This window comes from Camellia sinensis, chromosome 3 (assembly GCF_055761805.1).
Source record: "Camellia sinensis isolate YWXY chromosome 3, ASM5576180v1, whole genome shotgun sequence".
Taxonomy (NCBI): domain Eukaryota; kingdom Viridiplantae; phylum Streptophyta; class Magnoliopsida; order Ericales; family Theaceae; genus Camellia; species Camellia sinensis.
In genome coordinates, this window is record NC_138963.1 from 111,645,070 (window position 1) to 111,717,158 (window position 72,089).

Sequence of the window (72,089 nt, forward strand, 5' to 3'; positions counted from 1 at the left end):
CTATCCTAGCTAATTAATTATTACAAAACTTCTAATTAATTAAGAAATTAATCACAAAAAAAACAACCTAAATATGAAACTAAAAGAGACCGCCGCAGTTATGTCTCGGAATGCGTGGATGATGCATGCTCGATTCGCCTTACCCGGAAGCCCGCTGCCATGCCATTGTTGCCTCTGTTTGCACTGTCCTATACCTCTGAGGACTGTGAAAACCCTGGAGATGCCTCTGAATTGCTCCCTGAGCATTGTGAGATGCCACCGACCAAGGCTTAAGATCACCAGCCATTGATAAATGGTCATTGACCAATTGTTGAGCCATCGGCTAATTATTTTTGGTCGGTCGACACTGTAGGTAGCTGATCGGCCAAATCTTCCTACAGAATCCTGTTTTGACAGCAGCAGAGGACAGACAAGGCATGGCATGGAAGTTTCAAGCAAATGTGTGCATGTCCACTCTCCCTATCATGTTATGGACTCAAGGGGGTGTGGACCTCAGTACCTGGGCCACCAATCACTCATTTTGATGCATGATGGCCAAAAGTACCAAGCTTGCAAGTCAATGTAAATGAATGCAACAAAAACACATGAGTACTACATGCCCTATCATGTTGAGATCAAAGGCATCGGCGGCCGAGGATTGAGACGTGTTTCGTCACTTTGAGTACGAACATATTTCATTCCTCATGCTTGGTTTGACACCCCAAACCAAGCAAAATGTAATGCATGTATGCAACGTGGCTTAAGTATGTACATGATGCTAATGTACAAAACATGCGAAATGCAATGTAACCTATCATGCAAGTGTGCAATGCGCCAAGCATGCAATGCTACAATGCAACCTAGATAGGCAACTAGGCAAAGTGATAAGCATGTAACAATGCACTAACTACAAGGATGCAACAATCATACAATGTAATGAGCATGCTACAAGATGCAAATGCATGATCCATGGATCTACACTAAGATGGAGGAACCTCAGCCACACCCCAAAACAGTGGCTAAAAGTACTAAAATGATGATGCCAATCATGCAAAATAAACATGCAAACCAATGAGCCTAAGGCTGAGGTATGAAAGGCAAGTTTCAAGAGCACTCACATGATGACAAACATGGGTGCTTGACTAACATATTAAGCTCTGAAAATGTATAGAGGATGATGCCAAATCAACCATGTCATGCAAGTAAGGTATGCAACCATGACCAAAACTTAAAGCCAACAAAAGGGTCCAAACCATAGCTATGTCAACCAAACCCCAAAGGACCAAAATGACTTAAAGCAGTCCTAAGGCACTCCAAAACAAGACTAAAGCATGCATAGATCATGGTCAAGACATGCTAAGAAATGGGTGCACAGCAAAAGGGGATTTAGGGCCACAAAGAGGGCACTCTATTACAACCACCCCAACCACACGTGGCATGGACTAACCAATGCAAAATCAGAGTTTTAACATGCAAAATAAGCCCCCAAAACCCACTGATATGGCAGCCCAAAGACTAAACATGGTATCATACACAATGACCAACTCTTTAGGCACAAAACTACAACACTTTCAAGCATTGAAAGAGAGCCAAATGCAAGTGCACAAGCATGGATTACGGACTGAAATATGGTCTCCAATGATGCCAAATCATGAGAATAACCTAAGTAAAGCATGCTAATGACCCACACATTCAAGGCTCACAAACCAAAATACAAAGGGGCTATACCAAACATGGCAAACATGATCAAATCAATATTCAACAGACCTCAAGCATGATGAAATATGACCAAAAGCTTCACAAAGCTAGGCAAAAACATGCAAGCATGATGCTCTAATGGCAAGATGCATTTCTAGGCAAAATAGAGGAATACAAGGCAAGTATATTATGCATGCAAGGGGGCATTAATCCGACCAAAAACAGAGGCATATCATGACCAAATATCACCCAAAAACCTTTGAAATGGAGCCAAAAACAACTAAGCATGCATGCTACCCTTATGAGCTAACAACATGAGCAAATGAGTCACAAAGGGAGAGGGGTGTCCCTCCCCTATGCAAGACCTCAAAACATCTTCTTCACCACTAAAAATCCTCTGGATTTCAGTGGTGAGATGGCCAATGCACAAAGGTTCCCAAAGCTCAACAAAGAAAGCAAAAAAAAGAGCCAAACAAGGCCTAAGAGGGGGAGGTCGACCCCCAACACCAAAATGACCTTAATGAAGTATCTTAAACACAAAAAAATAGAACTTTTATATGTTATACACAAAGCTAAAAACAACATGCAAAGGGGGTTAAAATCTAGTGCAAAAATGGGGAATATAAAGCAACTATACTCACCCTTGAAGAACACTTGAAGAACAGCAAGCCCAGGTCCTTTTTCTGATCAAAACCAACGCCAAACCTCCAAGAACGATCTCTCAACACCTCAAGAACTGAAGTATGGTGTAATACTATGTGTCCTAGTGCAAAACTAAGAACAAAACACACTTTTGAACTCTTAAACACACACAAATGAAGAGAGAGAAGGGGATATAGAGAGAGAGTGGTTTATATATCAGATATATATGTATTATCTCTGGTTTTTGCTGAACCTCCTCAAAGGAAGAGGAAGGCACTCTTATATAGACAAGGCAAAGGCCTAAGCTTCCAAGAGAAGCTAACAAAAGGGATCAAGGCTTCTCAAAGAAAGGGGTCAAGGCAAAGGGGCCAAGGCTTCTTTAGGAAGCAGAGACAGGTGTCCAAGCTTCCCCAAGAAGCTAGACCAAAAGGGTGCAAAGGGTGCAAATTCCTCCATACATGTATGGAGGACAGGTCCGTGCACTCCAGCTGGCACAGATGGCATGAATAATGCCTGAAAAAGGTAAAAAGGTGGTACCAGCCAGAAAAGGAGTCCATCGGCCAAATAAATGGTCGGTCGACCACAAGAAAAGGCCGATACACCTAATAGAATGCCGACCAACCAAACATTTGGTCGGTAGAAGAAAAACAAGGCCGGTGGCAGCATACCACGGCCGGTGGGTTTCAGGGATGGCTAACAAGCCTCTTCCCATCCTCAGAAGCACAAAACACAAGTCCTTGGTGCAAAACCAAGCACAAAATAGGCAAGTTAAGAGATCCTGAGACACGGCATACGGCCGAGGCCTCCGGGAACTCAAAACCAACACGAACATGGATGATCACCGAGTGTTCGAACGGTGACGTCCCGGTCTTGAGGACGGTCAAAAATAAGGTGTCTACAACGTCTGATTGAACACAACCAAATTATTATCTTTCTCACTTTCAGTTCCAAGTTTTTAGTTACTCATTTTAACTTACCAACCATTCTTTAACCAATTAAGTCCATTGGTGAGTGTAATCCTCTAAAAGGGAAGAAAGTGTCAAACAAGGGGTAGTTTAAAGGCAAGAGAGAGGTGTCATGCCATTGATAATGAACCCCCAAAAGAGGATTAAACCATCAAGCATGGATCTCAATCTCAACCTTAAACCATCCCAAGGTTGAAACAACCCTCAAAGCAAACAAAGAGTGAAGAAATGATAGAGGTTGCAGAGATTATGCTTAATGGAAGTAAGTGAGAAAAACACTAAAACAATGTAATCAACTCAAACAAGTGGTGTCTAAAGGCCTAAAACACCAAGCTTCTGAGGACACTTACACTACAAGCATGCAAAACAAGACTCAAATGACTTAACTAACACAAAACAGAGTTAAAAAAGTCCAAATCAGTGCCCAAAATATGCTGGAATTAAGCTACAAATGGCTAGAAAAATAAGCTAACAATAGAGCTATCTAGGCTAGCAAACAAGACACAAGGAGGGGAGGTTAACCCCTCCAAATTTGGACTTCAAAACATGATTTTGGCCACTGAAAAAGCTCTAAAAATCAGTGTTAAAAAGCTTGGAAAAAGATAGTGAAAGGGTGGGAAACACAAGGGCAATGGCCTCCAAAACAATGTCCAAAGAAGGGCTATCAACCCCTCAACCTTTAACGGCCTTAAACCTAAGCTTTAGCCCAAAAAAAAGACAAAGTTTTGACAGCCTAAAATAATGGAAAAAACAGTAGGAATAGAAGCAAATAAAACAAAGTTACAAGCAAAGTCTTATACCTTTGAAGAGATGAGCAACTCCAAGCCATAAAACCAAGCAAACAACACCCTCTACAGCTTAAACCAAGCTCAAAAGTACCGCAGCTCAAAGATGGTGAAATTTGGTTAAGGGTGTCTAGGCAAAGGATAAGGGACTGTTATCAAAAGTGTAGAGAATTTGTAGAGAGAGGAAAATTTTTGAGTTCAAAATTTTCTAACAATGCTACAAGAGAGAGGGGGTCCCTATATATAGAAAACACAAAATTCACTCAAGGAGATCCAACCCTATACGTGGGTGAAAGTGGGTGCATCTGTGCAAACAGCTGGCACAGCTGGCACAACTGGCATAAAATATCTGCAAAATACACTGGTGGCCGTCAAGCCATATTAGTGGCTGGTAGCCCAAAAGTGATGGCTGGCAGCCTCTAGGGATGGCCGACAGGCCACAAAAGTCTGCAGGCTGGAAAGACCAAGGCATGGTTCAAAAATGAGACAAAAAGGGTATAGGGTTTTAAGGGCTCAAAGTTGTGGCATTTCGCTGAGGATTTCGAGCACTTGGCAAACAAACAGACTCATCATTGGGTGTGCATGCAAGGACGTCCAAATCGTAAGGGCCGTTAAAAATGTAGAACCGACTAATCGCTCGTGCTGAAGACAATGAACAACCGATCTAAATCAAGCCCGGATCCTTCTCAGTACTCACATTAACAAGCATGATTTTATTTATTAAGGGCTTAGCACGCCTCTCTTTCTCTCAATTTGATCAAATTTTGCAAATCCTGAGGAATTCCTTCTTCTTCGTTTTCAGTCACAATCTTCAAAAAGTTTTGAAAAACTTAGGTCAATGCAATGATTTCAAGGCACAAAAGAGCAGGTGAAATGTATAGCCATTTCATTCAAACTTGCTGGCACAACAGGTGTGAGGCAGAAGCAAACACAAGAGTGTGAAAATTACTGCTGTTTCATTCATAACTTCTAGTGCAACTGGTTCCGTGGCAGAAACAGACTCAAAAGAAAGCGAAAAGACAAACACAAAAACAAACAAGTGATGTCCGAGGCAACACCCCCGAAATCACCCAACTCTAACAAAACAGGATTGACTCGATACAACAAGACAGACCCGACTGACTCAGTACAAAAAGGCTGACTCAAAACAACAAGACAGACTTTAATCAACATAACAAAACTGACTCAATACCCAAGTTAGAAAGTACAAAAACTAGCATTTGCACAATGCTTAAAACAATGCGGGCCATTCACCACATTTGGAATAAATTGGGTAACATCCGCAGGTGGTTCATCCCCCGATCACATAATCACATTATCTCCCAAGTTCACTGATCTAGTGACGCTAGACTTTGCTGAGCTGGTGCAGCGATGACCTTGTTGTCAAACAGATCTTGTACATCGTGGCGAAGACGAAAGCAACTGTCAGTGTCATGACCGGTTTGTTGATGGTAGGCACAGCACTTAGTCTGGTCATGCTTTGGAGGGATAGGATCGGGTAAAGGCCATTGTTCCAACGGTTTCAGATGTCCTTTCCTGAGTAAGACCCCTAGAGCCATATAAAGTGGGGCAAAAACCCTCTTGACTCGAGGTGGATATTTGATTTTTTGTGAGCTACTTCCGGACGCACCGGTGAATGGGGTAGCTGTTTTTGATGTAGTGGTGGAGACCATGCGCACTTCAGAAGATCTTGCAACTGCATCACCACTGGTGGTCACATTCGAACTGCGGGAAAACGCCTTCCTGGGCTGCTCCTTCTCATGGTCAATAAGGCCCTGCTTCATAGCGTCCTCGATCTGTACCCCAAGAGCAAGCAAGTCGGCAAAGGTAGGGAGGGGTAAGACTATCATTTTTTGCATCAATCTGGGTTGGAGGTTGCGCACAACCATCCTTATCCGGTCTTTGTCTGAAGGCCTTGTAGTCACCATCGAGGCCTTTGCTCTCCATCTCATCACAAACTTTAAAAAACCCTCCTTTGGCTTTTGGCGAGTGACTTCAAGATCACGAGTTGTGACCTCGATCTGTATGTTATAGGAGTATTGAGCAATGAAGGCCTCAGCCATCTCTTCCCAGTTCTGTTTCACAGAGTTCTCCAATTTCGCATACCAGATTACGGCTATCCCAGACATGGTTCGGCCGAATAGTGACAGCTTCTGGGCTGTGGTCAAGCCCATTGGCCTAAGGACATCAGAAAACAGGTGGAGGTGCACCATTGGGTCTCCAGAGCCATCGAAGCGGTCAATATGTGGCATCTTGAACCGGTCCGGCAGAGTCACGGCTGAATCGGTGTAGCCATCCTCTATGTCAGGAATGGATTTTACGCCCTGAGACTTCTTGAACAGCTTTTCAAGCTTGCTCACTTTTAGCGATGTTGGATCCACCTCGAACTCAAACGGTGAATCCACTAGATTGGTGGGCGCTTTGGATAGCTGGGGTAGGATTGAGGGCAGAGCTGGCCCCATTGGAATGTCCGTATTTTCTTGGACATTTGCAGTCTCCCCGAGTATTGAAACTCTAAGTGGAGGAGGAGGTGGGTGCGAAGCAGATGCTCCGGCTTGCTGTGGTTGTTGCTGTTGTTGAAGTCTAGTAATCATTTCTACCTGTTGGGCCATAACCTTGGCCTGGCGTGCGGCAAACTCTGCTTGATGGGCAGTATCCTGCTGCATGACTTGTATACTCTCCTAGAGCTGACGTATCATATCATCCATAGATGCCATATTATGCTGATCTAACTGAATAACCGGTATATCTCCCTGAGGTAAAAGCAGATATCTCAACCCAACTATGCACATGTGAGATGGATAATGACCGCTGATCTGAGGACTATTGAACTGGTGATCTGTGCCTAACTGGTCTTTCTTTGCCTTACCACTGGCGAAGGAAACACTGGTTGCCCTTGAATTGAATCTCTGACCTGACAAAGTCTATCAACACAAGTCCGGTGTATTGGGGGGATATTGGAGCCTTCTGAAGCTATGGTTCCAAGACCACCCCTAGCAAAAGAGAAAACAGGCAGCATCTCAGCCCAATTTCACCAGAACAGATATAAGCATAGCTGAATGACTGTGTTTTTTACTGAATTCTGCCCAAAATTCTGCCTATAAACTGATACCCTTAGGTAAAACTAATTCCCCCAAAATACTGATGCCCGTAGGCCTGATACCCAGACTTGCACACTGTTACGTGCATTCCTGTAGAGGCCAACTCTAAAAGCATACAACAAGCAAATGAGAGCCAAAACACCCCTATGTTGGGGTAGGGTTTCCCTGTCCTTTTTTGTCAGGAGCTAGGGTTTCACTACGTACACAGCGATTTCAAACAACTTATAATCGGGTAAGCAACTTGTCCTAGTTTGGAATAGTCACTATGGATTTCGATATGCACTAGGTCGAATGGTCAAGAAGGGGTGCCCCGGCAAAAACCGAGGTTTGTGTTCTCGTCATGGCAGAGCCCGCAACCGGTCAGCCTTATGGCACGCTTCTCAAAGCAAGCCTCCGGCAAAACATTCGGGAATAGCATACGGAAAACACGGTGTCCTGGAAAAAACCAATGCAAATGCAATGCAAAGAGACACAAAAGTTTAATCAAAACAGGATATCATGAGTTCGAGTCAAGTTCTCTAAGTCCCCAGCGGAGTCGCCAGAAACTGTAGACGCGCCCTTGGGCTACATGCTACAGTTCGGACTCAAAGTCACAGTTGTTAATCTGATCTCAGGATGTACGATGTGACATTGAAAAATCACCAAAGAGTCCAAATCCGACAAATCTAAAGAAGTGCCAAACATGGACTGCTTTTCCAGATACAGAGTCACCACCTGAATATTTTACTTTGGGGGGATTTAGGAAACCCTGACTCGCTTATAAGGCCACGTGTCCGTCATCACCAAAGTTGCCTTGGCTCAGGAACTTGGGTACGAGAGGGGAAGGCCATCTATGAGCACCCCGCTCGCCCGATCAAAGTCGGCCTGTACTAAGTATGATATCTCATTTTTGAAAACACATGCGTTCTTATTCTGGTTAATTAGCTAGAATTACTACGTGATGTGCACAAAAAACAAGTACAAACTAGATCGCCTAATTTGGAACAAAGCATCGCATATTCGTTTGTTTGGAAAATGGTTTGAAGTTTGCTACTCGCAAGTAGACTAAAATGCGGATTTTAATGAATTGTTCCAATTTAAGTAATCTAACCTTCACCCACAGGCATTCAGGCAGTTATATCACATAAGCAATTAGCCTCATGGAAAGCATGCTATCATGGCAAAACTCACACTCATGCAAGATGCTAAAGCGTAAACACTTACAGTGCACTCCAAGCCAAAATAGAGAACTAGTTAGAAATCAATGCATGATCCTAGTTCATGTAAAAATGGCTAATGCACCGCAGGCAAAATGCAACTAGAAATAGGCTCGGCTATTCTAAGATGGCATATGAGATGCGACAATTCGATACATGTATTCAAGTAGGAATTGAAATACAATGCAGTTAGTATGATGCGCCGAGCCCGGTGCATGCAATACAGATGAATGGTGCAGACATGAATAGCATAAGGATGCTAATTAAAATATGCCCTAGAACTAACCACTGAAAGCAGGTAAGTAAAAGGGAGAAAGAAGTGGGGGTTGGAAGACATGCATCACACACACTCACGCTTATTACATAATTGCACCCTCTTGACGGAGGGACCGAAAGAATAATACAAATCATCTAAATAACTAACTAACAAGATAATTAATTATTACACAACACTTAACTAATTAAACAAACTAATTAAGCTATGAAAACAGTAAAAATAGCCTCGGGAAGAGGGACGAATGCATGCTCGGATGGCTTCGCTCGGAAATCCATCGCCATGTTTCATGTTGCCTCTGTTTGCACTGTTCTGTTCCTCTGAAAATTGTGCCAACTTCTGTGACACTTTTGAACCATCTTGTGTACACTGTGGGAGGTCATCAACCAAGAAATAGGGCCATCGGCCATGGGAAATTGGTCATCGATCAAATATAAGGCTCTCAGCCAAATGTTTGTTGCCGATCGGCACTTAATATGGTCGATTGACCATCTCTTCCTGTGAAAAGCTCCTATTGCTGCAACAGAGGACAAATAGAGCATAGCAATACATTTACGAGACAATGTCTGCACAACTACGCCCCTTATCATGTTTAAGACTCAAAGGTGTGTAGTTCTCGACCCTCAGGCCATCAATCACGCATTTCGATGCATGATGGCCAAAGAAGCCAAATTGCACAATGTCAATAAATGCATGACAAATAAGACACTTGGACCATCACCTTATCATGGATAATCAAAGGCAATGGAGACAAAGGGGATTGGCCCATTTTCATCACTTCAAGTATGAAATGGACCAATTCACTTTGTGTTCAACATAACGTCCGGTTGAACACAATGCAATGCACACATGCAACATGCTTATCTTGGCACATTTTACTTGATTGATTTTGTTTACACATTTTAACATTACCAATCCATTCATTAATCAACTTGTCCAAATATGAGAGTCCTCTAATGAGAGAGAGGTCTATCAAAGAGAATGGTTTAAGGCATGGGAGAGACCAATGCCTTTGACTAGGAGGAACCCTCACAAGAGAGAGTTAAATCCATTTAAGCACAAGTCTCAATCCCTTACATTAAACTCAAACTCAAGACTAACCAATCCTCAAAACAAATCAAAAGTGAAGAAATGAGAAGGATGGTAGATTTTTCAATGCTAAAGCAGCATGATAAACAAGACTCTAACATGCAAACACTTCAAGTACAACATGCTAGTAGGGTTAAACATTGAAACTAGTGAAGAGCTTTACAATGCCCAATTGACTAAACCAACTCCAAACAATGCCCAATTGACTAAACCAACTCCAAACAGACCTCATGCATGCCAAAACAGTGGCTAAAATGGACTGAAATCATAGCATGATAAGCAAGAAAAAGCATGCTCAAATGATGGCTCGCAAGCAAGGCACAAAGCTCAACTCTCAAATACAATTAAAGAGTGATAAACATGAGAATATGACAAAGATATAAGCTCTGAAATTCCATACCAAATGATGCCAAGGCATGCAAACATCACAAGTATAGCATGGTAGGGACCTCAAAACTCAAGACTAGTCAAGGCATTTGCACTATAGCTATACAAAACATGAGTCATATGACCAAGACAGTCCAAAACAGTCCTAAAGCATGTCAAAATAATGCTAAAACATGTATGGAGTATAGCCAAAATAAGCTAGCATGATTGGCCAAAACATCAAGCATGTTAGACTAGTAAGCATGGATTACACTACAAGTGTATAAAGCATGCAAGAGGTGAGTCCACCAATCAAAATTAGAGTTATAACATGCCAAAATAATACCAAAAACATGCTCGAACTAAGCTAATTCAACCCACAAGAGCATGCTACTTTGTAAGGCTAACAAGGCTAGCAAAGAGGATTTACACTACAAGTGCAATAAGCATGCAAGAGGTGACCAAGAAAGCCAAAAACAGAGTTATGGAAGGTCTGATAAGTCACAAAAATGAGCCTAAACAAAGCCATAAAGAAGTAAAAACACATGCTCATTTGGTTGTCCATCAACACTAGCAAGCAAGACAAGAGAAGAGGGGACCACCCTCTCCTATTTTGAGCCTCAAAACAACATTTTTACCACTGAAAATCCACTAGATTTTAGTGGTTAAAAGGCCAAACAAAGATGGTTTCGAAAGCTTAGGAATTTGGCTCTAAAGGCTTTACAAGCCAAAGAGCAAAGGGAGAGACAACCCCCTAGCCAAACAAGGCACAAACCAAAACTTCTAGGACTGAAAAATAGAGGAGAAACAGAGGTTTTTGTAGTTCAACACCACCCCAAAAATAGTCCCAAAGTAGTGTGAAAAGATGGCTAAGCAAGTATGCAAAATAAGCTAAAAGGGAGAGAGTTCTTACCCTTGATGCACAGCTGCAAAACCAGCTCAAAATCTGAGCCAAAACCACCTTTTGGAGCTCAAAATGATCCTCAAAGAACCTCAGCCCAATGGTAGTTGAGTTTTATCAAGGGTGCCTACGCAAAGGAGATGTATATCTCCAAGTATAGCTCTTGTTATGCACACCAAGGCAAGAGAAGGAGAGAGGCAGAGATTTGGCTTTGAAATTTCTAGAGAGAGAGGGACTTTTTAGAGTGAGAAACTCCCAAACTTGCTTAATAAGTTCTATCCCTAGAATATGAGATATTTGGCTTCATATATAGCAAAATAAAAGCTTTTGGTCGAAAATATCTGATTTGGGACAGGTAGCACAAGCTGGAAACAACTAGAGGAGAAATATCTGCCAATTCTGGGCTTTCTAGACACTTCTGGCCGACCGGCTGTCTTTGGTGCCAACCGGCCATCATTTTTGGCCGATAAGGTTCACTTTTGGTCAACCTATGGCCGATGAGATCAAATTGTGACCGGTGCACTTCCATAGAGGCCGATGGAAAAAATCAGTCTTGGTCCCTGACTTGAAGCAAGCCTAATTCCTTCATCTGGACTCCTTTTCAGGTCATTCTTGAGCCTAAACTGTAGCCCCAGAAGTCTTCTTTCCAAATTTGGAATCCTCACCTCAAAATTCCATGTGTACTAAGAGATATCCCTCTTTTAGTGAAGGTCGCTTAGTTTCAGTTCAATCGGAATGATGCCCAACTTCAACCAATCATATCTCCCCCATCTAGACACGGCTTTAGGAGATTCTTAAGTGAAAAATGAAGCCCTAGAAGTAAGCTTTCCAATGGTGGTGGCTTCATAGCTGAAATCCAAGTATTCAAAAGGATAGTCTTGATTTAGCGAGGGCTGCTCGACTCTCTCTTAGCGATTCATGCCCATCTTCTTCTCCAGCTAGGTTTCTTCCCTCTTCTCCTCTTTTCTTCAAATCCAAACCCCTAAGCAAGGTGTTTTGAAAGATTTCACCTCTCTTTTATTCATTTCCACTTTGTCCTTGTTCGGTTTATCGAAAAGCGCATTGTAGGAACCTATTTTCAAAAATGTTTTGAAAGAGAGGGTTTTAAGGTCTAAAAACCATTCAAAATAGTTTTGGTCGAAAAGGGGTGTGAAGTTTGGATTTGACTCTCTCTTTGCTGAAGAAATCGAATCCTTGCACTGGACAACTTTCACTACCAAGTAAACCATCAGTGGCGTCCAAGTCTTAAGGGCGGTCAAAAATGGGGTGTCTACAATGTCCCGAGGTAAAACCTGCCCAGGGCTGCGTTTCACGCATCTTGAGAAATAACAATTTAGGTGCGTGCTTCGCACGTCCTGAGGTAAAACCCGCCTAGGGCCGTGTTTCATGCGTCCTGAGAAACAACCACTCGAGTGTGTACTTCGTACGTCCCGAGGTAAAACCTGCCCAAGGCCGGATTTCACGCGTCCCAAGAAACAACCACTCGAGTGCATACGTCTCGAGGTAAAACCCGCCTAGGGCCGCGTTTCACGCGTCCGGAAAAATAACCACTCGGGCGCGTGCTTCGCATGTCCCGAGATAAAACAACAGAGGGATGTGCGATTGATGCACGAAAGTGAATGAGTGTGATAGATGCACAAAGTGAACAAGTGTGATAGATGCACAAGGTGAATGAGTGCGATAGATGGCAAAGTGAAAAAGTGTGATAGATGCACAAAATGAATAAGTGCGGTAGATGCACAAAATGAACGAGTGTGATAGATGCACAAAGTGAACAAGTGCAATAGATGCACAAAATGAATAAGTGCGATGGATGCACAAAATTGACATGCATGTTTTACGCAAAATGTACATTCTATACAAGAAACAAAAGCATAATTTAACAAAAACAAATTCAATGGCGACTTCCGATTTACCTCTCGGAAGAATTACAATATGTTTAAAGGATACACCTCGTTCATGTTTGACAAGTGACGAACATTGTGCACCAAAAACACAATTTTGAGCTTCCGTAGAGACGATCTGGTCCTAACAGTGAACCACCCCTATACTTCTTGGAAACCAAGGACACAAAACAACATCAAGACCCCAAAGGAGGCCATCAGCCAGCTGCTGGCCACAAGAGGATGCCATCGGCCATGTGCCGGCCATAGGTGAGCCTTGCTGGCCACCTGCCAGCCAACAATGGCAGCTCAAGGGTAAACTTAACTTTTTGGCTTAGGTCTTTAGGTGTACGACTCAACACTTCATTTCCTCACTTATCTAGGGCCGAAATTCTTCTCATTTTCTCTGTAGACACTCCTTCTCTCTAGATTTGCCCTTTTTACACGTTTTCCAACGCCCCACGCAAACTTTATTCGCTAAACCCTCTTTGTTCTCTTCATTTTGAATTGATTGAAATTTGATTTCAGTGCTTTTTCCTTCACTTTCACCCTTTTAGGTTTGTTCCCCTCGAGTTTCTCTCGAGTTCTATGCACTTTTCCTGGGCTTTGACTTTGTCTTTCATTTTCTCTCTCCTAGGGTTGACTTTTTCCAAATTCACCCTCTTTTCGGCATTTTTCTTCACTTCTTCACCTACTTTGCACCTATTTTCCAGATGGCGGATGATGTACCATATACGGGGCTCCTCCAGAGACTCCCCCAGTATTTCCACCAATTTCTGAGGTAGTAGAGCCAGTAGCTGACCTTGAGGCCGACCTTGAGGCAGAATTCGAGCCCGAGGTCGAGCCAGAGCCGCTACTGCTGAGGGTACGACCTTTCGATCTAGAGAGACACTATCCCCAGACACATCTATTGCCTACCGGAGGCATCAGACGCTTCACTGAGTTTGCTTGCGGTGCACCGAAGGACCTCCTGCTGAGGGAGCCGGCTTCTCACCTGTTAGCCATTGCTGTTGAGGTATGAACTCTGTCTTTCATGCATTTCTGCCTTTCTTTACTTGCATTTCTTGCACTGCCTTTTATTCGACTATACTATCATAACTGATTTATCTAATCCATCTGTCCTTTATTTGTTGCATCTGTTCTCTGCCACAAGGCGAGTCTCGTGCCTTTAGAGGGTATGGTGCTACAATTGCCCGAGACTAGTACGACGAGCTCCTTGCTGGAGTTCGCGACATCATAGATGAGGTTGGCTTTGGCTTTTTCTGCTCTGGCCTAATACGGGTCATCGTGAGCCGTCCTTTCATGGGCTCGCTCGTGGAGAGGTGGTGGGACACCGGCAGCTCCTTCCACTTTTCTACCACAGGAGAGATAACGATGACTCCCTATGACTTCACCATGATCACTGGCTTAGACGTAGGGGGTGATTTGATCCCTCTCGATACAGACATGGAGGAGTAGGAGGTGACCTAGTTGGAGCTGTCGGGAGCGTATCCATCCATATATCACATAGGCATGGTCGGATACACCTTGTTCACTGAGTAGTTCAGAGGGACCAGGCCCTAGACGATAGAGAAGACAGAGCAGTACGCTAGGGGTTTTCTGATGTTCGTCTTTGGTACCACCTTTTTTCGAACAGGTGGAACACCATAGGCCTGCATTTGCTGAGCGCCCTGGTGACCCTTCCATGGGTTCGTTTTTATGACTGGGGCAGAGCTGGCCTCGCCACCTTATATGGCTACATGGGCTCGACCTCCCGTCTGAGAGGAGACTTGATCGGAGGCTACTGGCAAGCTTGGGAGGTACGTATCTTAATTCCCTCTTAGCACTTTACATTTTCTACTTTACAGTTTTTACTTTATATCTGTTCAACACCTGTGCTTTCTGCTTTGCACTTTCTAGGTCTGTTCAAATTGCATGGTTGATCACATGTCAGTGCAGTTTCCTTGCAGTTATGGGTGTATGCTTATTTTCTGATTTTCACCCCAGAGCCTGTGGAGGAGCTTCCCCTAGCAGTCTCTTACTCGTAGAGATATGACGGCCGGCTCCAACATCGGACACGTAAGACCTTCACATTTTTCCGCCACTACTTCGACACGGTAGCTGCCCATGAGGTAACCCAAAGCATAGTCATTTTTGCTTTAACACTATTCTAATTCACATTACAACTAACAGTAATTAATCATCCGTATAACTTCTATTTGCAAATCGTGTGGCAGCCATGGGCTATGATACCAGCGGGGATTCGAGACCAGTATGCTGGGCCTGGGCCACTTTCCGCTTCTGCATTCTACTCAAGGGCCTAGTTTGCCAGGCCTGGTTCTTAGGCGAGCGATTCGTGGGCCAGATTGTGGGCCTGTCTGACCCGATCGTCCCGATGGCGCTGCCAGAGTCCATGCGATCAGAAGATAGCCTGTCCGCTGAGGAGGTCATTCAGTTTATAGTGGTCCTGGATGCCGACTACTTCTGAGCAGAGGGTGACTATGCGGCCTTCATCCAGACACATTTGATGCCACCCTGACCGGTGCTTGTGGAGGTGTGGAGGTGAGAGCTCTTGCTACAAGAGAGATGCCCAGAGTGACCTGGGCAACCAGGACGACCAGGGCTCGTGGTAGAAAGGCTTCTCGGGCGAGGCAGAGGATCGGCTGGCTAGAGCCTGTGACTACACTGACATGCTGGCGGCATACCAGAGATGCTTACTAGGTTCAGATTGAGCCTGCAGTAGTTGGTCACAAGCTTGTCGAGGTTCGATGCCCAACTCAGATATGGACCATTCTTTACGTTTGCACCTCACATTTCATTTCAGATATGTTCATTAAAGATACTAATCACCCAAATGCATTTGCAGGCCTCCATCGAGTACACAAGAGGCACTCTTGAGTTGATAGCATCCCTGATGGGCATGGTACAGAGGAGAGAGGCACTACTCAGTCTCTATAGTATTTAGGTAATTTCTTCAGTTTACATTTCATGCTATCAATTTTCTACCGATGCACTGGCATTTCAACTATAGTCTGTTCCAAAGTGCACTGATCTGATACACTGCATTCGATGCACTGCATTCACACATGCATTCATACTGTACCTGATTTCTGTATACACTCATTCTGTACATCATGCTGGCATCTAATATACACGCTGTAACTGATATGTTAAGAATTGTCTTTTTGGATCCCACTCATACCAATGGCCCCGGCGGTAGCTGCAGCACCTACACTAGTAGTACCTCCTCCAGCAGCAGGGAAGGGAGAGAGACAGGCTCCAACACGCAGCCGAGGCAGAGCTAGGAGTGGCCCATTCTGAGTGATGATGATGTTGAGACGAGCGACTCTAAGGAGGCAGTGAGTCAGTATTCAGAGTCATCTGAAGGTAGAGACGATGCCAACTCGGGTTCTAAGAGTGGAGGTGACACTGAGGCGAGCTATGAGACAGAGAGTGGAGATGACATCGGCTTGGGTTCCGGTTCAAGTTCAGACCGTGGCGCTGATAGAGATAGTGCCCCAGAGTCTTCTCCTCTGAGGAAGAGGACGAAGAGGGCTTCTCGAGCCTGAGGCGACCAGCACTGATTTTTTGTATTTTTGCTTAGTTTCTCTTGTTTATAGCATTAGCACATTGTATAGCTTCAAACATGTTTATTTGCTTTAAAAACTTGTACTCCTCTTTTGTAAAAAACCATGATCGGAATAAAAAAATAGCTTTTATAAAAAAAAGTGTTGTATTTTGCATCATGAGGACCATATCGCATGAAATGGATATGGAATCGAATTGGCCAACAATACTCTTGATTGAAACAAAATCTTAATCGGGTAACGAACCAACCAACAATTGAAATACAAAAAGCAATATACAACTCGATAGACAAAACAACATGCAACTTGATAAAGCAAAACAACGTAACAACAACTTAAAAATAACAAACTTGCTAAAGCTGAAAAGATGCAAAACAAGACCTTAAAAAAAAAAATATATATATATATATATGCTTCCAGCATTGCCCAATACATAGGTGGACAACAGGTCAAAGTGAGAGACTGCCGACCACAAATAAGGGTTGCTGACCATGAGAGGTGGCTTGGTGGCCAGCAATGCCTCTTGCTAGCCACTAATGCGACTTGCCGACTACCTGTCGGCCACCTGCCGGCCATCAATGTGAAGGACCTCCAGATTGTTGACCCCTGACATCCACTCACTGTGCTATCTTCTACAAAAGGTTGAGCCTCATGATTTCTTCATTTCAGCTACAAACTCTTCACAATTGGAGGCATTTTTTGCCAAAAAACTCTCGAATTGGATTGTGACTTTAGACAGCTCGAAAAAGGTGAATTTCTGGGGTTGTCGCATAAATGTACTTTTCCCACTGAGCCGTTCTCTGCTTTGTTTTCTGTTCCTTCATGCCACAGCTAGATGCTGGAACCTGATTACACATGTCTTTAGCTTTGGGGGACAAGAGATATGCCCAACAATCGAAGAATTTCTGGCGCTAATGGAATCTTGACGCGCAGAGGAAATCATAACACTGCCCCATTTTGGCCACATTCAAGCTTTGGAAGAGATGTGGGGCTTACTCTACATGAGGTTCGATCTGTGTTCCATAATGGAGAGCTGGATATTCCCAATTTGATTCATCGATTTTCTGACATCGGTGACCGAGGCAACCTTTCTTGGCAGGGTTTTAGGCAACACGCCCTTTACTTGTGTATGCTGGCTCATTTCCTTCTTGCCCCAAGCTTTGGTGGATCCAGTATTCGATTAGCCGAAGCGGCCCAGGGTTTGAAAGAAGGCAAGAGTTGCATTGGCTTAGTGCTCGCCGAGACTTTGATGGGCTTAGATGCCTTCCATCGGCGAGCGACTACCAAATTCGCGGGGAGCCCACTACTTCTGCAAATAATGTTTCCTACCCTTTCTTATATGTGTTTCTCACATCGCTCGACACTCATGCTTTGTTTTGCTCTAAAAGCCCTTTTCTCACTTTTCTCTCAACATACATCTCTTTGTTCTTTAATCTCTCTTTTCTTGCATCCCTTCCCAGGTGTGGCTAATGGACAAGTTGAGGGTAGTGGACTCTTGCCCTGCATACTTAGCTCGAGCGTACTTCTTCTGCCACCGACTAGTGGATTTCCCGAATGAAGGGTGGTGGTGCCGTTGGATGTGCAACAGGTCTGCTGTTGACATTGCTTGGCGTCGCCCCTAGCTTAATCTAACCGAAATAAGCTACAACATGACTCGGCAACCTGGCATTTAGCTGATTGGCCTTACACACTGTCTATTCTAGTTTTTGTTCTGGTTCAAATGTCAGTTTGGACATGATCAGACTTGCCTAGAGGAGGGGGTCGAGTACCCGGTTTCATTCCCCATCCAAGGTTCATATTTGGCTAGGTATCTCACTGCTTGGAGGACGAGAGAGCTTCTAGCCCCTGCCCCTAGTTTTAGCTATGCCCTTTCTGGCGAGTGCTTGGTTTGGCTAGAGAATGAGGCACAAACCGGGCCCACTTTAGCATCAGAAGCTTCCACAAGCACAAGCGGGGGACGCAGGAGCACCTGACTCGTCTATGCCCCTAGTTTATTGCTTTGACTTTTCTTTTCAAGGTTTTTTGAATGTAATAAAAGCAACTTTGATTTGTATCGAGAGTTAAAGAACTTTGTATTGAAATCAATGAAATTAAAGTTGCGAGCAGTGGTTTCCTTTTGGTCCAAACATGGTCCAAGTTGTAAATGGTAAAATTTGAATAGAATCAACTTTTATCAAAACTTTTCAAAACCATTTTTGAAAAGGTTTAGCACTTGACACACACGGAATCTATCCTCGAGATATACAACCCTGAATCTAAAGATCACAAAATGCCCCTTGACGGAATAACACTGCTTAGCACTATAACCAGGTCTCAGAATAAAGATCACAACCGAACTCTTAGATAATGAATGGACAAAGATGACCTGATCAGACACATAGACAGGACAGTTGAGTTGGAGGTGTTTACGGCCAAACTTCAGGATAAAGTTGCCTACATATCCCGAAGATGGGAATCAAGCCTTACGTAGTTCAGTTCAGGTTCACTCGAGTATTAACTCTCTCCTTTTGCGCTCTAACTTTTGCCAAGGCTTCCCTTTAGGGTTTTTAACCTTACGAGGTCAGTTTTTCTTTATTTCTAATTTTTGGCTCTAACTTTTGCCTAGGTTGCCCTTTCGGGTTTTCGGCCTTGCGAGCCTCTCAGGCATAATATTTCTTCAACTTGTCCATGTTGATCAGTTGGGAAAATTCTAGGCCATCTAGGTCCATAAGAATAACAGTTCCACCCAACCATATAGTTTCGATGATATAAGGACAAGTCCATTGGGTCTGAACTTGCCCTTAAGGTCATGGATGGGAGCTCGATTGTCTTTCAGCACCAAATTTCCCTCTTTAAGATTCTGGGACTTAACTTTCTTGTTAAAAGCCCTAGCAATCCTGCGTTCATAACCCTGAACATGGTACAATGCTTTTAGCCTTCTCTCATCAAACAACATCAGTTCTTCAAACCTTCTTTGTTGCTAATCCGCCTCTACTATTTGACGCTCAGCTATAACTCGCAACAACGGGACTTCTATTTCAATTGGCAGAACAACTTTTATCCCATAGACAAGAGAGTGAGGAGTTGCTCCTGTAGACGTCCGGACTGAAGTTTTGTTGCCCCAAAGTACGAATGGCAATTTATCTAGTCAGTCTCTGTAGGTCTCAACCATTTTCTATAAAATATGCTTGATGTTCTTGTTGGCGGCCTGAACAGCTTCGTTGGTTTACGGCTGATATGTAGATGACTTGTGAAAAGCCATATTGTATTTCTCCAACAAGTCGATCATTTCTTTCTTGAAGTGGGAGCCGTTATCTAATATAATCTCATTTGGGACTCCATAGTAGCAAATGATGTTGTTTCGGATGAACTTAGTCACATGCGCTACTTTCAACACTGCGTAGGATTGAGCTTCCACCAATTTCATGAAGTAATCAATTTCCACCAAGATGTATTCACGCCTATTCGACCCTTTTGGTGTGATTGGCCCAATGACGTCAATTCCCTAGACTGAAAAAGGCCATGGTGAAGTCATATTGTATAGCTTTGACGGCGGGATGTTCATGTGATTAGCATGAATTTGGCATTTATGGCATCACCGAAAAAAACCAATACAATCCTTCTTCACAGTAGACCAGTAGTAACCATGCCTGAGAATCTTCCAGGTTAACATTACTCCATTCATGTGCGCCCCGTACTCTCCCCTATGAATAGCCTCTATCAGGTGCTTTGACTCTTCTTCTACGACACACAACTTGTGCATTCCCAGATGACCCCTCTTGTACAGTTTACCTCCACAGATGATAAATTGAACGGCCATCCGCCATATTACCCTCTTGTCTTTGGCATTTGCCTATGGTAGATGAACCTCATTTTCCAAGAAGTTCCAGATATCCTAATACCAAGGGTTTTGATCTTGCGTTTCATCTACTGTGGCGATAGTTTCATAGGCCAATGTATATCTCTGCTCAATAATGATCAGACGCATCCAGATTCCAAGAGAGTTGTTTATCATGGATAATAGAGCTGATAAGGCATCAGCGAACCTATTGTTCTCTCTTAGTAGATGTGTGAAAGTTAGCCCTTCAAACCTAGGAATCAGAACGTCCAAGGTCTGGTGATAAATCTTCATCTTTTTTTCTTTGACTTCTAGTCTCCATTTGCTTGAGAAACAACCAGGTATGAGTTCCTGATCATGTCCAACCTTTTTGCCCCTAGTTCTAGGGCAGCTTCCAAACTAGCGATACATGCCTCATACTCTGCTTCGTTATTAGATACCTTAAACCGGAGTTTGAAGGCTAAAGGTATATGGGAATTGTTGGGTGCTATCAGCAACACACATATCCTGTAACCATATTGATTGGATACCCCGTCAAAGTACATTGTCCAAGTCTTCTCCTCAACTTGCAGAATAGCTTCATCTGGGAACAAGTATTCCACCGCTTCATCCTTTTCTGTTGGGTGATCTACCAGGAACTCCGTTACCGCTCTCCCCTTGACCGACTTGCGAGTGACATACTTGAGATCGAATTCGGAGAGAAGAAGCAACCAACGGGATAGCCTACCCATAAGCACTGGTTTCTCAAAGAGATATTTGATGGGATCTAATCTCGAAACTAGAATTATGGAGTGATCTAACAAGTAGTGCCTCAACTTCCTGGTAACCCATACCAAGGTTAAGCAAGCTTTCTCCAACGGAGAGTAACGGGTCTCATAATCCAGCATTTTCTTGCTCAAATAATAGATGGCTTTCTCCACCTTATCCTCAAATTCCTGAACAAGCATGCATCCCATTGTGGTGTCTGTGACTGTCAGATACATAATCAAAGGCTTCTCCAGCTCTGGCGGCGACAACACAGGCGGATTCTGAAGATACGGCTTGATCTGCTCAAAAGCGAATTGTCATCGATCATCCCATCGAAATTTCTTTCCTTTCTTCAGGAGACCAAAAAGTGGTTCACATGTCAAGGTTAATTTGGAAACAAACCGTCTTATGAATTGCACTTTACCCAAAAAGCCTCACATCTCCTTTTCAGTCCTCGGTGATGGCATTTCTAGGATGGCCTTGATTTTGGAAGGATCTACCTCGATGCCTCTCTGTGTGATCAAGAAGCCCAGTATTTTCCCTACTGTTATACTGAAAGTACACTTCTGCAGATTCAACCTCAGTCAGTATTCTCTGATCCGTTGAAAGAATTTCTTCAAGGCGGTGTAGTGGCCCTCTCTTTCTTTGGACTTGACAATCATGTCGTCTACGTACACATCGACCTCTTTGTGGATCATATCATGCAGAATTGTGGTTGTAGCCCTTTGATAAGTAGCCCTGGCATTCTTCAGTCCAAATGAGATCACTCGATAGCAGTAGGTTCCTCACGGCGTAGTGACGGGGGTTTTCTCTTTCTCTTCAAGCGCCATCAGAATCTAGTTATCCCGGAAAATCCATCCATGAAGGAAAGCAAAGCATGGCCCATAATGAAATCCACTAATTCATCAATGTGCGATAGAGGAAAGTCGTCCTTCGGACTGGCTCTATTTAAATCCCGGAAGTCCACACACACCTGGATTCTACCATCCTTCTTTGGCATTGGGACGATGTTAGCCAACCAAGTCAGATATTTAGATACTAACAAGAAACCTGTTTCGATCTGCTTGGAGACCTCCTTCTTAATTTTCAGTGCAAAATCCGGGCGTATTCTCCGCAACTTCTGCTTGATGGGTTGAGCCTCAGGGTCAAGAGGGATCTGATGCTATACAATCTCAGGATTGATTCCAGGCATGTCATCGTAGGACCATGCGAAAACATCTTTTGATGGAGGGTGGAATTGACTGCTTTCACAAAGTGTAGCCAGGGCCTTCCTAGTAGTAAATTGAAGGTGGCTGGGACGTTCAGGACATGAAACTCAACATCTTGTTGTGCTGGGCCCACTTGAACTTAGATTTGTACTGTGCCCATCACCTCTCTGCTAGTATTATCATATGCCCGGATCACTTGGGCTGTGGGCACGAAATCTGTTGGTTTTAGGCTGATGGCATAAGCTGTACGAGAAGGACAAACGTTGATAGCTAACCTGGTATTTACCAATACCACTGGCACCCACTTTTCTCTGCACTCCACTGATATGTACAGAGGTTTGTTGTATGCTGAGCCTTCCAGTGGTAGTTCTTTGTCTGAGAAGGTTAGAGTTGGACTGGCACCACCTGAGAAAACTAATCCCACAAGCTATTCAAGGGTGGTGTCAATGCACAGTTTGGCTTTGTCCATTGCTGATAATACAGCCTGTCAATGCACTCGACAAGCCATAAGGAGCCACCAAATCGAAATATCGGCTTGGATCTTCTTCAATTGCTTCAGCACTACCTCTTCTTTCAACTTTTTTTCCTTTTGCTTTTCAACTTCACTATCTTTCCCGGATGCTTCAACTTGGTCCAAGTACGGCGACTTTAAGTACCGTCCGTTTCTTGTCATGTGGTCAATCTCTTCAGTGTACCAGATATTGTCTGGCAGATCTTCACCCCAATCTTAATTGGTGTGAGCCAAAAGTAGGTCGTCGTCTTCCCATCATACCCCTCCGGCAATCGACAAACAATTGTCTAGCTCCAATTTGATCATTCTCACATCAGAAATATCCCCCGCAGGGAGTTGAGCAATTCTAGCTTTCTGGTTGTTTTCACCCATTTGTTGTTCAAACTGCTTCAATGCGGCTTCTTGTTTTGTATCCGCGGTACCCACGTCGCCCAATTCTTGAGCTAAATTCTTGATGCCGGTGCTCTCTGGCAGTTTTCCCTTTTCCTCAGCCATTCCAGACACGACAACTATTCTTGCTTCATTTTCTTCAAGTTTTTGTTCAGTTCCTTCCTCCCTGTTAGGTTCATCACTTAACCACCCCGAGTTGTCCGTCGACCCATTCAAATTAAACCAGTCAATCTGCACGCCCCCCTGATCTTGTTCGTCATAGAACTGTAGATTGTCTGAGTCCTCTTCCAGCTCTGTAGATCATCTAGACCTTGGCTCGGGCCATCCTTCCGAACCACATTGACCTCCGCTACTGGCGGCAATACCACTTCGGGCTTGGCTTGATCGGTTAGCAAAATGTAACAGCACGGGTCATATTCTCTCTCAGTCAAATCATCAGAGCACTCAGGCAGTGGACTTGTACTCTCCTCTATGACCAACCTCCCTTCTTCTACAATTGTCACCACCATGGTTTTGGACGTGTCCATCATGCATAAGTCTATGCTTCCAAGAATGAACATGGCCGGCTTGGATATGTGTGAAGGAGTAATATATATGTTAGGGTCATAGGGGATTGCCAGTGTATGTATTAGGTTTAGGTTCCAGGGTGGGGGAACTTGATTGTGGCCCGAGAGAGGGTTTGTGGTTACATTTGGCTTTTGGGGTGGTGCTATCACCTTGTTGTCAATGAGATCTTAAATCTCATGACGCAGCCTGAAGCATTGGTTAATGTCGTGATCGTGTTGCTGGAAAAAAATGCAGTATTTGGCTGGGTTATGTTTAGGTGGGAGAGGATCGGGTAGTGGGTGTGGTTCTAACGGCTTAAGATGCCCCATTTTGATCAACACCTTCATGGCTTGGGAAAAAGGCATATAGAGTGGGGTAAAGGTCCTTTGGGATCGGGTCTGGTTGTTTGGGGTCTATGGAGTTGTGTTGGCCAAAGGGATGGCGGTCTTGGCTATGGTGGTGACGACATTCACATCAGATGGTCGCGCAGTTGTGCTTCCACTGTTGGTTGCATTAGAACTACGCGCAAAAGGCCTCTTGGCCTGTTTCTTTTCATCGGTTATCAACCCCTGTTTCATTGCATCTTCAATCTGAACCCCTATCTCATGGAGCTCAGTGAATGTGAACAACGGTAAGACGGTCATCTTCTGTAATAATTTCCCTTGCAGATTGCGAACCACCATCCAGATTTGATCTTTCTCTGATGGCCTAGTAGTCATCATCGAAGCCTTGGCCCTCCACCTCATTACAAAGTTTGAGAAACCCTCCTTCAGCTCCTAATGGGCTGCGTCAAGATAATGGGTTGTGACCTCGTTCTGCGTGTTGTATGAGTATTGTGCGATGAAGACCTCAGCTATTTCCTCCCAGCTCCGCTTTACTGAATCCTCCAACTTTGCATACCAGATAGCCGCTATTCCTGAGAAGGTCCGGTCGAAAAGTGACAGCTTTTGAAGTCTGGTGAGGCCCATTGGCTGCAGGATATCGGAGAACAACCGCAGATGGACCGTGGGATCTCCAGAGCCATCGAACCAATCTATGTGTGGCATTTTGAACTGATCCGACAAAGTTACTGCGGAGTCGGTGAATCCATCTTCGATGTTGGGGATAGAGTTCACACCCTGTGCCAACTTGAAAAGCTTCTCCAGCTTGTTGACCTTAAGTACAGTCGAGTCAACTTTGAATTCAAACGGAGGCTCGGTTTGGTACATTGGTGCCTTAGAGGCTTGTGGTGGGGTGGGGTCTGCTGAATTCTCTTGAACATTGGCAGTGATTCCGGGTGCTGGGATACCCGCAGGAGGTGCATGGGAGGCAGAAGCTGCTGCCGGCTATGGTTGTTGTTGCTGCAGCCTGTTTATCACTTCGGCCTGACGGGCTGTAACTTCAGCTTGGCGAGCAGCATCTTGCTGCATGTTTTCCACTGTTTGTTGGAGATGACGAATCGAATCCTCCATATTGATTGCAGGGTACTGAGTCATCTGAATAGGCGATCTCTTGCTGGCCTAGATGTAGAAGATCGAACCTAACTAGATGTAGGTGATTGCTGAACTGCTGAATTGTGCCTAACTCTCCTCCGTCTGGTAACCGGTGGGAGCGAAACAAACAAAGGTTGTCCCCTAACAAGATCTCCGGATCTGTAAAGTCTCCTTACACGGGTCCAGAGTGCTTGGGGGGTTTCCGAACTGTCTGAAGCAACTGTGATAAACTACATTGCAAAAAGAAATAAAGCAAAAGGAAAGCAAAAATCAGAAACCGCACAGTACCACAGCTCAGATGTTAACAACACACAGTTGTAGTCAAAAGCTACAGAACTGCACTAAACACTGATTTCTGCCCTCAAATCTGATACCCAAACTTGTAATTGATGCGCATATTCCTATAGAGTTTCACTCTAAAAGCACATACCAATTAAGTGAGAGCCAAAACACCCCTATGAGGGGTGTAGGGTTACCCTATCCTAGTTTCATCAGGAGCTATTGTTCACTATTCAAACGAAGCTACTTCACGCAATCCTATATTCGGGTGAGCATCATGTCGTAGTTTGGAACAGTCTCTATGGCTTTCAATATGCAACTAGGCTAAATGGTCAAAAAGGGTACTTCAGCAAGACTACCTAATATACCTCTCACACCTAACACCGAGAAGTGAAAGGAGGATTAAACAGTACATCGGTCGTCCAAATCCAAGGGTTGCGCTCCCATCGTGGCAGAGCCCGTGACTGGTCAGCCTTTTGGCAAGCTTTTAGGCAAGCCTCCGGCAAACTGTCTAGGAATAGCATATGGCAAACACAGTGACTTAAGCATAACAATGCAAATGCAATGCAAAGAAACATATAAGTGTAGATAAAATTTCATATCATGATTTCAAGTCAAGTTCTCTAAATTCCCAGCAAAGTCGCCAGAAACTGTAGCTCGGCTTTTTCGCGCCCCCTTTAGAAAACTTGAAAGAATCCATACAGTTCAGACTCTTGTAGCTCAGAATCTAAATCTCAAAAGTGAAATGTGAAATTGATAAACATCAAAGAGTCCAAATCCGGTAAATCTTTTAGAAAATTAATTTTGAATCAAAAATGCCAAAATTGGACTGCTTTGCTAGATACAAAGTTGCCACCTAAATATTTTATTTTTGAGAAAATTTAGGAAACCAATGACTCGTGCTAAAGGCCACGTGTCCGTCATCACCAAGATTGTCTCAGCTCGAGAACTTAGGTACGCGAGGGGAAGGTTACGAATACATTTGAGCACCCTCACTCGCCCGATCAAAGATCGGCCTTTACTAATCATGATATGATTTTTTTCAACATTTTATGCTCTTGTTCCGGTTTATTAGGATAGCATTTACTATGTGATGCGTGCAAGCAAGGTATAGTCTAGTTTGCCTGAATTGGAACGATTCAATTTTGTGTTTGTTTTTTGAAAAGAGTTTGATTTTGCACTTAACAAAGTGGGCTTAAAGTTCATGAATTTTCCACTTGACAAAGAGGGCTTAAACGTACATTCATTGAATCATTCCAATTCTAGCAACAAGCCTTTATTCACAGGCACTCAAACAGTTTAACAAGTAAGCCCTTAGCCTCATGGCAAGCATGCTAGTCATGGCGGTCGCTCACACTCATGCAAGTATGCTAAAATCTCACCTAGTACTCCAAGCTAACATAAAACAAAAGAGTTAGAAAAAATGCATGATTCCTAATTATCCGATATAACTAATACAACACATGCGATATGGAATTAATAGGCTCGGCTACTAATATGGCATACGAGGCAATTTAAATAGCATGCGGTCTAAGCATGTATTCAAAGAAGTATTGAAATGACAATGCAATTAGAATGCTGAACTGAGCCTCGGTGCATGCAATACACGTGAATGCAAACATGAAATATGCTAATCGAAATATGATGTCCCTAAACTAACCATCGTAAGCTAGTAAATAAAAGAGAGAAATAAGTGGGGTTGGAAGACATACACATTATTGCATCACGCTCTCACAAAGGAGAGTCTGAATGAATAAACTAGCTAACTAGCAACTAATTAAAGCTACGCTAATTAAGCTAATTATTACAAAACAAATGAATAACTAGCTAAACTACTTAACTAATTATTACAACAACAAATGCACTAATTAGTTAACTAATCTAGCTAACTAATTAAAGTAATTACATCATAACTAGCTAACTACTTAACTAGTTAAGCTAACTATTTACAAACCAAAAAGAATAATCTAGCCAAGCTACTAGTTATTACAACCACACAATTGCAATTAAGAATTAAACTAAGCAATTAACTACTCTGCCTCGGGAAATGAGAGATGTATACGTGCATGCTCAAATTCTACCCGAAAAGACCATCATTTTGCTCCCGAATGCCTCTGTTTGCACAGTTGAACATTTCCAGAACAACTTTGCTCCATCTTACCAAAGCTCTACTGAATTTTGCATCACTGGCCAGCTAGCCAAAGATGAAGGTTGCCGGCCACCTGCCGTCCATGAAAGTGACCCGCCGGCCATCAAAGGTGGTTTGCCAGCCACCAGCCGGCCACGAAAAATGACATGCAGGCCACTAATGCACAGGTTCATCTTGCTGCAACAGAGAACAAATAGAGCATATACAGGGTATTTCAAGGGTTTGTTTGCACAACTCACCCTTGGAGACTTGGATCATCTCATCGCTAACAAGTATGAAATGGCTCAAGCTTCCAATGTGTTCAATTAACGTCCGATTGAACACAACCAAATTATTATCTTTCTCACTTTTAGTTTCAAGTTTTTAGTTACTCGTTTTAACTTACCAACCATTTTTTAACCAATTAAGTCCATTGGTGAGTTTAGTCCTCTAAAAGGGAAGGAAGTGTCAAACAAGGGGTAGTTTAAAGGCAAGAGAGAGGTGTCATACCGTTGATAATGAACCCCCAAAAGAGGATTAAACCATTAAGCGTGGATCTCAATCTCAAGCTTAAACAATCCCAAGGTTGAAACAACCATCAAAGCAAACAAAAAGTGAAGAAATGATGGAGGTTGTAGAGATTATGCTTGTTGGAATTAAGTGAGAAAAACACTAAAACAATGCAATCGACTCAAACAAGCGGTGTCTAAAGGCCTAAAACACCAAGCTTGTAAGGACACTTACACTACAAGCATGCAAAACAAGACTCAAATGACTTAACCAACCTAAAACAAAGTTAAAAAAGTCCAAATTAGACTCTAAGATATGCTGGAATTAAGCTACAAATGGCTAGAAAAATAAGCTAACATATAGAGCTATCTAGGCTAGCAAACAAGACACAAGGAGGAAAGGCTAACCCCTCCAAATTTGGACTTCAAAACATGATTTTGGCCACTAAAAATGCTTTGAAAATTAGGGTTAAAAATCTTGGAAAAAGATAGTAAAAGGGTGGGAAACACAAGGGCAGAGGCCTCCAAGACAAGGTCCAAAGAAGGGCTATCAACCCCTCAACCTTTAATGGCCTTAAACCCAAGCTTCAGCCCAAAAAACACAAAGTTTTGACAGCCCAAAACAATAGAAAAAATAGTAGGAGTAGAAGAAAACAAAACAAGGTTACCAGCAAAGTCTTATACCTTTGAAGAGAAGAGCAACTCCAAGCAAACAACACCCTCTAGAACTCAAACTAGGCTCAAAAGTACCTCAGCTCAAAGATGGTGAGATTTGGTTAAGGGTGTATAGACAAAGGTTAAGGAATTGTAGTCAAAAGTGTAGAGAATTTGTAAAGAGAGAGAGAGAGAGGAAAATTTTGAGTTCAAAATTTTCTAACCTTGCTACAAGAGAGAGGGGGTCCCTATATATAGAAAACATGAAATTCCCTTAAGGAGATCCAGCCCTACACGTGGGTGAAGATGGGGGCATCTGTGCAAATAACTGGCACAATTGGCATAAAATATCTATAAAATACATTGGTGGCCGGTAAGCCACATCAGTGGTCGGCAGCCCAAAAGTGATGGCCGGCAGCCTCTGGGGATGGCCGGCAGGCCACGAGAGGTTGCAAGCCGAAAAGATCAAGGCATAGTTCAAAAATGAGGCAAAAAGGGTGTAGGGTTTGAAAGGCTCAAAGTTGTGGCATTCCGTCAAGGACTTCGAGCACTTGGCGAGCAAATAGACTCACCATTGAGTGTGCATGCAAGGACATCCAAGTCGTAAGGGCCGTCAAAAATGGGATGTCTACAGTATCGTTGTTTCAGATTTGAACATTGGGGACTATCATGTCGATGACCTTTTTTTGAACTGGCAATGTGGTAGCGGTAGCTTCGGCTTATCTCATGAAATTAGTTTGCATGGTCATCTTCTAGTATCTGTTCATTCCAATGTCACTACAAATGCTAGACAGTATTTTTTAGGAAAGGTGTGTCGGCCTCAGACTTTTGGTTGTTCTACGAGCCTTTCTCTTGTAACCCAGGCCAGTGGTGCCATAACAGAGTCTCCCAAGTCTTTGGTGAGGGTCTGCTTCTTGAACTATTGGGTTTCGGTTAAGGCTACCGCCATACTTGTCCACATCCAATCATTGCATCCCGAAACCTTCACTGTTTTTAATGTTCTAGGCTTAATGGTGCAAACGGCATTACTGGAGTCTTTCACTGGCTTTGTTCATGATCTTGCCACCAAGAAGGTTTTGACAACTTTAGGAAAATTTGTGGAAGGTGCTAAGGCAAACCTCACCGAGTTTGAGATGACTAGCCTGAACTTGTCTTAGATGAAGGCCAGGCTTCAAGTGGTTAATGGGTTTCTTGAACATGTTGACAACATGGCCTTGATTGCTTCTTTGAAGGAAACCATCAAAGATTGTGAATGTGCCTTGGAGCAACATTGCCAGAACTTGGCTCGGTTCAGGGAGAAGGATTCTGCTCTTATTGCCCAGTTGTCACAGAATGTTAGTTTGACAGACTCCTTGATGAAGGGTCTAATATGATGTAGTTTTTCTTTTGCTTTTTCTTTTTTCTTTGTCACAACTTCTTTTCAAACATTGTAACCATGTTCTAGAAGTTTGACTTTTATGAAAAGTATGGATGTTTGGTAGTACTTCTGAGTTTCATTTCATTACTTTGTTTACATTGCTTTTATATAGCTTCTAAAGATAAGATAGGCAAACTTTTGCCTTGAACAAAACTTCAACATGACTAAGTCTTTACATGGATAAAATTTCACTAGGTATAGAAAAATTTCTTCACACTAAGTATTGGGAAATATTAACAAAGATTTGAAACTATTTTTTAACAAAACTAAGGAAAGTATTCATTTACATAGTTGGCATTTATAGGACCAGTTCTAAACCTATCATCTATTCTCACCAACTTGTAGTACCCACTGCTACTTGCCTCAGCAACTTCGAAACGGCCTTCCTATCCTGGTGAGAAATTAGGGATTGGCTATCCCCGCGTAATTGCATCCCCTATTTTTCACACAAGATCCCTCTCTTTGAACTCTCTATTCTGGACAGATTGATTGTAGGATTGATGGTATTTTTCCATTACTCGCGGGGCCCGATCTCTTCTTTCTTCAGCTACCTCTATGTGCTTCTTTTGGTATCTAGAATCAAGTGTGCTGACATAGCCATTCTTGCTAAGGGTACTGCCAACTCAATCGATAGCACGACCTCGGACCCATACACCAAAGAGAATGGGGTTGCCTGGGTCAGCTTCATCTTCGATGTTTTGTATGCTCAAAGTGTTATGGGGATTTGTTCTAACCAAGTGATCTTAGACTCTTCCATTAACTTACTCAAAATTCAGATGAGGGTCATGTTAGTTGTCTCAGTTTGTCCATTTCCTTGGGGGTAATATGGATTGCACTTTTGGTGCTTGATTCAATAAGTGACCAACAATCTTCCCACAAGGCAGTTTACAAAAAGGAGTTCCATTGTTGGATAACATCACTTTGGGTATGCCAAACCTACAAATGATGTTTTCTTTAATGAAGTTGGCTACTTCTGCGCCATCTGCCTTTCTCATTGGTATGGTCTCTACCCATTTGGTGCTGACTTAGTCACCATAAGTATCCATCGGTGACCTTTGGACTGTTGTGCTATAGGGCCTATCAAGTCAAATGCCCAAGTATGGAACATGTAGGGTGTCTTGACATTGTGCAACTTAACTGTCGGCACTTGTATCAGATTCCTGAACTTTTGACAAGACTAGCACCTCCTTACAAAGTTCTTAGCATCCTCCTCTATCGTTAGCCAGTTGTTGCCCTCCTTGATGCTCTACTTTGTGGGCTTCGCTCGATACTACATTTGCCTCATCTTTGGACATACATGCTAAGGGTGCCCTTTCGAAACTTCTACGATACAACTTTCCTTGGTCAAGGAAGGCCCGCCTCTTGACTTGGATTGCATTGGCTCTATTCTCAGGCAATGTGGTATTTTCAAGAAAGTCAACTCCATTCATCACTACTTAAGAAATAAGTTTCTTCTTTTTTTTGGATAGGATTAGCACTTTACACATTGCCTCTACAACTCGATGCTTTCCTTTCAAATCTTTGGCCAGTAATAACCTTTCCTTTGTATCCTTCAGTATAGACTAATATCTCCATCTCCATAGGACTTAGCATACATCTACTTAAGCCTGTAAGTTGCCTCTTGCCTACCGATGCATCTTGCTAACAGAATGTTAGGGACATGAAAGTAATTCTTCTCTGATAAGTAGGAATGATGCAAGTTTTATTTGTCTAATAGCTTCTTGGTCTGTTTACACCTGTTAAATTATGTCTTCTTTCCACCCCTCAATATCTTGCTTTGAATGTCCCACAACTAACACTGTTGGTGTTGTTCTTTTCTCGATGACAATGGTTATACTATCATCAGGTATACCACCTTTGTCCCCAATGTAGCCAGGGAATTAAGGAAATAATTGTGTGTTCGAGGGGCATGTTGGATCTGGACATTATAAGACTAAGTAAGCAACTTATGAACTATGGTGTGGTATGGTTCTAAAAGTGGCTCTTTCAAGGCAAAATCACCAAGTGTTTTCTTTATAACCAGCTTAGAGTCACCCCAAATTTTCAACTTGCGGAGGCCCTTCTTTTCAGCAGCAATCAGGCCCGATATCAATGTCCTATACTCAGCCTCATTATTCGAACATTCAAAGTCAAGCTTGTATGATAAGTGAAACTTCTCTCCATCTTGACTTGTCAATGTTATGCCAACACCATCTTTTCCTGCCTGGAGGCTCCGTCAAATTTCAAGTCCCAGTAAGTCTTAACTTTCATTATTGAGACATGAACCTCACTAGGTAGAGATACCTCTGCAGGTTCATGTTCCCCAGATAGGAATTGTGCTAGCAGATCTGTAAGTGCTTAGCTCATGATAACCCTTAGCGTAATGCACGTAATGTCATATTTTTCCAAAGCCAACAGCTACCTGGCCATTCTTCCGATTAAAGCAGGTTTTCTTAGTTGGTATCGAACTGGGTCACTCTCGATCATAACCTAGATCGGATGTGCCAAAAAATAATGGTGCAACTTCTACACTATGAAGATTAAGGAAAACCTGTGCCTCTTAATTGAGATATACCGTGATTCAACGCCATTGACTTTTCGACTAATGTAATAGACTGGTTTTTCAACACCATCTATGTCTTGGATAAGTAAAGCTCCAATGGACCGAGGTGTGGAGGTAAGGTAAAGTAGCATAGGCTTTCTAGGTTGTGGGGCAATCATTGTAAGTGGTGAGGTAAGTGTTTTCTTTATCACATCAAAGGCTTGTTGGTGGTTTTGCAACCATTTAAAGTTTTATTCCCTTTTAACAATGTCCCAAAGGAAAATGTTATTTCGGCAAGGGTTGCAATAAACCTCCAAAGGTATGACACTTTGACTAGGAATTTCCTCAAGGCCTTTTGGGAATGGGGTGGTCATGTCTCCATGATTGACTTGATTTTATCCCCATCTGCTTCAATCCCACATTGGTGTACCAAGAAACCAAGGAAGTTTCCTGCAGTAACTCTGAAGGCATACTTGAGAGGGTTCATCATTAGGAAGAATTTTTGACCACACTGAAAAGTTGTCTTCAAGTCGTAGAGGTGTCAGTCTGCCTTGTTAGAATTTACTACTAAATCATCCACATATACTTCCACTTCGTGATGTAATATATCATGGAATACTGCAGTCATAGCTCAGTGGTAGGCTACCCTTGCATTTCTCAAACTGAAGGGCATCACCATATAGAAACAATTTCCCAAGGGCATTCTGAATGCAGTCTTTTCTGGGTCTTTTGGTGCTATAGCCACTGAATCCATCTATAAAGAAGAGCATCTGATGTTTAGAGGTGGAGTTAAGAAGGGTGTCAACATGGGGCAGTGGAAATTTGTCTTGGGAATGGGCCTTGTTCAAGTCACGGAAGTCCACATAGATCCTGATCTAGCCATTCTTCTTCTTCACATGCATAATATTTCCTAACCAGGTTGGGTACTTTATGGGTTCAATAAACTTGGCCCTCTGTAACTTTTCTACCTCCTCCTTAATCTTTGCCTCAAGATCAAGATGATACTTTCTGGCTTGCTGTTTTAATGGTCTAAAGTTAGGAATGGTGCCAAAGTAATGGGTGACAAGAGATGGGTCAAGGCCAAGCATCTCATCATATGTCCAAGCAAAGACATCGCCATACTGCTTTAGCAGTGTTATAAACTTTGCCTTAGCTACTGGAGCCATTATACTACTGATAAACACAGACCTGCTCTGCCTTGGTAAGTCGCTGAGGTTAACCTTAACAAGTACCTCATGCTGCGACTTAGGCCTATCTTGTATGCACTCTAGAGTTGTTTCATGTGTTTTAACTAGCCCTTCTTCAGATTGTTCACCATCACATTTATTTGTCTCAGGGCCAACCTCTTAGGGTATGAAGTCTGGGCCCCAAGATCGTCATAGGTAGTAAACTGTCTTGCCACCCTCCCAAACTTTAACAATCTTTAGCGAAGGGCATGTGGACTTGCTACTCCTCTTATACCCACTACTTACTGGAGTTACCTCCGCATCTCGAATGTCTTTCCACATTGGCAACTTTACTCTCATAACTTTGTCAATTCTTGGAGTTTCATTAGTTGACATCTCAGTAAAGAAAACTACATTAGAGTAGTGTGCCTCCTCTACTCTAAACAGCTTTTCAGACGTGTTTATGGTCACTGTTCTCTTGCCCAGTTTTGCTTTCATACATTGGTGATAACCTGATGGGATAGGCCCATATCGGTGCATCCAAGCTTTGCCAATTATCATATGGTAATTTGTATCGGCCTTAATCACATGAAACTTAGTTGTGGAGTGGATCTCGCTAACTGCTAAGTCCACTACAACATGGCCCTTAGTAACTTTTTTTTTTCCCACCACCAAAACCTGTCACAGCAATGGGTAGGCAAGCCATCCTGGACTCTGGAATACCGATTTTTGGAAAGTTGTTCGTAGTCATGATGTTTATGGATGCCTCCCTATCAAGGAAAGCACACTTGAACTCCACATAATTTATGTAAGCTGTGACAAAGAGAGGGCAGTTGTTAGGGAATGAGTATGCTCTATCTACTTTTGACAAAGTAATGGACCCATAGTCTTTATGGATATGCCCAGGCACATAATCCTTAGCCTCAGCAACTTTGGTATGATGCACTTTAGAGATGTTGATGAGGGCCTTTGTTGCCTCTAACTTGGCAGCTTAGCACAGCCCCAATCGGTCAAAGAAGGTGCGAAACTTGATGGAGTTTTGCAAGGCATGAGCATGGGTATCCTCTTTGAGTTTTCCCTTTGTGGGTACTACTTTAGGAAGTTAGCCCTTTGTAATTTTCTCTAACTCATCATAGTAGGATGCCATGTGCACTTGATCGTGCACAGTCCCAAGACACCCAATCATATGTACATTTTGACCCTTCTCATTGTGGTTATGATAGGGGTCCTTTCTTACATCACGTTTACTTGCATCTTTGAACTTCAATTCATTCGTAGCAACATTCTTCTTGAAGATACTTTTCAAACTCTAGTAGTCCCTAGTAGGTGTTCGGTAGCCCTATGATAGATATAATAGTTTGGGCTTTCCTTCACTTTCTTAATCGGGGGAACATCAACTGGTGGTAGGGTAAGTTTACCATTGGCTACCCACACTTTGACCAAGGCTTTGACATTCTCATGACTGCAAGGATAAGGATTTATGTCTTCATGACTCTTTCGTTTCTAAGAGGATGATACCTCTCCTCATGAGCAACTCCCTCCTAAGGAGGTTTCCACAACAACTCTACTACTGCAAGAGTAGCAATGACTTTCACAAGAATGTGCAAGGGGCCTGTTGTGCTAAGGTTTTGAGCTGCCTCTATCAAAGCTGAAAAAGTAGGCAGATTATGGTTCACCAAGAAGAGTTTGTAATCCCTTATGGCACCCTCTACACATATGCTGAGTAGGTGAACTTCATCCATTGGCTCGTGGCAATCAATGGCTTTGTCTTGGAACCATTTGACATAGTCCAGTATATCTTCGCCTTCCTTCTAGACATCTTGCAAAGGTGTGAGGGTTGTGACTTTTTCTTGGACTTGAAAGAACTTTTGTGAAACTTGTTCACCATCTTCTCCCAAGTCTTGATCGTGTTGGGCACCAAGTTTATGTACCAGCTGTAGGCCCTTTTAGTGAGTGATTTGGAAAACTCCTAAAGGCGCAGATTACCATGGACACCAAGGGTTTCAATGAACCTCACCACACATTCTTTGGCATTACCTTGCTTTCCATCAAACTTCACAAACTTAGGTACCATATATCCAGTTGGATATGGCATGCCTAGTATTTCCTAAGGATATGGGGGCTTAACATTTGGATCTAGGAGAGATGGCAGTTTCTTCTTGCTACGCTCTTGCTCGAGCATAGCCTGGAAGCCGGCTAAAGTGACAAAGTGAGTGGGCTAGTAAGGACTACTCTACTCCTGGTTAGCTGAACCAACGGCTATCTCGTTCGCCTGAGGTATCACTGGTGGGTTAGGCACCTGGATTCGAGTCTGGTTCTTAAGGAGTGGGTTAGGCACTGGGTTTGGAACTCCTACAGGCAGAGGTGCCCGTGCTGTAGCTGGCCTGGATACTATGGCCATAATAACATTTGTAAGAGTTTGTAAGGCCGTCAAGATTTCCCTTTGTGTATCCTGAAGGGACTACACTACTTCGATTACAACACTATGGTCAAGGTCCTTAACATGTGCTGCTTTGCCATTAGAAGAACTTGCTGCGATGGCTGTTGTGAACTTCATCTTCTGCCATTTTTTTTGTTGTAGTGTGCAAGCCACTGCAAGTATAGACCACCAACAAAGCAGCCTCCCTAATGAAGTTTCCAGAAATATTGGGGGTTCGAACTGAGCAGTAATTAAGAGAGTGATTAGAGAGGCAAAACTATGTCAATGGTCCAACGAATTCGAGTTAGCTGGAGAATGAGTGGCTAGGTGAGGGTGGACAAAATCCTCCTCTTGGACCTTAGGAAATGGGTCCTATTTATAGGCTTTCCCTTGGTACCAAAGGATACCAGGTGGCCAAATAAGGTAAGGACATGCGTCCCTAAGAATCACATGGAATATTCTACCTTGGACCACCAAGCTGAAGGTGCTATGTGTCCCTCTACATGTAGAATGTACTATCTGTTTAGCAGAAGTGCCTTCACAACTACCTTTTTGAACCTCAGCAAGTGCACTTGTGGTGGTAGTGTTTACCACTACACTTCCCCTCTTAGTTCAGTTTAACCAAGACATGTATTCTCAAGACTTCATAGCCTACTATCAGCCATGTTCATGTTCACCTCGGTAACACCTCTATCCTTAGTCACCTAACCAAAAACTCCTCAACTTCCCAAGGTGAAGGCCATAGCCTAGTTTGCTATTAACTATGTTGTGCTTTAGTACCAAGCCCAAGGGGGCTTCCTTGGTCTTATCTGTGCAACCAAGGCAGGTCTATGACATAGGTAATGGAAATGGAGTCCCTTACTTTCGGTCTACCATGCTTCCATTTTCGCGAGGTCACCATGGTATACTGGTATTTCTGGGCCTGCTATCAACTCCAACTAGTAAGCATTGGGGCTTGCTATCAGCGCCAAGCTATTGAGCTTCAGGCCTACTATCAATGCTGAGCTAATAATGTTTTGGGGCCTGCTATCAACCCTAGACTAGTAATGCCTTGGGGCCTACTATTAGCGCCAGGCATTGGCCTCTACTCATGGGGGGGGGGGGGAGAACCTCATTAGAAGGCTGTTCTCACCTTCATGGAGTTTTCCCTTTGCAAGTTAGTTATGGCGGTTGTAGTTGCTATGGTTTCTGTTTCCTTCGACAAGTTCAAATGGTGGCACTGACAATACTTGAGATGGCGATGCTACCTCTGTAATTTCACTGATGTAAGTGTTGGCACTGCGAATTAGTTGCAGCGATTATGGTTGCTAAGCAAGTTCAAGTAGCAGTGTCAACAACACTAGAGATGGCGGCACCGAGAAAATGCCTCAGCAACTCGGCTACTACAAGTGCTGCCTCTACAACTTGAGTTAGCCATTTTTCTGCATGGAGCTTGTTCAGACCTTTGGTAGGTCAGACCTGGCTTAGCCCTCTGGTTGACCCACTTCTCTTGGGTTTTAGCCCATGCTCCTTTAATCATTATGTCACGGCCCAAACCTGCCCCTAAAAGTTTGGGCATGACTTATTTGGAAACGGACACTAAATCTGATATACATATCATATGGGGCCTGAACGGAAGCATTTAATATCATATAATAACATACATGACATCCATTGAGCTATCATTACTATGCCAAGATCGCGAACAGAACATAAGGCAAATAAACATACAGTGACGTGTATCTGAGAATTCGGCTATGTACATATACATATACCGACCTAGCCCTCAAAATTGGGCGCATAACAATAATATTGAAAGGTAAAAGGATTATATACACTTCGACTTTAGACAGACAATTAAAGCACAAACCAAAAACCTAGCAAAACCTTGCAAAATATATGGTTCCATCTAAGTGCCTGGACACACTGGGGTTGACAAGAGAGAGACGAGCCTTAAGGGTTAGGACTGGCCTCCCGGATGCTTACCTACAGAAATGGACAAAATACAGAGTGAGTAAAACTCAGTGAATAATAGTATATAAGTAATGTAATGGTTAACTTGAATGATAGAGCATATAACTGCAGGGATATATGATTAACTTCTTTCTGTAATTATTTTCAGAACAGCCATGGGTTCAGTTTGCTTAACAAAGTAGCTTTAAGCTCAGTAATGTACAGAACGGCCATAGGCCTAACAGATACAGAACGGCCATAAGCCTAGAAATATCAGAACGGCCATCGGCCCAGAAATAACAGAACGGCTTTAAGCCCAAAAATAACAGGACGGCTTTAAGCCCAGAAATAACAAAACGGCCATCGGCCCAGAAATAACAGAACGGCTTTAAGCCCAGAAATATCAGAGCAGCCATCGGCCCAGAAATAACAAAACGGCTTTAAGCCCAGAAATAACAGAACGACCATCGGCCCAGAAATAACAGAACGGCTTTAAGCCTAGTTCATATATGTATGGACTCAAGCGGTGGCTCGCACGGATTCTAGAGGTGGCTCCCACCAAAGTGTAGCACTTAGTTCCGTACAGCACTTTGTTCCATACCAGAAATCAATAAGTCTCATCATGTCATAATATAAACGAAATAAACATCATAACGGAATAACCACAGATATCATCAAAGCAGACTAGTCTTATAGTCATATAGAGGCACACGGTTTCTTTTTATCATTCAAATGAGTTAGCATAATTAAGTTACATTTAATAAAGTGCTAAAAACGACCATTAATAGATTGGGCTATTCCAAAGGTACATAACTACTGTAGTTTCATAATGTACCTGTATTTCACTTGTTCATCAAGAATTAATGCCACTAACTTGCAGATAACAGAATGTGCATATTAATTATCAGCATAGTTGTCTCGTAAATAGCAGAACATAAACATTAACGAGGATCAAGAGTGAATATACCATTAACAGAGGGCATACATGTCATTCCATTGCATTTCATGAGGATAGAACACTTCACATTCTAACGTGGGTTATATGATAACATTAGACCTTTGCATTTATATCATAGGATCTGAACGATATCAAGTTCATGTGTCATATAACAGAATAATCTTGATTCATTAGTGGTAACCCATGATGATCTTAAATGAACCCAAATTTCATCATTCTAAGATGAACATAAGTTCCCTTTTATGATTAAAAGACGACATAGTTCGTTTATAGATAACATGGAGTTAATGTTCGTTATTGACAGAACAAAATGATTCCAAAGTCATACCGATGTATGTAAACCTTTCAACATTCCCATTGATTTCTAGCTGACATAATTGTTAGTGTAATCACTTATAAGGATAAGATGTTAGTAACAACCATGCTATTACTCACAGTGGTAGGTCTCTGATAGCGGTGGAACGATGTCCTCGTCATGACCTACAAACACAATGCACATAACAGATTATGAGAATAAAACCAATCTCTTTTTATTCCTCACTCAATAGCTATGGTGGTTCTAGACTCATTATTCCTACATAGGTTATAATCCATGCCTCATAAGATAGGAGGAATCGATAGGAGAAGGGTTCAGACGAAGAAATAGTACAAATCGGTAAACAGAAAGTGAACAGTCGTCACTAATTTGGGCATAACTATTCTTGTATTTAAAATTTGGGAGTGAGACCACCACCATTGGAAACTAGACTTCTGGGGCTTGATTTCAGGCTCAAGAATCACTCAAAATGGAGTCCGGATGCAAAAGATATGCTTGTCAAAGTTACCCAGTGTATGCTGAAACAGGGGTGGCCGCTCGTGCGCCCACTTTGGCCGCTCGTGCGGCCCAATTCCGCTCGAGCGCCCAAAAACAGAATGAAAACTCCTTTTTCCACCTTCATGTCCGCTCGTGCGGTGCCTGTGGCCGCTCGTGCGGTCTGGGCAAAGAAATCAGTCCGAAAATTGCAGCAAAACTCATTCTTTTGGAAGTGTTTGCAAGGCTCTAAGATGGATCTTTTAATTGCTAAATCATGGTTCAAAAAGCATGTAAATAGGGATACAAACATACAACCATTTGCACATGGATTTGATCTTCTTCACTCTCTCACCATCACAATCCATTTCTCTCCAATACATACACAATTCATCTCTCACATAATTAGGTGCAAGCATGTAAATTCACAAAGAGTATGTAATTTTCCCTCTTATGGTTCAAATTAACACAACTACAACATGATGATCATACTTCTTCAATTCCATAAGTGTCACACACACACACACACCACAACACACCTCTTACCTTACTTGAACACCCAAGAAATTCATACCCCAAGACAAGAAGAGGAGTTAATTAAAGTGAAATTTACATACCTTGTGCCTAGATCTCTCAAATTCCCAACCTTCTTTGATGATCTACCTCCCATTGCTCTCAACCCTTCTCTATTCTAAACTCTTCCTCTAGGAGATATTTTGAATGAAGTCCTAAGTCCATTTGTTTAAAGAGCTTTGATACAAAGATATATATATAACATGTGAATAGGACAAAAATCATTCGTTTAATCATCCCAAATTGAAATTTCATAGAAACGCTTATTATTACCTAAAAATTACACTGATCTCAAATGTAAAATCAATTTCAGCTAATTAAGTCTCTAAGGCTTCCAATTTCTGATTCAAACATTATAATGGTGACAGATACTTCCTTATTAAGACAAATAGAAATCAATGTTCATAAGTTTTGCTTAATTAAACCTCATTTCACATGAAATTTCACAGGAAGCGAGTAAATGCACAGAATAAAGGACCGAAAATGTACCAGAAACAGATATGAGGGTCGGGTTATTACACATTATTACTTGTCTAATAAAGGTGACCTCAGCACTTAAGTCCATGCTTAATTTCTGCCTTCTTACACTATGCCATGAGGTTATACCCGGGATCCTTCCCATGTAATAGACTACTAACGCTTGGTTATTAATGAGAATTTGGAATACGAAGAACAACCAATTCAAATTATTAATCACCAAGTGAAACAATTGAGGAACAAAGCAATAGCAATGGTAAAAGTAAAATGGGGAGAGGATTATGGGAGAGATGGAAAAGAGAGGATCAAATATACATATTTGTTTTCAAGCCAAGGCAAGCAAAGTTTGGAGGACCAAACTTCTTAAAGGGGAAGAATGTGACAATCAACCTCTCATGCATAATGCATATCATGTCATTCATGTATTTTAGTCTTTTGTAAAATGCTTAATTGCTTGAACAAGAGTTTGATAGGAATTATAAGAAAAAGATAAGTTAGTTTAAAAACCTAAGCCTAGAAAGTTTCTTATTACATACATCAAGTTAGGGGATATTTTAAATTAGAATTTTAAGAATAATAGGATGTGGTAGACACCCATTTTTGACCGTCCTCAAGACTTGGATGTCATCACTTGCGCACTCGATGATTGTGACTATTTGTGCTTGTTTTAGTGCCCGAAGTCCTCCGCGGAATGCCCTGTCTTTGAGCCTTCAAACCTTGTCCATTTTATGCCTTGTTTTGGACTAAAACCTTAGTGTTTCAAGTCCAAAACCTTAGTGCTTCAAGCCTACACCCCCTGGTGGCCCGCTGGCCATTGTTTGAGGCTGCCGGCCATTGTTTGTGCCTTGGCCACCCTTGTGCCTTGCTGGCCAATGGTGTGGCCTGCCGGCCACCAGTGACTTTTTTGCAGATATTTTGGTGACAGTTGTTCCAGCTATTACCACAATTCCCTCTATCTTCATACACATGTATGGATAGATTTATACCAGTGAAATGCATGTTTTTGTATATATGTGGTGTTTTTTACCCCATTTTTGAAGGTTAGAAATTTTGGAGCAAAAATCTCTCTATCTCTTGAAAATTTGTGCACATTAGCCTAGTTACACAACACTTTTGCCTACACTACCTTAACCAAAGTTGATCATCTTTGAGTTGAGGTTCCTTGAAGACTTCTTGGAGCTCTTGAAAGTGGTTTTGGCTTGAATTAGTGCCTACGATTGAGCTTTGCTTCAAAAGGTATAACACTTGCCTTTTTACTTTGCTTTGGTACACTTGTTTTCCAATCTTTTCAAACTATTTTTAGGCTATTTTTGAGCTGTAAAAACCTCTATTTTTTGTCGGCTGAAATTGATATTTTAGGCCATTTAAGGTTAGGGGCTGTCTCACCCTTTTTTATTCCTTGCTTGTAAGGCTTTTCCACCTTTGTTTCACACCTTCAAACTATCTTTTTTTTGGATTTTGAACACTGAATTTTAGAGTGTTTTCGGTGATAAAAATCATATGTTGAAGTCCAAAATTGGAGGGGTTAGCCTCCCCTCCTTGTGCCTAGTTTGCTAGCCTAGTTAGCTCTATGTGTTAGCTTTATTTTCTAGCCTATTGTGGCCTAATTCCAGCATGTTTTAGACTCTATTTTAGATTGTTTCATCTCTGTTTTTGGTTGGTTATTGCATTTGAGTCTTGTTTTGCATGCCTTTAGTGTAATAGTCCTCACAAGCTTGGTGTTCTGGGCCATTAGACACCCCTTGTTTGAGTTGATTTCCATGTTTTAGTGCTTTTCTCATTTCATTTCAGCACTTATAATCTCTACAATCTCCCTCATTTCTTCACTTTTTATTTGCTTCGAGGGTCGTTTCAACCTTAGGATAGCTTACGCTTGAGATTGAGGTTCATTGCTTAATGGTTTAATCCTCTTTTGGGGGTTCATTACCAAAGGCATGACACCTCTCTCTTTCCTTAAACTACCCCTTGTTTGACACTTCTTTCTCTTTAGATGACTGCCCACCAATGGAGTTAATTGGTTAAGGAATGGTTGGTAATTTAAAATGAGTAAAGTTGAAACTAAAAATGAGCAAAGATAAGAATTTTGGTTGTATTTTGATGTGTTCAATCGGACGTTAGTTGAACACAAGAAAAATTGGGGCATTTCATACTCAAAGTGATGAAATGTACCAAGTTTCCTAGGTCTCCTGTCACGCCCAGAACTCGCCCCTAAAAGTTTGGGCATGACCACCTCAGAAAAACGGACATAAAACCTGATGAATATAATCTATGGGGCCTGAACGGAAGCATTTAATAGTATATAATAGCAAACAAAAAAAATAATAATAATAGTAACAACATATCCATTGAGCTACCACTACCATGCCAGGATCACAAACAGAACATAATGCCGTTAAATATACAGTCACGTGCACCTGAAGATAGCTATGTACATATACATATACGCCGATCTTAACAGACATTTAGGGTACAAATTAAAACTAGCAAAACTCCACAACTTGAACAATCAACATCTAAGGGCTTAGATACTCAGGGTTTGACAACTGGGTAACAAAAGCCACAAGTGAAGGTTGATCTCCAGGTTGAGTGCCTACAGAACAAACATAAAATAGAGTGAGTCAAGCTCAGTGAATAATAATACATAACAATTCAATGCTCAACGTGAATTATAATCCATATCCGTGTGTTTATCAATAAAGAGAACATATGGTTTATTTGTTTCTGTATGCATAGCTAAGTATCTTTTTCAGAAAACTTGTCATATCTTGAACATTCGGGGTTCCATAGTGCATCTAGGCATTTTGGGGAAAATTATCCGGCAAGCATATCATATTATAAACATATCATAAGTTCATAGCATTTTTCTCATTTCAGAAGTTACTTATCATATGAAACATTTCGTAACTCCAAATACGGATTTCATCAAAGTCATTTATATTTTAAGTATCTTTTACGGAACGGCCTTGAGCCTAATCTTGAACACAATGGCTTTAAGCCCTTAACAGAACGGCTTGAAATCCTTAACAAAATGGCATGAAGCTCTTATCAAAACGGCATAAAGCCCTTGAAACACATTGGCATTAAAGCCCTGAAACATATGGCATAAAAGCCCTTGGAACATCTGGCACAATAGCCCTTGAAACATATGGCATTAAAAGCCCTTGAAAGATGGCATATAGCCTTTGAAAAGTTGGCATGAAGCCCTTGGAATGGCATAAAGCCCTTGTAACTTGTGATGGCATAAAGCCCTTGTAATGGCATAAAGCCCTTGTAACTTGTAATGGCATAAAGCCCATGTAACTTGTAATGGCATAAAGCCCTTGTAATGAGGATGATTTCAGTCTTCTTAAAGTATCAGTATGCAATAATGCACATAAGTTTCCCATGGCCTGATTACAAATTAATACAGGTGTCTTGCGAACAACTGGATAATAATAATCATAACAATTATTAACTGAGGCCACATAATAATATTAAACATTGCATACGTGTCATAGGTTCTTGATGACCTCAGGTCCATAAGTAACACAATAGAATAATCTCAGTTTCATCCAGATACTTGGCTTAAAGATGAACATAACTCTAGTTATTCATTAAGAAACGACGTAGTTTGCTTATAGATAATAGAGAATTATTATTCGCTATTGATAGAACGAAGTCATTCCAAAGTCATACCGATATATGCCAATCTTTCAACGTTCACATTGACTTTCACTCATCATAATTGTTCATGTAACATGTTTGTGTAACACTTACAAGAAACAGAGCGTTAGTGATAATAATCATCAATAATAAATAAAATGAACATCTCCGTACTATTACTCACAGTGCATTGGTGGAGCATCTATTCCTCCCGAAGCGTGTCCTACACACATATGAAGTCACACATTAATTCTTTAAATCATTTCCCCTCATTTCCTTTCTCAATTTAACATGATTTATAATGCCCATAACAAGGTTCATTCGTAAATTTTTAACATTATTGCAAAACATCTCAGAAATCCAATTAAACTTGTACACGTATAACTCAACCCACCAATTCCATGATTCTATTTCCAATTTGAGCAAAATCATTCTTTATCATCACAAATTCATCTAGGGTTTCAACAACATAAAGTTTTCCATAAAAAAATTCATACTTCTCATACCATGACCTTACATCCCAATTCCCTCCTTGATTATACATCTAGGGATCATACTCCATCACTTTAACCCATAAATTGAACCGTCAATGTTTCAAACTCAAAATTCCCAAAATCTCATAATTTCCTCTATATGCTCAAAATGAAAATTTATACATTTATACAATGAAAATACCTCAAATCTAACCATGGATGTAAGTATTGAAGAGAAATAGAGCCCCTACCTCAATAATCAAGCAAAAGAGTGGGCTTGGAAAGAAGCCTTCGCAAATCCAAGTTCTAATCGGGTAAAAACATTAATCCTCCCTTGTTCTTCATCCTTGATGCCAAAAACCATGGTGGATCGTGATCAAAGTAAAGGAATTCAAGGGTTTGGGGGCTAGGGTTTCGGACATGGAAGAGAGGAAGGAAGAGGAAAGAAGAAAAACATCTAAAATGATCCAAAATCCCGTTTTTAAAGCTGCTGGTCCGAAAAACCCGCTCGAGCGCACATCTTCACACTCGAGCGTACATGCATTCAGCACAGATGTCAAAACTTCAAATAGGCATAACTCTCCCATCCGGACTCCATTTTAAGTCGTTCTTGTGCTCAAATTGAAGCCCCGAAAATAATCTTTTCAATAGTTCCAACCTCAAATCCAAATTCAAAGTGTGGAAAAAGAAAAGGGCAAAAGGGTGACGGCTGATCGTAGACAAAATATTCAAACTAAAGTTTTTGATCCAATCTTACTCTACCATCATATTACCACCACAATCAAGACCCCAAAATAAAATAACGAGGTTCCAAATACACCACTACAATGTCAAGGGAAATCTTACTTCTCACGCTCGAGCGTCGCTTCAACCGCTCGAGCGCGCAGAGACCAATAAAGCAGTCCGCTCGAGCGTCAACTTCTCCACTCGAGCGGAGATTCACAACTCCCAAAATCTCAGGCCGTCTGCAAAATTGCTGAGAATCTCAAAAGTCCGCTCGAGCGTAAACTCCTCCGCTCGAGCGGAGGGAAAAATTCTGGGTCGTCACATCTCCATTGCCCTTGATCATGCATGATAGGGTGATGGTCTTTCTTGAGTCTTGCTTGTGCATTTATTGAACTTCTACAAATTGGTTCCTTAGCCATCATGCAATGAAATTGCTTGATTGATGGTTTGAGGACCAAGTGTAGCACTTCTTTGAGATGTTTTGATGATAAGGAGGGATACATAGTACAAACAACCCGTGGGAATACGCTCACTTTGCCTTGTCTGCTCTCTGTTGCAGTAAAAAATATGGTGTGTCATCAATGGCCAGCAGGCCACTGTTGTTGGCCTACCGGCCACCAGTATTGGACGGCAACCCCTCAATGGTGGCCGGTCGGCTACCATTTTTGCCCTGCCAGCCACCAATGAATTTTGGGCAATATGCTTGTGAACAATGGTAGAGTTGATCTGGAGAAGAAAACAGTGCAAGGGTTGTGCAAACAGAGGCTTTCAAGGGTAGATAATGGATGTTCTTCGGGTGAAAACCGAGCATGCATGGACCTCCCTCGCTTCCCGGGACTAGTTTGCTTGTTAATTAGTTTAATTAGCAATTGATCATTTGTTAGTTGTAATTAATTAGTTGTAGCTAATTAGTTTGTGTTGTAATATTTAATTAGCTTAGTTGTACCTAATTAGTTTGTGTTGTAATGTTCAATTAGCTTAGATAGTTAGTTAGTTATTCATTCAAGTTTTGTAATAATTAGCTTAATTAGCTTTAGCTAGTTAGCTTAGCTTTATTCATGCAGACTCCCTTTCGTGAGAGCATAATGTAATAATGTGTTTGTCTTCCAACCCCACGTCTTTCTCCCTTTTACTTAACGGCTTTTGATGGTTAGATTAGGGACATGTTTCAATTAGCATACCTTTTGCTTGCATCTATTCATTTTGTCTTGCATGCACCGAGGCTTGGCACATCATTCAAACTGTATTGTCGTTTCAATACTTCGATGAATTCATGTTTAAACCGCATGCTATCAAATTGTTGCAAATAACATGCTAAGTAGCCGAGCCTATCTTAGTTGTATTTTTGCATGTGTTGCATTAGTCATCTTGTATAGTTAAGAATCATTCATGTTTTTCTAACTCTTTTGTCTTACCTTGGCTTGGAGTACTAAGTGAGTTTTTAGTGCTTTAGCATACGTGCATGAGTGTGAGTGATTGCCATGACTAGTATGCTTGCCATGAGGCTAAATGCTTAATTGCTATATGAGACAAAAAAAAATTTAACTTTTTATATACATATTTACACATCACCCTTACGTTATCACATATTTACAAATTAGACAAAAAGGGACTTAACCCTATTTACAAAATAAGCAAAGAATTGTTTAACCAAACAAGAAAGCGAAACTTGAACTTTATGCACTTAGCCATAACCACTAGACATATCTGGAACCTCTACAGGAGGTACATAGGTTAGCTGACAAAACAGAATCTAAACAAAAGCTCTAGGCCTGGTCACGCGCTAAATCACCTACACACATAAATAATACAGTGAGCTGGAGCCCAGTGAATAATAACAGAGTAAATATTTTAATGAATAATGTCCATATCAAATTCAGAAATTAGATTTCAAATCTCTTATCAAATCAGAAATGTAGTCATGCCTGTATTCGTACAAAAAACAGAGTCATATTCAAATCATGTGTGGTACTTCCTTTAGTGTAACATATCATGTTGGTCAAGCATATCAAGTTCCATTATGGAACCTCTAGTACCGGGTAACGTATCTTTTATGTGGGCTGGGACATTGTTTCTCCCGAGCGAGGGCCCATGCCACGTTATTAATTTGCCCGGGTGAGATAATACCGTGGCCCAAGCGCTATTGTCTGCCTAAGTCTCACACTCGAGCGACCATCGAGCGTAAAAATCACATAACCAGTACTTTTTCAAAGTTTGCAGACTGCTTGAGCGAAGGAAGGTGCACTCGAGCGGCCCCTCACATGTTTATATGTCTGCTCAAGTGAAGAAAGTTGCACTCAAGCGGAACCCCGGAAAACTACGGTATTATTACCCCTGGGCAAGGGCCTTCAGAACCATAGTATTATTACTCCCAGGCAAGGGCCTTGTACTTGTAGACCACGGTATTATTTCCCTCGAGCAAGGGCCTTGTGCTAAGGATGCCACAAATACATTTCAGAAATTTGGACAATCATTCATTCATACAAAACATTGCATTTCAGAAAACTGATCATTTCATAGCATCAAAAAATAATTAAAGTTAAACATAACTTTACAGAGTTATTACTCACAGATGGCTCCACTTGCAGAACAGACAAATCCGATAACTTGTGGCGCGTGACCTACACATATAGTAGAAAGGCATAATGAAACACACACTCGGCTAGTACTTAAACTACTTAATTGGACATTAATTAATCTAATTTAATCGCTCCGAATCAAATTTCAATTGAACCCACCATAATGTTCTAAAAATTTTAAATAACACATAAGCCAAGTCAATTTCGTAATCGAATGCCGATAAGGGCCTCACAGAACAAAACATATATTTCTACATTAGACAGATATGAGCACAAATAATGCAACACACATGCAATTTCCTCAGAATTTCACCTAAATTACTTATTAGGCATAATTAATCATGGTTAGCCAGCTAATCACAAGGCATATCTCTTTGTACAGTTAGAATTTAGATGTGAGGCCACCACCATTGGAAATTAGACTTCTAGGGCTTCAATTTAGACTCAAGAATCACCTAAAACCAAGTCTGGATGAGGGAGATATGCCCGTTTGAAGTCAAGCTTGAATGTAGATTTTTGGACTTGCTCGTGCCTCATTTAGACTCGGCCTGGTCTCATTGAAAACTTTTCCAGAGTTGCTTTTTAGGCCCGGCCATGTGTTTTGGGGCCCGGCCGGGTCTCAATGGCGAGAAACATGACAGTTGGCGGGAATTTGCCAACTGTTGTTTTTTGAAAATATTTTCGACCAAATTGGCTCAAATTCTATAAATAGATCCCTGAATTCAAATTTTAAGGTTAGAAGATTTTTCTAAGGGCTTTGAGGGAGATTAAGAGCTAAAACCATCCTCCTTACTTCGTTTGATCTTCAAACCTTCTTTAGCTATACATACATAATACGTACACCATTAGAACTTGTTCTTGAAGCTTTTTGCTACAGTTTCAAACCATATTTCATAAACTTGATGGTGTTTGGAATCAAGTTTGATCAACAACCAAAGCTTGCTCTCTTCAAGAGGTATAAGCTTGACACCCGTTTCCTTGCTTTTATTTCAATCTTTTTCTTTCATTTTCCTACTGTTTTGGATCCATTCCAAGTGTTGGAACTTGGGATTGAAGAGCTACCAAAGGTAGAGAGGCTTGACACCCATTCTTGCACCTTATCCCATGGCTCAGGCACTTTGTTTTTGCACTTTTTTTTTTTTTTTTCACACTGATTTTTAGAGTTCAAAAAGGCTGAAAAACATGGTTTAAAAGTCTCAAAAGTGGAGGGGTTAGCCACCTACCTCTCCTTGATTTTGCTTACTAGCTTTATATCTCTTACTTTTGTCTATCTTTTTGTGCACCTTAAACAAACTTTTAGCCACTGTTTTTCGGTTGTTTTGGGACTGTTCTTGGACTATTTTTGGGGCTGAAATATGTGATTTAAAATTGCAAAAAGTGGAGGGGTTAGCCACCCCTCCTTAGGCTTTGCTCCATAGCTTTTTCACTACTCTTTTTACTTACTTTCTCTTGCTTTTAGCTACTGTTTTTTACATTTTAGGGGCTGTTATGGGCTATTTAATTCATTTAAATAGTTTATGCTTTGAATATCATACTTGTTGTGTTGTAAATCCTCATGGCTTCGGTTGTTTAGGCCTTAGACACCGAGTCATTTGAGTTGGTAACTTTATTTACTTGGTTTTCATGCGAAGAGTTTCATTTTAAATAATTAACTTCGCATAACCATTTCTACAACCATCATCTTTTCTTCTTTTCTTTGGTTTGAGAGTTATTTCAAAAGATTAATGGTTGTTCAAGGCATGGGAAAGAGACCTATGCTCAATGGCTTAATCTCTACGGAGGTTCATCGTCAAGGCATAGGCACTCTTTCTTGTTTAGGATTACTTCTTGTTTGACGTTTGTTCTCATTTACTGGACTTAAACATCACTTTGGACAAATTGATTAAATAATGGTAAAGACTAATAAAATTGGCTTAAAATGAATTAAACCGACATAAAAAAAAATGTCTAGAATTGGTTGGATTCGGCGGACGTTATGCCAGATCCTTCGCTTCGACAATTGTCACTTATCAATCCATGATATTTTGAGGAAACTTGAGGCATGTCAATCTCCCTTTTTGAGCCTCCATGATGAGAGGGAGGGGTGGTTGTCTTCATTGCATTTATTAATTCTTTTGTCCAAATTGTATTCGAAATCATCAAGCCATCAACTTGTGCCTATTGCCGATTTCAGACTCAAATTCACTCTCTTCTTGAGTTTCATGATAGAGGGGAGCAGAAGGGACAAAAATGGTTTAAAGTTGCTCTGTCAGTACGATTTTCATCCTAGAGCACAAAAATAGATTTTTGCACGAAGCTATGGCACGACTGACTTCATTTGGATCGGGCCGGGCCTCATTACGGGCCGGCCGAGCTCCAATGTTTGGTAAACATAATGCTTTTGGAAGAAACAGAGGGCAGTTGATGAGGGTGAAATAGAGCAGTATGAACAGATAGAGCAGTCTCTGAACACTGTCTTCATTAACGCGCATACGATCTCCGTGCATTCTTATTGTTATTTATCTTAAGTATAATTGTTGTAATTATGCTTCTTGTTGCTGTAATATTATTGGTGTAATAAGTTGGATATCTAGTTAGTTATTCATTTCGATTGTAATAATTAGTTTATTTCGGACACTTGGACACTCATTCAGACCCTCTTGTACGAGGGCAAAATATGTAATAAGTGTGTATGTCTTCCAACCCCCATTTCCTTCTGCCTTTTATTTACCTGCTTATGATGGTAGCATAGAGCATCATGTTTCCTTAGCATTCTCATGTTTGCATACACTCGTCTCATATGCATTTGGGTTCGGCTCATCATACTAATTAGTGTCAAAATTTAATTTCATTGCTTGAATACGTGATTTATAACATGTTTTGAATCGGATCATATACCATACTCATGGCCGAGCCTATAAAAATTGCATAAATGTGTGCGTTGCATTAGTCACATTGCATTGTTTAGGAACATGCATATTTTGTAATCATTTTGCTTTATTTGGCTTGCCATTGGAGTACTAGGTGAGCACTTATTGTTTTAGCGTACCACATAAGTCTGTTTATGTTGCCATGTCGAGCATAATACCATGAGGCTAATTGCTTAAGTGATATAACTCTTTTAATGCCTGTGGATGAAAGCTAATTGTTAACATTGGGATGCATTGATTAGTGTACATACAGACTCACCTTTTCCAAGTAACGAGTATCAAAAACAATTTTCAAGCAAACATGAAATCAAAGTGTTCCAACTTTAGCAAATTAGTCTATACTTGTGTCCAACACATCGTAATGTTAGTCTAATAAATCGGAACAAGCGCATATAAAGTAAATAAGAATCACATCATGATTAGTAGAGGCCGATCTTTGATTGGGTGAATGGGGTGCTCAATTCATGACCTTCCTTTCTTGTTCCTAAGTTCTCGAGCCGAGACACTTTGGCGATGACGGATAAGTGGCCTTTGGCACAAGTCTCAGGTTTCCTAAATTTTCTAAAAACATTTAGGTGGTGACTCTATAATCTGCCAGAGCAATCCATTTTTGGCATTTGATTCAAACATCAATTTTCCAAAAGAATTATCGGATTTGGACACATTTGTGTTTATCTATTTCACATTGTACTTGTGAAATCAAATTCAGAACCACGAGAGTCTGAATTATAGGGCTAGTCGTATCTGAAAGGAGCATGAAAAGCACGCTACAGTTTCTAGCGACTCTACTGGGGATTTAGAGAACTTGACTTGAAATTGATGATGTGAAATTTTATCTACCTATATATGTTCTTTGCATTGCATTTTCATTGTTACTTTGAGTCATTGTGTTTTCCATTTGTTATTCCTGAACAGTTTGTCGAAGCCTTGCCTAAAAGCTTGCCAAAAGGTTGGCCGGTCATGGGCTCTGCCATGTTGGAATCACAACCCTTGGATCTGGATTACCGTTGTACTGTTTGATCCTCTTTTTACTTCTCGGTGTTAGGTGTGAGAGGTATATTGGGTAGTCTTGTTGGCGTACCTATTTTGACCAATCGGCCTAACTACATATAGTCAGCCTTAGTGACTTTTCAAGCATAGGACAGGATGCCCTCCTATTTACTCGGCTGTTGTGATACCGCTTGTTTGAATAGTAAAGCTGTAGATCACTCCAAAGCTAAGATAGGGAAACCCTAACCTCTTATAGGGGTGTTTTGAATGCTTTTGTGCAAAATGTGAGATCTTTGGCAATGTGAGATGCAATCCTAGGGGAGTCTTAATCTTGAGGTGTTTTTTTTCAAACTTGAGGGTCATATCAGAATCAAAATGTGGGTCAAAATCTAGGGGTTTGTGTTTGATATAGGTGAATTTTGTGCAAAACCAGAACCAGGGCCCAAAATTGTATCTTGTTTTGTTTTGACCAACGTACCCGGTATCTTGATTTGATAGGGCATTTGTCTTTAATGCTAGGTTTCTCTGAGCGAAAGAAGGAGCAATACCTAATTCAGAAAAGGCCAAGCCCAATCCAACCCAGAAATCCTAAACCCATCACAATCCATCCAACCCCAGAAAAAAACCCACTCAATAAAGGCCCAATCCATTTGATTCCTACAGGCCAACTCAGAAAAGATCTAGCCAATGCCAAAAGACCCACTCTAAGAAAGCCCAATTTAGTTGAGCCCGTCTAGACTAATCTAGTTTAGATACATCAAGTATAACCAGGTCAAAATTCTTGTTAGTCAGCTCTTAAAATACACCTATCCGACTCAACAGACCCGGTGATAAGTCAGAGTCCAAAAGAAGTTATGACCATGATAACGGCCCTAAACCAGGGAATTGCCATGCAAGATGAGACCAATGCTGAAATGCAACACCCATCTGCGGCATCTACCACACATCTAGTCCCGGTCACCCAGCCGAACTTTGACCCGCCTCTGACAATTGAAGATTTGCGCGGTCTAGATCCTCGAGAAGGGTTAGCTCAGGCTCGAGTTTTCAGACCCCTGGTGCAACCTAATGATGACCTTTTCTCCCTTGATATTAATGATCTCGACCTGACCTTGTTAAAAATTGCTAACCTTGAGAAGCAATTCAAAAAGGCACAGGGAATTAGCTCCATACTCGACATTGAGGATGGGTACACAGAGGCTGTCATAAGGCTCCCAGACAAATTCAAAATGCCACCTATTGACCGTTTCAAAGGGTCTGGAGATCCTATGGTACATATTCGGTTTTTCTTGGACATCCTAAAACCGATGGGTCTGACTAAGCCTCAGAAACTCTCTCTATATAGAAGTACCCTGTCGAGTATAGCAGCCATTTGGTACACCATGTTGGAGGATAAAGTGAAAGAGAATTGGGAAGATTTGACTGAGGCATTTGTCAATCAATATTCTTACAATACCCAAATTGACATGACCACCTAAGAACTTGAAGCAACCCACCAGAATCCTAAAGAACCTTTTGTAGAATTTGTTGCAAGGTGGAGAGAAAAGACAACACAAATGATAGATCGACCTTCTGAGAGGGACCAAGTACGGATAGTGGTGCAGAACCTTGAGCCAGATATGTTACAAAAGTTAATAGTTGTTCTACTGTTCACTTTCAAAAATTTGCATGAGTTAGGGATTCAGATTGAGAGTGCATTCAACAAAGGGATTATTCGTAGAACAAACAAGCCAACAAGGAGGGTGTTTTTCGAGAGTACCAATGCTAGCAGCAGCGCTATTCCCAACCCACCACTGAAATCAATACCATCGCCACCAACCCACAAACTGCTGACCCATTTGCCAATACCAATCCATAAATAGCTAGCCCAACTCGAGCTCAAGGTAGAACTTTTACCCCCCTCCATATGAGCCTAATTAGCGCACTAAAAATCATAATGGCAAGATGGTATCTGAAACCCCTTGATACCCAACCTCTTCCAGACCCACTACCTACTAGACATAATCCCACCAAATACTATGTGTACCACCAACAGCGTGGTCATGGCACTGATCGTTGCTACCTCCTTCGTCATGAGGTTCAGAATCTCATCAACAGCTAGACAATAGCTCCACCTCAAGAACTCAATGTTGCCACTAACCCACTTCTCATCCATGACTCCTCCTCACCTTAACCTTATCCACACACTACCTCCTTTCTTCGACCCCAGTATATATATCACCCCATCCCATCTGCCCAAGCCAGAGATGTTCATTGTTGAAAGTACTAATTTATGCATGATGGATACACCCACTCCGGTTCAAACACCCCAAGAATTTCAAATGGCCGAGCCCATTGCTGCTAAGATGTTGAGAATAATTAAAGACCTTCAAGGAACGGTGGCAGATTTAACATTTAGGGTTTCGATCCCGTCAAAAAGCTCCCCAATCTTGGGGCGAGCTACAGTTGGAAATGGCCAACCTGAAGCTCTCTCAAGTCCGAGTAATGATATATCAACAACAAGTGAGCCTCGCTTCGATATAGCCACCTAATCCCTTGGTTAAGCAGAAGCAAGTCACAAGAACAAGGCTGGGATAAGTATTGTTCCCCATGCACATCTTCGGTGGACTATTGAGACTTTGAAAGTTAAATTGTTAAACAAGCAGCAAGTGCTTGCAATTGTTGCAAAGACTATGGATGACACTTTTATCACTCAGGTTGGGAGCATTTTGAATCAGGGCGTAAGTCATGAAAAAGGACGCTTCACCAGAAACACTCATCTTGATTCCGTCCCAAGCCAGTGAATACCCAGCCAACACCCGCCAACCCATTTGCCAATGTTTCTAAACCTGATGCTTCCTCATCCCAAAAACAAACCTTCGTTCATCTCCATATGAGCCCAATCCTAGCCTTGAAGGTACTGATAGAGAAAAGGCATCTCAAACCACTCAATCCTCGACCTCTCCCTAACCCTTTCCCACCTAGACATGGCCCTACCCAATATTGCACATTCCATTAGCAGCACAGTCATCATGCTGACCGTTGTTTTCGCCTTCGCCATGAAATTCAAGACTTAGTTGACAATAACGTCATCACACAACAAAACCCAAAGCTGTCAATAAACCTCTCCCTAACTGCAATAGATTGCCACCACATAACATAAATGCCATCCATGGTTTGCCAACAACCAACATTGACCCCAGCCAACACGGCTAAGGAGATGTGTGGGGACAACTAGGATAATTGTGAGGCTATCCTACAGGGTGTGGATGTTAGTATTGCTGAATTGGGGGCTGGTTTGGACCCTCCCATGGGCTACTTGAAGTTGTTTTGAATTCTGCGGTGGACTTGGAGAGTGAAAACCCCATTTTTTGTCTCATGGATACTGATTTTGTTTTGAATTGTGTCCAGTAAATAGTTGAGTTGCGATTTTTATTTTTGTTATTTTTTTCTTGTGTTGCTGCATCAGTTCAGTCTCTTCCTTTAAGTCTCTCTTGTGTACTCTCGGGTCTTCGTTTTGTTGTTATCATAATAAGAAAACGGGAGTCAAGTTTCTGATCATTTTGTTATGTCTATAGGAATGCATGTGTGACCTTTTAAAAATAGAAAAAAAAACTTTGAATTTGTTTTTGAATGAGATTCCGTTAATAAGCTCAAGTGTTGAGAAGGATCCCCCAAATGGTTTGAGTGAATTTTGACTTATCGGCTCAAAGTCCTTCATGTTTTCAAAAAATTTAAGCTATTTTTGTTGTAAAACCTGTGAATATGAGTTCAGAATTGTGCGCGGTATTCTACATTGTCCTAGGGGTTATCTTCACCGTTAGGCGATCATTTTGGCAAGCATAAGGCCGCTTTTAGACTTGCAAGTACAAGACAGCTTTCAAACCTCACAATCATAGAATTTCTTCCCCTGGTGTTTTCATTACTTCAAAAAAAAAAAGGATAAAAGAAACCAAAAAGAAAAATAGAGAAGAAAAAGAAAGAAGGAAAAAAGAAAAGAAAAAAAAGGAAAAAAAGTCAACCATGAAGCCAGGGGCATCCATTAAAATGAAATCCAATCAACTATGAGGAAAGGAATTTCTGTCTAAATTCGGGGAAGCCAATGCAAGAAGGTACTACATTGTGAGAAGAGCCAACTCTGAAAATGGAGCAAAAGAAAAGAAAAAGGCATGCATAAAAGAATGGAGAATCAAACTCAAATAAAAGTGAAGAAAATCCTGTATCAAGGCAAGGATGATTGTAGATCAAATTCATTGCAAATGTTGTAACGCTACGCTTGAGAGGCTTGCTAGGCCAAAAACTCGAAAGGGAGACCTAGGCAAAAGTTAGAGCATAAAAAATGAGAAATCAAATAAATAGAGCTCGTATGGTTGAAAACCCTAAAGGAGGGACTTTGGCAAAAGTTAGAGCACAAAAGGAGAATGTCAACACCCGAGTGAACCTCAATCATGAACTACATTGACCTGATTCCCATTCTTGGGATACATAGGAAACTTCATCCTAAAGTTCGATCTCAACCATATCCATCTTGTTTGTCTCGACCCAATCATCTTGCCCGATTCACATCGTCTGCTTCACATTAGTCCATGAGCTACATCGACTGCTGCATATAGCATACTTGTGTTGGGTAAGAAAGAACTAGTTTGAATCAATAAGTGGGACAATTTTCAATACTTGAACTTATCAGTTGAATCTCTAACTTGAGCAAAAAATGAATCAAAACTCGAGTTTTGCGAAATTGAATTTTAAAGGGAACATAAGTAATACTAAGGGCTCTATGAATGATCAGTTACCTTGAGTCTTTTTCTGCTTTTGGGTCAGTTGTGAGTTCTGTTGTGTCGTGCCTGGTGTTTGTCTCAGTCTTCGCTATTCATCGAGTCACCATAGCATGTTTGTCGCTCAAAAGCACTCTTCATCGAGTCACCATAGTGTCTTTGTCGCTCAAAGTTCAACAGAGTGGCATCGCCAAATTTCCATACATGAATGTTTGCTCCAAACTCAAAAACAAGTCCATGTGTGGAATACATAAACAAACTGAGAGTGCCCATACAAGGGGCATCGCATTCATGATCATTACAAAGTGTATATGAGGAATCCGTCACTACTTTGGAGGGGACTGGAATAAGTTCTCGACATGCTGGGACAGAAGAGAAACACGAGTCTGATGGGTTGGCAACTGTTCCAGGGTCTGATGATCCTCATTACATGGGCCTTCATAAAGGTGGCCCGTGACTGGACACTAGGGGCACTTTTCAGTACATCTGACCGTTCCATCCATCGAACAAGGGGCATGAACCCAACCGGTGGCCAATGACTAGACACAAGGGGCAATTTTCAATACATTTGACCGGGCCATCCATCGAACAAGGGGCATGAACCCTGCCAGTGGCCAGTGACTGGACACTAGGAGTAACTCTCAATGCATCTGATCGGGTCATCAATTGAATAACGGGCATGAACCTAACCTTTCTCCCAATCCGCTCAGAGCCATATATCAGGTGTTTTCCCCTGGATTTGGGTGAGCTCACCCGCATGATGACTCTGATATGATTCAGCTTTCAAAAGTTGTCTCCGACCATTTTAAAGCTCTCTTGGGATTGCCATTTTCCCCTCTGATTAATACATGTGCTTTGGATTATGCATACATTCTAGTTGATTTGAATTGCGTGATTGGTTGCTCCTGTTTCATCGTGTTACCTTCCGCAATGTTTTTCAATTACATTTCAATAAATTGTGGCAAGTTGATTTCAAATAAATTGTGGCAAGTTGCCCAGCACTCATTTCATAAGGTACATGACGCATTACTCTGAGTACTGCACATTTCCCTCTACATACCATGCATCTTCACTCTATATCGCACTGTCTTGTGCATTCATCTTAGACAACACTATTTTGTGCACTTTGAGTTTGCACTGCTTTGTGCACTCTATATCGCACTATTTTGTGCATTCACTTTGTATCGCACTATTTTGTGCACTTTGTTTGCACTGTTTTGTGCATCTTGAGTTCTCACCATTTTGTGCACCTTACACCCCGTCTCGCATTGTTTTGTGCACCTTACATCACTCTGTTTTGTGCACTTTGAGTTTGCACTGTTTTGTGCACTTTGAGTTCGCATTGTTTTGTGCACTTTGAGTTTGCACTATTTTGTACACCCTATATTGCATTATTTTGTGCATTCACTTTGTATCATACTGTTTTGTGCACTTTGTTCGCACTGTTTTGTGCACCTTGAGTTCGCACTATTTTGGGTACCTTACACACCATCTCGCACTGTTTTGTGCACCTTGCATTGCACTATTTTGTGCATTCATACATCTGTTCCTTTGTATCGCATTGCTTTGTGCACTTTGAGTTCGCACCGTTTTGTGCACCCTATATCGCACTTTTTTGTGCATTCACTTTATACTGCACCGTTTTGTGCACTTTGTTCACACTATTTTGTGCATTCACCTTACATTGCACTATTTTGTGCACATTGCATCACACTGCTTTGTGCATTCATACATCTTCACTCTGTATTGCACTATTTTGTGCACCTTGTATCACATTGTTTTGTGCATTTACCTCATATTGCACTTTTTTGTGCACTTTGAGTTCACACTGTTTTGTGCATCTTTCATCACACTATTTTGTGCACTTTGCATCGCATTGTTTTGTGCACCTTGCATCGCACTATTTTGTGCATTCATACATTTGTTCCTTTGTATCGCACTGTTTTGTGCACCTTACATCGCACTATTTTGTGCACGCACTTTGTATCGCACTATTTTGTGCATTCACCTTGAATCGCAATGTTTTGTGCATTCACCTTGGATCGCACTGTGTTGTGCATTCACTTGTATCGCATTGTCTTGTGCACCTCACCTGCACTGCCTTGTGCACTCGCCTGGGTCTAAGAGACCTTAAATCTTCTAGAGGTGCAATTCTTTTAGTTTTTGTCGTGCCCGAACGGCTTCAGGCAGTCTGGTATAGCCACCTGACTGTGTTTGTAGTGAGTTCCTAGGAGATCAACTGAGACGGTAGAAACTAGAGTTCGAATGGTCACGCCTAGAACGTGAAGGTTTGCAATTTTTGAGACTAAAGTCTGGTTTAAATACCCAGGGGTGTATCCTCAACTTGAAATCTGTATGGCAACCCCATAGGTTGAGGTAGCTTGTATGCACCTCAATTCTAGATACTGAACCAACCTAGTCTATCACCCTGTTGGAGAATGGGGAAAGTTGCAAACATAGTTAGGGAGAAAACTGGATGAAGAAGCAGAGGAAGATCTCCAACAGCGTGAGGTGAGTCATCACCAATTGCCCCTGTAAGGTACTTTCATTTCCCAACTATTACATTACAGTTATTCTCTATTGCATTATTATCTATTATTTCTATCACATTGAATATAACACCTATCGCATGCATCTACTGTATTATCCATTACACCTATTACATCATACCATTTTATTTTATGCATCCTCTCCATGTTAAGCGTAGTTTGGCATGTGCTCATACTTTTCCCTCGTCGAAACATAGTATCATCATATGTAAGTACCCATGCTGCACTGAGGCCAGTATTGAGGGTGTCGGCACCTTTTATGTATTAGACGTGGTCCGTTTTGTGTCCATACCTTTTCTAGGTAAGACATAGTTCGGCCTACGCCCCTTATTCACTTCATCCATTGCATTGTGCTTTGTCTTGTTGCATTCAGCATTTAGGATCATTATTTTTCCCTAGCAGATCATTCCTCACTTATATCATAGTTTTGCAAGTGCTCGCACCCCTTTCATGTTAAAACATGGTTCTGTTATGTGTAAGCATCCATGCAGCGCTGAGGCCAGTATTGAGGATGCAGGCACTTAGCTTGTGTTAGGCGTCGTTTGGCTCATGCCCACGCTTCTTTTCTATATAAGACATAGTTTGATTTGCATCCCCATTCCTTTATGATATTTGTGTAGTAAGCATTATTCGTGGCTTAGATTGCTTACTATCTTTTGCATTATTTCGTTACATTGTGTATCATTTGCATTCAGCCCATGAACTACGCTAGTTTGATTCTTTGCAACGGGATACGTAGGCAACCCTCTGGTTCAACCAACTGCATTTGCATTTTGTTTGTTTGCCCAAGTCTTACGGCCTTGTCAAAATGGGTCGTCTTTGGCTCTCTTTCATGCTTAAGATTACTTCTCGTTTGACGTTTCTTCTCATTTATTGGACTTAAACATCACTTTGGATGAATTGATTAAAGAATGGAAAAGACTAATAAAATTGGCTTCAAATGAATTAAACCGACATAAAGAAAATGTCTAGAATTGGTTGGATTTGGCCAGACGTTATGCTAGATCCATCGCTTCAAGAATTGTCACTTATCAGTCCATGATATTTTGACAAAACTTCAGGCGTGTCTATCTCCCTCTTTGAGCCTCCATGATGAGAGAGAGGGGTGGTCATCTTTATTGCATTTATTAATTCTTTTGTCCAAATTGTGTTCGAAATCGTCAAGCCATCAATTTGTGCCTATTGACGATTTCGGACTCAAATTCACTCTTCTCTTGAGTTTTATGATAGAGGGGAGTAGAAGGGACAAAAATGGTTTAAAGTTGCTTTGTCTGTACTATTTTCACCCTAGAGCACAAAAACAAATTTTTGCAAGAAACTAGGGCACGACCGGCCTCAATTCGACCCGGCCGAGCTCCAATGTTTGGTAAACATAATGCTTTTGGTAGAAACAGAGGGCAGTGGCTGAGGGTGAAACAGAGTAGTCTCTGAACACTGTCTTCATTAACGTGCGTACGATCTTCATGCATTCTTATTGTTATTTATCTTAAGTATAATTGTTGTAATTATGCATGTTGTTATTGTAATATTATTGATGTAATAAGTTAGATATCTAGTTAGTTATTAATTTGAATTTGTAATAGTTAGTTTATTTCGGACACTTGGACACTCATTCGGACCATCTTGTACGAGGGCAAAATATGTATTAATTGTGTATGTCTTCCAACCCCCATTTCTTTCTCCTTTTCATTTACTCGCTTATGATGGTAGTGTAGAGCATCATATGTACTTAGCATTCTCATGTTTGCTTACACCCATCTCATATGCATTTTGGTTCGGCTCATCATACTAATCAGTGTCAAAATTCAATTTCATTGCTTGAATACGTGATTTATCACATGTTTTGAATCGGGTCATATACCATGCTCATAGTCGAGCCTATAAAACGTGCATAAATGTGTGCATTGCATTAGTCACATTGCATTGTTTAGGAACATGCATATTTTGTAATCATTTTGCTTTATTTGGCTGGCCATTGAAGTACTAGGTGAGCACTTATTGTTTTAGCATACCACATAAGTGTGTTTATGTTGCCATGTCGAGCATAATACCATGAGGCTAATTGCTTAAGTGAGGTAACTCTTTTAATGCCTGTGGATGAAGGTTAATTGTTAAAATTGGGATGCATTGATTAGTGTACATACAAACTCATATTTTCCAAGTGATGAGTGTCAAAACAATTTTCAAACAAACATGAAATCAAAGCTGCAAATTAGTCTATACTTGTGTGCAACATATAGTAATGTTAGTCTAATAAATCGGAACAAGAGCATATAATGTAAATAAGAATCACATCATGATTAGTAGAGGTCAATCTTTGATCGGGCGAGTGCAGTGCTTAATTCATGACCTTCCCCTCTTGTACCTAAGTTCCCGAGCTGAGACACTTTAGTGATTATGGATAGGTGGTCTTTGGCACGAGTCTCAAGTTTTCTAAATTTTTCAAAAACATTTAGGTGACGACTTTGTAATCTGGCAAAGGAGTCCATTTTTGTTATTTGATTCAAACATCAATTTTCCAAAAGAATTGTTAGATTTGACTCATTTGTGTTTTTCTATTTCACATTGTACTTGTGAAATTAGATTTAGAACCACGGGAGTCCGAACCATAGGGCTAGTCGTATCCGAAAGGAGCACAAAAAGCATGCTACACGAATGAGATCAGATCTCTCTCTATATATATATGTGTGTGTGTATACATATTGAAGGATATCTATAAATTTGTTTTTAAATATCTAGTTAAACTAGATCTGTTGTTTGTAAAATTTGAATATTTGTGAATAAATTTACAATGGTAAATTTATCAATTTTACTTTTTTTTAAGTGCGTCCATGTGTTTCTGTGAATGAATAAGCGAGTGTATGCATGTGAGTGTGAGTGTGAGTGTGAGTGTGAATGTAAGAGTGAGAGTAAATAATTGATTAAATGGTCTAGGATAATTGATGAATGTTATCAGTGATAAATTTATCACTGATATTTATCATTTTCTTCTTGTTTCTCCTTTTTTTTTTTTTTTCTCACTACCAAATCTAATGAAGTGGTGGAAGTAGTAATGAGTGGATAATGATTTGTTTTTGCCCAAGAAAAGTAGTTTTATAATCGAAAAACATTGAAGGAGGTCGAAGACGGCAGTTAGAGCCGATGGTTGGACATGTTCAATGATGGAGACGGCAACCAAACATGTTTGCTAGTGGTTGGAGACGGATACTAGAGGAGGGATGGAGTCATGTCAATAGTGATAATTGGGGATGAGGAATGTAAATGGAGGGCATTTTAGATATATTACTAGGTAAAAAAAGAAGTAAGACTTATAGGTAAATTCGTTTGGGAATAAGTTATTTTAGTAACTTTTTAGTTTTTTAGCTAAAATGTGAGGTAAAAAAATAGTATGTTTGGAATGACTTTTTAAGTTTTTACGAAAAGGTGTGCAAAAAGTACAAAGAAAATGAAATCTTTAACTTTTTTTTTATATAATTTTTTGAATTTTTGACTTTTTGACTTTTTAACTTTTTTAATAATTTTTTTATTTTTAAACCAAAATGAAGAGTTGCCAAACGAGACCGACCCTTAAATGACCCTCATATTACCAGGATCACAATTATAGTTGCGATCCATAAAGCACCGTTGGGTAAAATTTTAAGCCTAATTATGATGAGTAATAGTAGAGACCTTAAAAATTCTATCAAAATTTCTACCAAATGTCTCACATGGGTGTGGGACCCTAATGGATGTGAGTATTTTGATAGAATTTTTGAAGTATCTAGCATTTTTGAATTATGATAACATGAGCTGGGCTTTGAGAACTGTGCTTCAAGCCCATTTCGCCCACAAACTATATTATAATATATATATATATATATATATATATTTGTATATATTTTAGTGTATCTTCGTGATGAAGGCACAGTGTAAATAAAAATAAGTAAACAAAAAGTAAAAAATAAAAATAAATAAATAAATAGGGAGGAAATAAAAAAAATGGGGGAAAATAAAAAGAAAATGAGGAAGATGGGATCATGAGATTATTCATGGGATCATGGGATGGTGGGTGAGATAAAGAAAAAATAAGAGAGCGAAGCGAAAAAGTAGAAAATGTACACGCAGGATATATCACTGTAGACACCCCATTTTTGACCGACCTTAAGATTTAGACGTCACCGTTTGAGCGCTCGGTGATGGTGCATATTGTGTTTGTTCTGAGGTTTCAGAGTCTTGGCTGCGAGCCTTACCTCCGGACTTCGGGGCTCTTTTGTGCTTTGTCTCGATTTATGAACCAGGTCCTGTTTTCTCCATTTTCTTTTCCTGAAGGGAGGGAGAGGTCTCGTAGACCATCTCTCAGTGGCCGTAGGCTACGTTTCGTGGTCGTAGGCCATTTTTCCCATTTAGAGACCAGTTACCGGTTTTCGGAGCCGTCGACCGTGTGCCTCGGTTCAGGACCGCTTAACTACCTCCGTTTGCTCCGGTTTTTGGCACACACCCTGTTTCCTCTCCCTAGAGGGACACTGTGGCCTGAGAGACCACCTTCATGGTCGCGCACCACCTCCGGTGCCTAACAGCCTGTTTTCGGGGCTCCGGGCCGCGTGTTTTGGCCCCTGAACCCTCGTTTTGCATTGGTTAGGGTTCATTTTTGGTATGGACCCTATTTTCATTGTTTGGAAGGTGGTAGGATGGTGGGAGATCCGCAATTCTTTTGAAAACCATTTTCTCTCTCCTCCAGCCGGTTTTCTTGACAAAAAGCTGGTTTTTCCCACTTTTGGACCTTAATTTCTGGTCTCCCATACCACCATTGTGTTGTACTCATCTGGGAGGCCACCAATATGGGTAGGCCGACCATCTTTTCTTCCTGACCCTTTTGAACCTTGCTAGAAAGTTGGTTTTTCTCTCTTCTGGGTCACATTTTCTAGTCTCCTACCATACAGCTGTATTCTACTCATCTGGGAGGCCACCTTTCTGGTATGGCCGACCAGCACTCCTTCTTGACCTTTTTGAACCCTGGTCGGCCGGCCAGGGAAAGTGGTTGGCCGACCACTTGGACTGGTCGGCCTATCTTTTGCTTTTTGGCCTTCTTGAGTTGCATACAGTTGTGCCAACTGTGTAGCATTTGACCCACTGTCTGAGATTTTGAGCCTTTTGTTGGTCTTTTTAAGTTGGTTTTGACCCTTTTGTTTAGCTTTTTAGAGAAGCTTGACTCTTTTGTCAAGCTTCTTGAGGAAGCTTGACCCTTTTGGTCTAGCTTCCTCAAGAAGCTTGACCCTTTTGGTTAAGCTTCTTTGAGAAGCTTTGACCCTCTCTTAAGGCTTCTCCAAGAAGTCTTGGCTCTTCTCCTCTATAAAACAAACCTTCCCCCTCCATTTGCAAGGGTTAGAAAAACCAGCCAAGGCATATACACTCCACCTCCATATCTCTCTCATCCAAGCTCAAATACCCCATTGTTCTTGGCCATTACACCACACCTCATAGCCTACCACCTCCACCATCCATTCAATCATCTTGGAGCTGTTCTTTAGAGGTTGAAGACTCACCTTCTTGGTCCAGAATTTGCTGCATTGCTGTGCTACAAGGGTAAGTCCTCATTTCTCCCTTTTTTGCATTATTTTGCTTCATAACTTAGCCCTATTTTCAAGCATTTCTAGGTTTTGTTATAAACTGAAAAGTGTTTTATTTTGAACTCCTCTTGAAGTTTTATTAAGGACACTTTTTTGTTTGAGGTCATATACCTCCTTGTACGCTCTATCCCTCTTTTTAGGCTTATTTTGCTTCATATCTTAGCCCTACTTATGAGCATTTTCGAGATTTGTCATAAACTGAAAAGAGTCTTATTTTGAGCCCCTCTTGATGTTTGATTCAGGGAATTTTTCTATTTGAGGTTATTTACTTCCTTGTATGCTTGTTTGCCTCTTGTTTTGAGCCTTGCATCTAGGCCTTCGTTGCATGCTTTGTTTGGCCTTCTGGCCACTAAAATCTAGTGGATTTTCAGTGGCTAACATACTATTTTGAGAGCCAAAATCAGAGGGGGGTGACCCCCTCTCACCTTGTCTTATTTGTTGGCCCTTTTGGCCTGGCAAAGGGGCTCCATCTCACATGCTTTGAAGTCTTGTTTCAGGCCCTATTATGTGAGTTTTGAGGTCTGCCTTAGCACTATTCGGAGCCCTTTTGGCCATATTTTGTGTCCTCATGCATGTGTGGAGCAATCCTCCTCAAGGCCTTTCAAGGGGACCTTTCATTGCATGTTTCATTGACCCATTTCAAGGCCTTTTTGGTGAGTTTTAGGGCTATCATAACTGATTTCCAAAGTTGGTTTTTCCATTTTACATGTCTATCTTATATGTGTTGAGTAATCCACCTCATGACCCTCCAAAGGAGCCCATCATTTTTGCATTCATTGGATACATTTCAATGGTTATTTGGGCATATTTTAGCATACCATGTTCCTATTTGTGGCTGGTTTGATGACCTCTCTTGTGCTTCATATACATGCCATGTAAACCATGCTGACCTCTCTTGTGCGTCATATACATGCCATGTAAACCATGCTTACTAGCCTATGTCGCATGTTGTTTTAGTCCTTCATGTTAGCACTTTTTGGCCATGATTGAAACTGATTTCGTGCATGTTTAGGACTGCCTTGGCTCTGTTTTCATGCCTCATGATCAAATAATGCTTGCTTTGCATACTTGTGGTTCTATGCATTTGCCTAGTTTTGAGTTTCAGGGCCTATTTCATGCATTGGGTGACATGTTTCCATGATTCGGGACCATTGAGCATATTATTTCAGAGCTGGAAATTGCCTGTTTGTATGCCATCTTTCATCCCTTGCCATGCTTTGGTAGAGTGGCATTTGATGCCTTAGGACCGGTCCCTTGCATCGTGCATGTTTACATGTGTTTCGGTTGTCTCATTTTCATCATATGGCCACTGATTTGAGTGTGGCTGAGGTCCACTCATATTGGTTTAATTCCACCTTGCATTGTGAATGCCATGTCGCAATGTGTTGTGCATGTTACGTTGTTAGCATTGTGTATGCCATGTCATTCCTCGCATTGTGTATGCTAGGTTGTTAGTCGCATTGAGTATGCCATAGGTTGTTAGTCGCATTTAGTTCATGAGCATTATGCATGCCATGTAGTGTTAGCATTGTATATGCCAGGTGCATGTTTGCATTTTCATCCCTTGCATGTTTGTGTCATTCAGTGGCATTGCATCTAGGATTGCATGTTAGAATTGCATTCATGCATATCATGTATATTGCATTGTGTTTGGAGTAGGGTTTAGTCCAAACACGAGAAACGAGGGACGTTTCATACTCCAAGTGACGAAACGTGCCTCGATTCCCGGTCGCCGACGCTCCGGATTATGCATGATGGAGTTTAGGCCTTGTTGTGTTTATACTTGCATTCATTCCATTGAGTCGTGCAATTCGACTTCTCGGCCATCATGCATCGAGATGCACGATTGGTGGCACGAAGATCGAGGTCTACACTCCCTTGAGTTTGTGCAAGGACGGGGAGAGTGGTCTTGCACACATATGTTGAAAATACCTTGCTTTCTCTTCCTCTTGCCTTTGTTGCAAAAAAACCAGAATCCAGGGGCAGAAAGTGGTCGGCCGGCCAGTTTTTCTGGCAGGCCGACCACCTTTTTTGGTTTCCACCACAAAGGGTGGTCAGTAGGTGTTTTCCAAGCCAATATATGGTCGGCAGCCTTCCCAAGGTGGAGTTTCAGCCTTTTGGAGCTTTGTGCAAGTTTCTGAGATCAATTGCAAACAAAGGCGAGGGGAGGCATCGCGATGGAATTTACCGACAAGGTGACTCGAGCATGCAAACACCCTTCGCCACCCGAAACAGAGCTGAGGCAGTCCATTGTATTTAGTTTGCATGCTAGTTTATTGCTTACTTAGTTAATTTGTTGATTAATTAATGTTGTGTAACAATTAGCTGTAATTTGTTATTTAGCTTAGATTAGATAGATAGTTTGTAATATTCTTTCGGATCCTTCGAGCGAGGGTACAATTGTAATAAGTGTGCGTGTGTGTGATGTATGTCTTCCAACCCCACGTCTTTCTCCCTTTTATTTATCAGCTTATGATGATTAGATTAGGCATGTTTCAATTAGCATACTTATGCTCGCATGTTTGCATTCATTCATCTGTCTTGCATGCATCGGGCTTGGCGCATCTTACTAACTGCATTGTATTACAATTTCGAGTTGAATACTTGTTAGTTGTACCATTTCACACGCCATCTTTAGAATAGCCGAGCCTACTATAGTTGCATTTTGCATGTGTTGCATTAGGCATTTCTGTATAGTTAGGATCATGCATCGATTTCTAACATAGCTTTTGTTTTGGCTTGGAGTACTCGGTAAGTTTTATGCTTTAGCATCATTGTATGCGTGTGAGTGACTGCCATGATAGCATGCTTACCATGAGGCTATATGCTTATGTGATATACCTGCCTGAATGCCTGTGGGTGAAGGTTGGGTTATCTAAATTGGAATAATGCATTGACTGTGAGTTTTAAAGCCCACTTGATAGTGGCAAATTATCATGTCTTCTAAGCCCACCCGAGGGTGGCAAAATCTGTATTTTAAGCCTACTTGCGAGTAGCAAACCGCTTTCAAAAACTAACACGAAATGTTTCGTTCCAATTCAAGCGATCCAGTCTATACTTGTATGCTGTGCGCATCACGTAGTAAATCTAGGCTAATAACCGGAATAAGAATGCATAATGTTTTCAAAACTCGATATCATGATTAGTAGAGGCTGATCTTTGATCGGGCGAGCGGGGGTGCTCACGAAGTGACCTTTCCCAATCGTACCCAAGTTTCCGATGCCGAGGCAACTTTGGTGATGACGGACGCGTGGCCGTTGGCAAACGAGTCAGGGTTTCCTAAATTCCGCAAAATAAAATATTTAGGTGGCAACTCTGTATCTGGAAAAATAGTCCATGTTTGGCACTTCCTTCAAAAAAATCTGTTTTCAAAAATGATTTACCGGATTTAGACTCTTTGATGATTCGTCGGTCTTGCATTGCACTCTGCGAGATTAGATACAGGACCTTGACTTTTGAGTCCTGAACTGTGGTGAGCCCAAATGAACAAAACGAGGGGGTTCCCTGCCGGGATGTTCGGGGATGTCTACAGTTTCTGGTGACTCTGCTGGGGAGTTAGAGAACTTGACTCAAACTCGTGATATCTGGTTTTGATTACACTTGTGTGTTTCTTTGCGTTGCATTTGCATTGGTGCACCTAGGACACCGTGTTTGCCGTATGCTATTCCTGAACGGTTTGCCGGAGGCTCACTTTGCGAAGCATGCCATAAGGCTGACCGGTTGCGGGCTCTACCATGACGGGAACACTAACCCCGGTTTTACCAGGGCACCCTTTTTGACCATTCGACCTAGTGCATATTCGGAATCCATAGTGACCATTCCAAACTAGGACAGGTTACTTACCCGATCATAGGTTGTTTGAAACCGCTTTGTACATAGTGAAACCCTAGCTCCTGACAAAATAGGACAGGGAAACCCTACCCCAACATAGGGGTGTTTTGGCTCTCACTTACTTGTTATGTGCTTTTAGAGTGCGTCTCTACAGGAATGTACGTATCAGTTTGCAAGTTTGGGCATCAAGCCTGCGGGCACCAATTCAGTATTTTGGGAATCAGTTATCTGCGGGTATCAGATTCAGTTTGGGGACAGTGATTTGGTGATAATGATCAGTGTTGGAGAACATCATTTTCAGCTTATCAACTGTGTGTTGTGATGCCCAACCGTGTGTTGTGTATTTATTTAAAGCCGTTATGTTGTCTGTTTGTCTGGTTGTTTATTTCCTTATTATTGCTTTATTTACCTTTTTGCTAGGTAGTTTAGTACAATTGCTTCAGACCAAGCAGATATTCCCCAAGCACTCTGGACAAGAGGTCGCCGACTCAATCGATCTGAGGATCTGGTCGACGGACAACCAGTGTTCCACTTTCTACCCCTAGTTACCAAACGGAGGCCGAGAAAACGCAGTGTATCTTAGCAGAGGTTACCAGAGCAGTGGTCTACCCCATCAGTAGACAGTTGGGCTGAGGTCTCAATTGTTGCCACAGAGATAGATATACCAATCAGTCAAATGGATCAGCAGAACACGTCAGGGATGGAGGCAATAATGCGTCAACTCCAAGAGAGCATGAAAGCCATGTAGGAGGACACTGTCCGTCAAGCAGAATTTGCCAAACAACAAGCTGTTGTCATGGCCCAATAGGCAGAGCTAATTACCCGGCTACAGCTAGGGGTGTGCATAATACCGCCGAAACTGCCGAAACCGCCAAAACCGCACCGAACCGCACCGCTAAGGCAAATTTGTTATTATTTGTCAATCGAACCGCCGGTTTTTGGTAAGAAAAATGGCAAATTCTAGTGACACTTTTATCAATCCGCCGGTTTCTATTTTTCTTCCAAACCGCACCGACCCGCACCGCTATTAAATCATGTTTTATAAGATTCTAAAAATTCTTTTTTACTTAAGTTTGCTTGTTGTTCTATACCTTAGAATATAGTATTACATTACTGCTCGAGGGGAGTTTTATGTATTGTATTTGATCATTGTAGCTTCCACAGATGCTTGTAATGAACTGATGGCATAGTTGTTGATATTATCATGTTGTTGCTACACTTGCTGCATTAGAAGAAAGGTTCGCAAGATGCTTAACATCACGGTATCTCTCGTCTTTTTTTTACTCTTTGATTTAAGTTTTGTAATTTGAATTATATTTTTTATAAACCGCCAATCCGCCCGAACCACCAAGGCAAATCCGCCATTATTTGCCAACTGAACCGCCGGTTTTTGATAAGGAAAATGGCAAATTCTAATGACACTTTTATCAATCCGCCACCCGCCATACGGTTTCTATTTTTCTCTCAAACCGCACCGACCCGCACCGTGCACACCCCTAGCTACAGCAGCAAACCGGAGCATCTGCTTCGCACCAAGCTCCTCCCCCACCAGGAGTTCCGCCACCCAGGGAGGTACCAAATGTTCAGGGAGAGACGGACATTCTGACAGGGCTGGCTCCAACCCCGATTTTACCTCAATTATCCAAGGCACCTACGCCTATCAATCAACCAGACTCTCCCTTTGAGTTCGATGTGGACCCTACAGCATTGAAGTTGAGCAAGCTCGAAAAGTTGTTCAAGAAATCCCAGGGGGTAAAGTCCATCCCACGTATACCGACGTCGCTGTGACGCTACCAGATAGATTCAAAATACCACAAATCGACCGCTTTGACAGATCTGGGGATCCCATAGTGCATCTCCGGTTATTCTCAGATATACTACGGCCGATGGGCCTCACCAGACCGCAAAAGCTTTCATTATTTGGCCGGACCCTATCGGGTGTGGCCGCTATCTGGTACGCAAAATTAGAAGACGATGTTAAGCGAAACTGGGATGAGATGGCCGAGGCTTTCATTGCGTAGTACTCCTATAACACACAAATCGAGAATACAACCCATGAGCTTGAGACAACAAGGCAGGAACCTAAGGAGAGCTTCTCTGAATTCGTAGCCCGGTAGAGGGCAAAGGCCTCGATGATGACCCTAAGGCCCACCAATAAAGACCAAATCCGGATGATTGTGCACAATCTCCAGCCTAAGCTAATGCAGAAAATGATCGTGCTCCCCTTCCCTACCTTTTCAGATTTGCATGAGATGGGAGTACAGATTAAGGATGCCTTGAAATAGGGCTTGATTGATAATGACAAAGAGCAATCCAGAAGAACCTTCAACCGCAACAACAATGCAGGCACCAACAATGCCACAAATGCCAGAGCTTCAAAAGTAAGCATGGTCACCACCATTCCCCCTCTAAGACCCATGGCAGCTACACCTTTCTCTGGCGCGCCCGGAAGCAACACACAAACCACCAAATACCAACCTCGGGGCCAAAAGACCTTCACCCCATTATATATGCCCCTGTCCAAGGCTCTAGGGGTATTAATCAGGGAAGGGCACTTAAAGCCCCTGGAGCCGAGGCCATTGCCAAATCCACTCCCTCCCTCTCATAACCCAGCAAAATACTGCGCATATCACCAACAACATGGTCACGACACTGACCAATGCTTTAGACTGCGTCACGAGATCCAGGATCTCGTTGACAAGCAGGTGATTGTGCCTCCCGAAAAACCCAATGTCACAACAAACCCTCTCCCACCGCACAGCCATGCTCCACCCCCCAAACGTATCAACTTTATCCAGACTGGGGTCGTATCTTACGATCCTAACATATATATCACCCCGTCCCACCTACCCAAGCCGGAGGGGCTCCTTCCTGACTGCACTGACTTGTGCATGTTCGACATCTCCAGAACCCAACCCGGACCAATGGTGGTGATTGTCGAAGACAGAACATGGGAGATTTCAGGGGAGAATGGGATTGTTGAGTCAGAATCTGAGGAATCTAGGAGTTTTGCTGAGGAGGTATACAGTCCGAGTGACTATATTCTATCAGTAGGCCAGGTTGGGCCAAATGTG